We start from the raw sequence: 59,433 nt of genomic DNA on the forward strand, positions 1-59,433 counted from the left end.
AGAAAATGATTACTAAAATATAAAACTAAAAAAAATCTATGAAAAAATATTTTTAATTATCTTCAAAATTATATACAATAAACTAAAAATATTTGCATAAGTAAATACCTTTCTTATATGAAATGTAACTTTAAAAGACGTCAGTTTCAAATATTTATAATTTCAGTTTTAGTATTATTTAGTATATTATATTATTAATACTATAATTCATTGTTATATTTAGTATTACTATAAAATAATATTATATATTTTTAACTAATTTGTTATAAAAAATAATTGTGATTAGTTATTTATCTTTTTCATATTATTAAAGTTTTTATTAAATATTATATTTATAAATATACATAATTATAACACTTAAATAAAATTATACAAATAAATTAATTATTTTGAAATAATAATTATTTGTATTATTAGTGGTAGTATTGTATTAAAATTAGTAGTTATTGATTAACTTATATATTTTTTACAATATCAATTTCAAGTGGATAAATAAATTTTTGTAAGTAAAAAGAAAATTTTAGGTTTATTTTAACAAATAAAATACATTGCTTCAGCACAAATATCATAATTATTTTTATAACATTTAATTGTTAAATTATTTTTTAGAGTAAAAGTTAAACAAATGTTTATGCAATTAATATGTTTTAATTACTTAAAAAATAAATATTAACATTAATTAAGGAATATTAGTTAATACAACTAATTATTTATTAAATTTAAATTTTGGATACAACCATTTACATTACTATCTCATATATAATTATTATTAAGAAATTTAAATATTTGAGAAAAAAGTCATCACTTTTATATAATTTAAAGTATACAAATGTTTTACTACAAGTATAAATTAAAACGTATAGATTTAAAAGAAAAATCAAATTATATATTTTTATTCAATTTTGTAATATACATAATCAAAATACTAAATGTAATTTTTTCATTAAATAACATTAAAATGTTATAATAATAATAATAATAATATAATAATAACATAGTATTAATATAGTAATAATAATGAAAATATAATATAAAACAATAAATAAATAACTGAATAATGACATTGTAAACAAAATTAAGTATTAAAATAACATATCCTTTTAAATTTATTTAATGGAATTTTATTTTCAAACAAAATCAATTATTTAAGCTAACTATATTATTTATAATTTATTATTTCAAAGCAAAATTTAAAAATAAGAGTATTTTAATAATAATATTAATATTAAAATTTTGTTATATTAATTTTATTATTAAATTAAAAACAAAAAAATATTAAAATTTTTAAAATATTAACACTATATGGTTAAAAGTTCGCACTTGAAACGAGTTTCTATGATGTAAATATCACATAAAAGATATTATTATACAACATGTAATTTTTAGACATTAATGTTGAATGAAGTTTTTAGTGTCCTTTATGTTTTTATATACTAGGCCTCAACATCATTATTGTAATATTTGGTTAAATTTTTTTAAAAATTGTACTTGAGTGATGTGTTTTATAAATTACAAATTATATATTTTCATACTAAAGTCCTTTTTCTTTATAAGTGGAGATGAAATGAAAAAAAAGAATGAAACACTATATATATTAAACTAAATTTGTTTGTTTAATTTGTGATTGTTTTAGGAGTTGTTATAAATCTTGAAAAATTTTCAAGATTAACAATTTTTTATGTTACACACTTGAATTTTGAACTCAAGGAAGTTGTTCTAAAAAAATATTTGATTCTTTTATCTTTTGGTTATCAATTGATTTTCATCTATTTTTTTTTAAATCATTATAGAATCACTTTCTTACTACTAAATAAGAAAATAAAAAGTCAGTTACATTTTTATAACGATTTTAAAAAATAGGTTACAATTTGAAATTTAAACTATACAAGATGAACTAATGATTTTTTTAAGTAAGAATATTATAGCAGAATTAAATTCAAAACATATGGTAAAAAAAAAAAAAATTTAAACTCAATAGCAAAAAACCGGTAAAAATATAAAAGTTTAAATTCAAAATTCAACATTCAAAAAATTGTAAAACATTAAATCCTTTTTGATGAATTTTTTAATGTTTTTGTTCACCTTTCACGTATTTTTTATCTTTCACAATATTTTAAACAATAATTTAAAAAATAATTTTGATAACACAAAGATCAGTGTATCATTATAAAGTGAAAATTATAAATTCTTAAATCTTTTAAAGATATAAAAATAATTAATAATTCCGATTTCAATATTTCTCTAAAATTAAGATACATATTGTCAGTTTAAAATTTGAAATATACAATCATAAAATTTGAATTTAAAATTCAAAATTTTAAAGATCAATAAAAATAGAGTAACAAAGTTTAAATTTGAAATTTAAAAATCTAAATGATGGTGAAAAAATTTAAAAAAGTCTATCAAATATTTAACCTTTGTGTTTTTGCATTATATAGTCTAAAATTTATATTTTTATAAGATCTACTCAATAATTTTTATGTCATTTATCACTTTTATTGTCAGTAAATATATTATTTACATTTTCCTACATTGTCTAATAATATTTCATTTAAAATTAAATTTGATTTCTTGATTTTAATTAACTTAATCTTCATGTATTGTTTAAAATAATTATATACCACACATTTTGTTATTAATATATATATAAATAATTTAAATATATTTTCATCATAAAACTAATTAAAAGATTATTATTTAATTTTATAAAATAAAATATTTATATTAAATTTAATTATATTTTTATAATTTTAAATTAATTTAATAAATATACTAACATTTTTAAAATCTCGTGACCCATCCCACAGTAGGATACCAGTACATGTACATTACATATGAATATATAAACAGTAAAATTTCGAACTGATGGAATGTACACAGATGCTTTTCCGTTATTATTAGAAACAAACATTTAATTCTATATATAACGAACCAAATAAATTTATTATTTTATTTATGATTTCATCCCAAAAGAAGTTTTCACATTCCATGTAGGTTGTAACGAGTTAGAAAAAAAGATGAAATGACCAGTGTTGTTATTGCACTTAGGATGTTTGAGATGGTCATTTGGCATTTCGAGTTCGTGTTTTGAAATCCAATAAATAAATTTAAATTGAATTTATTGTGAAGGTGCTGTTTGTTTTGTGCTGAGCCTAATTTTAGGGGGTTTTTTTTTTCTTTAAATGGTTTTTTTGAATTTCTAAAATATGGTTAGTGGCATCTCTTTCTGTAAAATAAGATGATGTAATAGGATTCGCGACCACATTTCAGACAAAAGAAGTCATGAGTTTGATATTTTCATTTTTATTTTTTTTCTTGATAAAAAGAAAACCGTTAAGATTCCAACCGGTATTTAAAAAAAATATTGAAATTATCATGAATCCTGATGATTTTAATACTAAATAACGCTTCAATTTTTTTCATTTTTGTAAGAAAAAAGGAATTTGACTAAGTTCATAACAACTTCGTCTAAATGTCATAAAAAAATATTAACCATTTAACCCTATTTAAAAAAATTAAAAATTCAATTGATCTTAGAATTTCGAGTTGAAAAGAATCAAATTTTAGTTATTGATAAAGATAGTTTATTTCATTGTTTTTTACCTACTCCTTCAATTATCATTAAATTATTTATTTTGATTCTTTTAAATGATGTGATGATCTAACAGTGATAGATTAAAAGTGAACAAAAAAAAATAATGATACTTTAACTCACTTTTATTTCACCACTCTCATCACTCTTAGATCATCAGATCATATTACTACAAAAATTTAAAATAGATAATTTAAGAATGATGAAAGTGATAGATTAAAAGTGGATCAAAACAAATGAGTTAAAATATCATTTTGCTAAAAAAAAAAAAGAAGTTAAAAAAAAAAGTTAAAGTATTACTGTCCTTTTAGTTATATCCCTTAAAATTCTCTTATCTGATAAATATGAGAATAAAAGTGTGGTTTTTTTTCGTATCTAAAACCGTTGCGATGCCCCCACCACTACCCCACTACCTAATGCATAAAGAGGTTGAGCCCCACTTCCTCCTTCGCTATATATAGAAATAGGTTGAGTCCGAATGTGCCACCACCTCCACTTCCTTTCCCTTCAGCTTCTGTAGCCCACCATGACCAAGAGGTCTCGCCCTACCACCACCCTCTCCTCCACCAAGAGGTTCTGCCCCACCACCGTCTCCTCCTCTTCCAGGTCCTTTACCACCTCCACCTCCGTCGCTCCTCTTCCTCCTCTTCCACCACCACTTCCAACTCCTTCACTATATGAGCAAACAGATTCAGCTCTATCCCCCTACACCTCTACCTCCTCCATAAACACCTCCACCTCCTTCATCTCCACCACAAATACGTTTCTTTCCCCCTCCACCTCCACCTCCTCTGCAAATACCTTTAGCTCCACCTCCACCTCCTTCAGCTTCACTACGCAAAGGTTAAGCTCCACCTCCACCTCCTCCAGGTCCAGTACGTACAGGTTCAGCTCCACCACCACCAACACCTCCTCCAAGTCTACAAACAGGATGAGCTCCACCACCACTGCCACCAAAGCCCTCAGGAACTCCTCCTCCTCCTCCTCCCTCTGATCCAGCTGCACCTCCAATGCCATGCACTTCTCAACGTTCAGATCTTTTTTATAATTTAAAAGCACTTTTTATGTGTGATAATGAATTCCTCATATGTGTATTATTGAAAATCATTGTCATCGCTCTAAAATTATTTACTTGTTAACTAAAAAATTAGGAAAATGATTGATGAGGAGAATACTAAAAAATATATTACTGGAAATGTACATAGAAGCGTTATCTAAAAAGATAGTAAAACGGAAGAAATATTCATCAAGGTAAGGTTTCTTTGAATGTCGAATATTGGTATATCAAATTAAATGAACGGCTTTTTGTTCTCCAACCCCATAGTTTATCATTGTATCAATTTTTAAAATGAATCATTACTCTTTTGGATCATCTGTTCTTATTTAGGCACCCATTATAGACACTTCTTTCGGCATTTCGATCACTGTGCATACATACACTGTAACATCACAACATGTGACTCGTTTATAAGGTTAGGAAAAATGCAATGTTTTATTTATGTTGTGTTTGAAACTGATTAGCAGAAAAACAATCGTAAATTCTCTTCTGGTTTTAGCAAATATTGTGTCTGTTGTAGAATGTTATGCAGGAAGAGAAGAAGAATGTTGTTCCGGGGCTTCTTCTAACTTTTTGGCCTTTCCCTTCTCAAGCAAGTAAAGTCTCTCTGCTTCTGGTATTGCATGAATAATTGTCTGCAACTTCAAATTTAACTCTTCAACCTTTTCCATTAGCCTGTCATTTGTAAACATCCCCATCATCACACTTTGAATGGTCTCCCAGCTCTCCACTAATGGTAAAATAATTATCACAGCAGACCCAACACTACCCCATGCTATAGCAATCACTGCCCAGAAATAGAAATAGCCCTTACTGAATTCACCTGTGGTAAGGCACAAATGAAAGTGTGAGACTAAAAATATTGGTTAGGAAAACAAAGACTTTGCTCTTATTTTTTGGTATAAGCAAATAAAATAAAACGTTTAAATATGTTTATGTTTTTAGTCGTTGAACGTTAACAAAATTAGACATGAAATATGTTTAAATTGAAATTCTAGCTGACATTAAAACAAAATTCGGGAACTTGTCAAACAATTTAAACATCAAAGCATTTAACACATAAAAAAATTTAATATAATTGGATTAAAAGGATTATATCTATTTAATTTTAATCATTAGAAACCAAAATGTATTATTAAAGTTTTAGAAACATGAATTTCAATTTTGTCTGAAAGTTCGAAAATTAAAAACATATTTAATTAAAAAAAAAAACATGTTCAAATGTTTGTTACTGCAATGCAACTCAAAGTTACCTGCTGGGAGGGAGAGAATAGGCCACAGTATGACAATCAAAACAGTGAAACCAATACCCCATTTCACCACCCATGCTTTAGCTCTGATTAGCTTTTCTTCTTTAAACTCTTCTGCTGGCAGATCAGTTTTTTCCTTTTCCACCACTGTGATTTGTTTGGTGGTGCTCCAGTCATAGTTCTGAGGCCACAACATGCTGCAGATAGCATGCACAACTCCACCAGTTAGTATAGAGACAAGGTTTCCAGCAAGCATTGGTGCATTTCTTCCTGTTGTATCCAGGTTTACCCTGCCATATTGTACTTTTGTGACAGACAGCCATGTGATAATTCCTAGAACACAACCTGCGACTGTTCCAAGAATGGCTCCAGTTGCATTTGCTTTTCTCCATAGAAGCATAAAAGCAATAGGAAGAACTGCTGACCCAATCAGAACTCCCATTGCAAGGTACATCCATCCTAAAGAAACTCCAGCCTTGTTCAGTATGACTGCTAGCAACCCCATCAGACACCCGAAGCCTAGAACAACACCCCTTGACACCTTCAGGATTTGCTTTCCACTCGCATTAGGATTTATGTAAGTTCTGTAGATATCATATGTGCATAATGATGACACCGCAATTAGTTCTGATGAACCAGCTGAAGTCACTGCCCTGATGAGTGTATCAAAGTTCAAAATTATCAGAAATTTAAACAAAGGCTGGATAGTTTTGTGACAAGCCTTGTATCAAATTGTTAATGTGTTTGCTGCAGGAGATCTCGTATTGACTAAAGATAAGACGAGTTTATAATATATAAGTAGATGTAAACTTCATCTTACAAGCTGGTTTTATAAAATTAAGTTAGGCTTAAAGTGTACTTCTTACCGTTTGTTATTTTAAAATTATTCAGAAATAATGAAAGTATTTCCAATGGGGATATGATGATTGTAGCTTACATAAAAAGCATGGTAAGAAGAAGAATAGATCCTCCTTGCCCCATCAGAGCTACTGCTGTAGCAGGGGGAACAAGTCCACGACCTGCTTCACTTTCATTTATTGGTAAATCAAGGGCTAGAGCTCCTAAACCCAACGATGTAGCCAAAGAAAATGGCACAGCAAACCAGACCAAGCCTCCCAACAAGTAGCCTTTGTGAGTTGATGAAGGTCTTGCTGCGATGGCACTCACCCAGTATCCCTAGTCATTTTTCACCATTTAAAGAATCATTAGCAACAAAACCCAAATAACAAGAAAAGAGGACAGTTTATCTTTACAAGCTTGAAATCAAACAAACTTATGATGGAAGACACATTGATTCTTAACTGATGCTTACATTGTCAACAAACACAGTGCCAAAGTTGCCAACAATGTTTATAAGCCCAAACACCAAGCCACCTGAACTCAGCATTGTTAGGTAAGAACCTTGGTGATTCCCACCAACAGGACCACAAGATTGCCCTTTGTGTGATATAGGATCATGACATGTTCTTGATTTGCTTGCAACCTCTAGGAGGCGATTGTACACAACAGAAGGGCTACCAAGCTCACTGCTAGCCGTGTAGACAAGGTAGACAAAAATCACCAAAACAATGTGCACTGAAAAGTGTAAATCAACAAATTCCCAGTTTAACAGTAAAAGACATGAACATAGCAAAATGTGAAAAAGGATAAAATTAAGTAGAAACCTATGACAGAATGGATATAGCTTGCTAAGAATGTGGCCTTCAGTCCACCCGCTAGGGTATAAACAATTACTCCAAGTGGTATTAGAAAGCTAGCAGCATAAAGGTTCACCCCTGTTAATGCATTCACAACAGCAGAACCACCCAGGAGCAACATAGCTGTCACAATTATGTTCGTCAAGAAGCAGAAGAAGAGGAAAACAACGTGTGCAGAAGTTCCCCAACTGAGATAAAGAAATTTGTTATCACCAGAATGACCAAAACCTTGTACAAAACATGGAGCAAAACATAAATTAAAGAACTCTGAATGTCCAAACTCCAAACCAAGTAACATACCGTGCCTTGACAATTTCACAAACAGTATGAGCATGAGGAGCCTTTCTTTTAATCTCTATGGCCATGATTCCAAACAACAATACCTGACCATTTTCAATACGTTATAAACTCTCAGCTTTACTTCCATTTCCACATTCCATTACATGAAAATTCAGAAGAAAAAATTGCTTTGTTCTGAGAAAAAATCATATAAGGTTCATGCCTGAATGGTGGCCCCACTAGCATACCAGAAAGGTCCACTAACTCCATATTCCCATGCTACATTAGAGCTTTGCAGTATTGTAGCAGCCCATGTCCACTGCACACAAATCATTGCAAGAATATACATTAAAAATTGAACTTCAGGTTCATCAAAGTACATAATACGAGACTGTTTGAGTTCATTACCTGAGACACAATAACACTAGCAATAAGCCCTGTCTTAACACTTCTTCCTGCTGTGTTAAACCATTCAGAAGTGTGACGTGACCCCACATAACGCTTTTCCAGCCACACCTGATCCACAAGAATATTTGTACCAAATCAATTTATTATGATAACTTGACGAACTATGAAAGCATAAACCAGTGATTATGAGAAAAAACATAGCACTGATTTTCTAGTTCTAACAAAGGATGAAACTAACTAGAGAAAAAAAAAACACATTTGAGGATTACTAACCAAGAAAGAAGTGAAAAGAGCAAAGAAAGCACCAAAACCAAGAATGACAGAGTAACCAACTCCTTGATTAAGCACTGGTTTTCCTTCAAAGAAACTGGTCTGCCTCACGCACACACCTCCATTCTGAGACACATGATAGTACTTGCTAGAGAATTCAAATGGTCCACACCCTGATGCAGAAGCCATGAAACTGTGACAGAAATTGTTTCAGTTGGTAGCAATTAATTGAATAAAATCAGAATAGTATGCAGGTGTCTCCATTTCTTAGGAACCATAGTGGAGATTTTGAGGCTTACCTGTTGCTGGACGCAAGAAAGTTAGTAAGTCAAACTAAGAGGGTATCTAATTAATTTAATCCAAGGAATCTATGGATCTGATTCCTTCATGGAAGTGTTTTGGTCCAATCGTTGAAATTTTGCATTTTATTTTGTCAGCATCTCTCGGGAGTAAAGAGTCACCCTCATGGGATGAACATATTGACCAAACCAAATTAATGTCACACAATCAATTATTGTACTTCAATGTAATGTATTAATAAAAAATCATGTTTTAATAATAATAATATATATATATATATATATATATATATATATATATATATATATATATATATATATATATTCAATAGTATGAAATGATTTAGAAGTCAAGACAAATAATTTAAATTTTTTTTCTTTCTATCCTCTAAATGTTTTTTCATAGACAAAATCGTAAATCATGCTCCAAAACGAACTAACTTGAATTTATGTAAAAAATAAATGAACTTCTTTTGCCATCTGAATTTGAATGGAGATTATTAATTATTTTATTAGAAAGAGAATAGAAAATGTAATGATATATTAGACAGATTATGATTTTGTGTTCTAGAGTAAATGAACATATTGAACAAAATAAGATATTGTAAGAATTGAAGGTGAGAAAACAAGACTCTAGTTAAATAAAACTGTATAATGTATAAGATGAATAATTTTTATGTAGAAGAACTCACAAATATATTATTTTTAAAAAAAAATTATCGAGTGTGTCCTAATATTTTACATAAATTTGTTCATTTATATATTATATAAAGATGTTGATATTATTTGTAAAGAGAGAGAGAAAAAAAATGGGAAATTTAAGAAAATATACGAATAGAGGCTATATTCTTATATAGTATGATACAATTTTTATTGAAATGAAAAATATTTTAAAATGTTTTTGACAATATTTCTATGTATATTAATGTAATGTATACAAATTTTATGCGTATATAAATTAAATTTGAAAAGAGTCTTAGCATAAAATTTAATGTTAACAATACTATTAGTACAAATTAAAAATAGATAAACAAGATGGAATCTTTTATACAGATGACGAAAAGCCAAAATTAAATAGCGTGACCCATTTATTAAATGTATTTTGAAATAATATGAAACACATTGATAAACATTAATAAACTAAAGTTGGGATATTTGTCAGAGATATAAATAAATATATTGTTTTGCAGACAGCACTACTCATTCTAATTGGTTAATATTTAGAAAGATATAAAGTACATTTTCAAAATCTATGTATCTATCAATGCATAATTTAATAATAATAATAATAATAATAATAATAATAATAATAATATACTATGCAATCACAAATATAAATAAATATATTTTTTCTTGTATAATATGTCACATACTAATACATAAGAAAAACAGGCTTTGTACGTTAGGTATTTTTGGGATTTGTATATTAGTTTTATATTAGATATAATTGTAGAAAATGTAAATTTACATCTAATAAGTTCATCGGCTAAATAACAAAACATTTACGTTTAGAGTTTGAGTTTAGGTTTAGGGCTTATGTCTATCACATGTAAATCATAAATATTTACGACGTAAATGTTTTACTTTTTCTTCTTTATTGTATACAAAATTTAGGTCTATTAGTGTTATAATATCCGTAAGTTTTTTTGACTTTTTCTAATGGAATTGGTTTTGACATGAAACCAACCATAACAAAATATATATATATATATATATATATATATATATATATATATATATATATATTAAATATAACTCTTTCTAGAAAATATGGAAAATAATCGGGACAAAAAGTCTTTACTGCATTGATGTCTGTGCAAAATATATTAAAGTCAAAATTATCTAATGAATAAAAAGGTAATCTAACTTAAAAGAAAAAATAATCAAAATTTAATCTTTTACATGCTTTATGATATGACTAGTTTATTTTTATTTTCATCTTATTTTGATAATCTCCTCCTTTAATATGAGTGAGAAATTCATAAGACTTAAAACAACTATATAACGTTATTACATATAAATTTTTTCAAATTATATGATCCATCCACAAGTCATAAGTGTTTATGGTTGTTTAATTTTTAATGACTCATGTCCTAATGATAGTTTTATCTGATACATGATAATAATATCCACGTTAGAAAGAATTACTCTACCTATTACACTAAAATACCTATTACACTAAAATAAATGAAGAAAAAATTAATATAATAGAACTTCTATACACACTAATTAATAGTGATATCTAATATTAGAATATTATATATATATATATATATATATATATATATATATATATATATATATATATATATATATAAAATTTTGATTTTTAGGTTAAGACATAAAATCCAAAATTTATGATTTATATCTAACACGTTTAGGTCATAAATTTTGATAATTTAACTTTAAAAATGTCATCGTGCATTGTTTATATGTTAATTTTTGTTTTAGTTATAGTTTCATTATTTAATCGCATTTTTTTCGGAAACAGTTAAGTAAACATATTTTAAAACATAAAATTAGATATTATTATATCAATAAAATATATTTAAATTGATAAATAACATATATATTCAAGTCATAAAAGTAATTTAAACTTGAAAACCTGTTTAATGTCAAAATATAATATAAATATTAAATACAAATTAATTTATGTGACAATAGTATATAAAATCAAACTTAAATATATAGAAATATACAATAGTATACACTATTGTGTTATTATATATGTTAGATTGCAATGAGTAAATGGTCAAATAAAAAGTCAATAAATTGTTCTTGTGATTGATCCATTAACATCACAAAATGACATCTAATTGAATTAAATCAACGAATGTAAGCCCTTGTTTCTGTCCCAAAAAGGGGTGGACCTGGCCTTTTCGTAGGTCCAAGGCCAGCCCAACTATAGGACCCTAATACCTCTTCCAGCTGACTCATTGTTCACTTGTCACCTTTTTAGAATCAGCTCCTTCCTCTCCTTCTCAAATCTCCAGCAAAGTGCTCTGCTAGGGCACAATATTCGTTCATCTCCGAGCTAGCAAAATCTTTCTCACCTTCAAGTAAGTTAAACCTTAAGGTTTTGAGTCTGTTTTCCTCTTCTTTACACCGTTTAAGTGTGTTAGACCGGTTAGGGTTTTGTCTCATACCCTGGTTTGTCTTGTTCCATGTTTCAGCTCACTGCTCTAGCCCTTGGAGCTGACGTACTTCTTAGTTGGGAGTCTGTTGCGTTTTTTTAGCATCTAAGCAAGATAAGGGAAGCTAGTATTCTTCATCTTTCGTTGTAGGTGCTTGTTTTCCCTTCTGTTGTTGCATAAAATGAGTTGGAAAATGTTTGTGCTTGTGTGAGATAAAAAGAAAGATGTTTGGTCTGTTTGTTCTGGGTTGCATGTGCGGAACAATGGGGGAGAACTGGTATTCTCGCCCAGGCGAGGCGAGAATAGCAGAAGCTCGCCCAAGATTCTGCCTCGAGCGCTCGCCCAGGCGGCCAGTCACGTTTTGAGCGACGCCTTGTCTCGCTCAGGCGAGAAGGCCTCGCTTGAGCGAGAGCTCGTGAAATCTCCCAGGGGCCACTGTTGCATGTCTCGCCTAGGCGAGAGCCCACGATTTTGAGCGAGGCAAGCACTTCGCCTGAGCGAGGTCCCTAGCTTGGGCGAGGTCAGTGCAGTGGTGAGTGCGGGCACTGTCTTCTTGATTGTTTTGATGATTTGATGCATGTATTGTCTAGATTATTCTTCCTATATATGATGTTCGTGAATATGCTTGGCTGTTTGGATTTATGAATGAAATTGGCATGCTTGGTATGAGGTTGATCATGGATTTATGGCTTTGTGATGTCTTAACATGAGAATTGGGTGAAGGTAATGAGGGAAGTGGAATTGTATGAGAAAAATGATTCTGATTGTGTGATAGGCGTAATTCCATGAGTCTCGGGGGGAGATCTCATGGTGGTGAGTAGTGTATATGTTAGGATAAGGATTCAAGTAAGGATCGCATCCCGAAACTCTAAAGGGTCAGTGAGTCTCAAGTAGAGCAAATTGACCCAAGTGGTGAGAGTAGCGGGAGACCCTAGTCTTTAGCAGGATAATGGCCTTAGACGCTTAAAGGCTAACCTTGTGTGTGGTAGGGTGAAACCCATTGACAATGGCTCTGCAGAGCAGTAGAGGCCACCACAAGTGCAAGCGTCCAGTGAATCCGATCCTAGTATATGTATCCGGATAATTGAGTCATAGTGTCTTGCTTATTTGTTATAATGTGATTCTTATGCCTACTGTGTTGTATGTTTGGACTGTTTCTAAATATTTCGCTGCAATAACATGCACAATTTAATTCACTCTAGCTTACCCTGCTATTTCTTTTGTGTGTGTGTCCTTGTTCTGATTTCCCTTTTGCAATGATCACCATTGGTGGGAGCAGATGGAAATACTTCTGGAGGTAGGCCTGATGGTGGTAGTGGTGCAGCTTAGTGGGCTCGTTGATATGGCCCTCAAAGGACGATTCTATGGCCCTAGTGCCTTTATAATCCCTTGCTCTAGGAGCTTTTCTTTTGCATAATTGTGAACCTTGTTATTTCTGTTTTGGCTATGGCATGGTTATAGAACCCCTTTCAAGTACTCCTATGGATGACTGTAAAGGCATATTCCTTGTTTTTGGTGTTCATCTGTTAACCTTGCTCTTTATTATTATAAATATGGGATGTTTTATTTAGTAAATAAATCTATTTAAATGGGATGTCACAACGAACAAGTACAAAACTCAAGGGTTAAATGTAACTTTTATTCTTTAAAAATATGTTTTATCTTTAAACTAAATTATATATTTATTTATTTTTAAATTGTATAAAAATTATGTAAAGTACCTTTTTAATAAATAATACATGAATATCGTTTTTATTAAAATGATATATTGTACTGTATGAGTTTTACAAATTATAGAGATGAAATAAATATATAATTTAATTTAGAAACAAAATCAAATAAAATTGTGATAAAAAGTTAATTCAAAGTGGGTTAACACAATACATTTTAAATATTATTTGGAAATTTTTATTGAAAATGAAAATAAAATATTATCATTTTTTACAAAATGAAATTTAGAGAATATTATCATGCATTACTTAACTTTAAACCTAGCTATTTTGATATATTTAATTTTTAAATATTAAAAGTTTATAAAATATGTTATTTCAAGTTTTCTAATATTATTAAATTATTAAATTATATTTTTAATCTTGTATATTATTTAATGATTTATATTATTGTATTAATAGGAATCCTGGTTGAATGAATGATACTTTAATCACGAGCTTCATCAACGAATCTTTAAATCATGTCGTGATCAGTTAAATCACTTTGGTTATTCAAATTTCTCAACTTTCACTGTAAATGAATTCATTAAAAAAAAAAACTTATGTTTTAATTCAACTAATAAATGATATTTTTAATTGACTCTTTTGATAAAAAAATTTGTTTGATTAATTTTTTTTTATATTTTTAAGTTAAATTTTATTATCATATTTCTTAATAATTAAGACAATAATAAATAATATTATTAGTTTGTATGATTTATATATTTTATATAGAAAATAAAATAAATAAGTTAATTAAAATTTAAAAATTTAATTATATAAATTAATTTTTCATTAATGTTTTATTAAATGTTTAAAACTTTTATATTTTGTAATTGGATATTTATTGTTAAATGGAAAATATAACCATTTAATTTTATCATCTCAAGAACAAAATAAAAAAATTAATGCACTAATTAATTGTCTTTATAAAAATGATATTATAACATCTTAATTGAAAATAAAAATGAATTAAAAATATTAAAATTCCAAATATCTAATAAAACAAATTGTTTAACAGAAATTTAATTAAAAATAATTAAATTTACAATAAACTTAAATCTTAATTATATATTTTTTCATTCCTATGTAAGCAATGACGTCTTAATCTTAAAAAAATAAAAAACTAACCTCTTTCCTAATATTAAAACTTTAAAAGTAAATTATACCCTCTTGTTTAAAAAAACAACGTTGCCATATTAAAGTATTTCATCTTGATTTTTGAGAGATGCTGCCAGAAACTAAAACAAAATTCCTCCAAAAACAGAAATGATAGTTTGACACGATTAAATAAGAGTTAAACACGTTTTCATCCATTCATTTTGTGAAAATTAAGATTAGTTTGTTTTTCAGATGTTAGTTCTATAATAACAAATAGGTCAGGCATGTTTTTTTCCGTGAAAATTAAAATTAATTTTTTTAATAATAACGAGTCGATAATGTTTGTAAATAATTTAATCTGTAACAAAAAAGATTTATTTGTTATTTAATTTGTCAATTATTTATTTGAAAAATATTTGTAAATTTTAAAAAGATGACAGGTATTATAAATATTTGAGTATATTCAAAAAAATTATAAATTTTTAAAATAAAATTTAATTAAATTACAAAAAATAATAAATTACATTAAATTTTAATTTTAATTAAATTTAATCTAATAAAATATAAATTAAATTTTAATTTTTTACTGATAACTAAATAATATAATAACGACGTCTAATCCATTAATAAATGGATATTAAAATACTTATTATTTACAATCCATAAATAATAAATACTCGAAAATACTAATTATTAAGAACAAATTTTATTTATAGATATTTAGAAACAGAACAAACTAAATTTTAGATACGATAAATTTAATTCTTTTAACTAAATTTAATTGACATTTCAAATATAAATATGTTTTTATAATATTTAAATTATTTATACTTTTTAACATATTTATATTTTAATAATGTTAAAATAAATATTTAAAATATTTAAAAAAATTAATAAAATTTTATTAAAATTATTAAATCCATATATTTATAATAATAAAAATCTAAATTATTAAAATCTTGAAAATGGTCATCTTTAAAAAAAATTTATACCTAAATTATTTCATCTTGATTTTTTAGAAACGCTGTCAGAATCTAAAAGAAAAGAAAAAAGAACTTTTCAAAAAGAAAGTATAGTTTGAGATGCCTCATTAAAAGTACAATCATTTAACACAAATTTTTAATAATATTATATTAAACTAACACATTAAAATAGAATATAAATAAAAGTATTAAATATAGTATCATTAATAGTTTGCGTCAAATTAGAGGTATTTTTAAAAAGTTACGTCAAACTACTAATTTTCTCTTTCCAAAACGGGTCTAATGCAAAAGATTTTTTCGTTCTTTCTAAAACTGTGTGTCACAGCTTTTAAATAGTTGACTTGTCACACACGAAAGCCCTTGTTCTTTCAGGATATTTCTATATACTTGCTCTCCAAGAAATAACTAAGTTTAAATAAATCATCAATTATGACTGCTATGCTGTACAAACATGCAGTACATGAATCTGATAGTACATGCAGATCTGATATAAAATAATTTTCATTAATTAATTAATTCTTTATATGGACTCATTTTCAAAACAATTAATACTAAATTATTAATAAAAAAGTTTAAAAGTATCAAACTGAATTTTGAAAGGCATATTTTTGCAATATGCAGTAATTTAAAAGCAACTTCAGAAAAAAAAATGTTAATGAGAGGATTCTAGAAAATCCATGCCAACTAATTATCACTTGTCCAACGTGTCTCACAACTTGACCATATATTATACAATATACATTATTATATATAGACTTTCTTAAACCCTTTTCTTCCATAACCAAGAAAAACTAAAACTTTCTTTCTGATTTGATTTTCTGGACTCGGTATATTTCTCTCATTCGTGATTATTCTATCAGAGTGTAGATTTTGGTGGGTTGGTGATGACGACGATGATGATGATGAGTCGCGGTGGCGGCAACCGTGTGGCCAACACTGTGATGTTGGTGGCGAAGGGTTTAAGCGGTGAAGTTGGTGGTGCAAGAGCGTTTTATGGCGGTGGTGTGAGGAGTGAGAGCACTTTGGTTTTGCCGGAGAAGGAGAAGATGGAGAAGAAGGTTGGTGATGGTGGAAACAAAGAGCAAAAAGGGATTGTGAGTTATTGGGGCGTTGAACCCTCTAAGATCACCAAACTCGATGGCACAGAGTGGAAGTGGAATTGCTTTAGGGTATATTTTTTTCTTCAGTTCTTTTTATTTTTATTTATGAACAAATTTATGTATTAGTTTTCTAATTTTTATAGAAATTTTGAAAGAAAAGTTATTATCGCGAAGATTGTTTGATCTGTGTAAATGTGTGTTGATGATGGTTTTGTTTTTGTTGATGTGAAGCCATGGGAGACATACAAAGCAGATGTTTCAATTGATCTGAACAAGCACCATGCACCCACTACGTTTCTTGACAAGATGGCTCTTTGGACTGTCAAAACTCTTCGATACCCCACTGATCTGTTTTTCCAGGTATTTTGGATGTTTTCCCACACTACTGGGAACAGAATAAAGTAAAGAAAAACGAACATTATTTCACTTTTTTCGAAAAGTAGAATATCAATTTTTTATATCTTATTTTATAATACTAAGCATTAAAAGTTATTTCTTTTACGTTTCTCTCTCTTTCTGTCTTATACATTAGTATAATTATTTCTTAGCTGTCTCTTTTCTTTCCCTTTTTTTCATATCTTTTTTTTTCCTACTTTATACGCAAAATAAATGTAGCATATATTCTTTGGTGAGTTTTGTATTGTATAAATTTGTGTATGAAGTTAATTATTTAGTTAATTGTGGTGTGTGGAAATGTAACAGAGACGATATGGATGCCGAGCAATGATGCTAGAAACGGTGGCAGCAGTGCCTGGGATGGTAGCAGGAATGTTACTGCACTTGAAGTCACTTAGAAGATTTGAGCACAGTGGGGGTTGGATCAAAGCACTGCTAGAAGAAGCAGAAAATGAACGGATGCACCTAATGACGTTCATGGAAGTGGCAAAGCCAAAGTGGTACGAGCGTGCTCTAGTCATAACTGTGCAAGGTGTTTTCTTCAATGCATACTTCTTGGGCTATATGATCTCTCCTAAATTTGCACACCGCATGGTGGGTTACCTTGAGGAGGAGGCAATACACTCCTACACGGAGTTCCTCAAGGAATTGGACAAAGGCAACATAGAAAATGTGCCAGCTCCGGCCATTGCCATCGACTACTGGCAGCTCCCACCACACTCCACTTTAAAGGATGTTGTCACGGTTGTCAGGGCTGACGAGGCACACCACCGTGATGTCAACCACTTTGCTTCGGTAACATTATTAACCTTTTATGTTATTCGCCAAAAAAGGGGAGATAAGAAAATTTGAATACTGATGCTATTTTTTGTAATGAATTGCAGGACATACACTACCAAGGGCGTGAGTTAAGAGAGACTGCTGCTCCGGTTGGTTATCACTAGAGTCGATTTTTGGCTGGGAGTGTGAAATTTTATGGCGTATTGGTTTTGGTTACAGAATAAATAAAATTTCTGGTGACTGACTGGGCTTTTGGTTGTCTAATGATGTCTGTAAATAATGTGTAACTTTTTTTTTTTTTATTTGAAGCTTTTGTAGTTCTACCGTGCACTCTTCAAAGTACAAGTGGAGTTATATATGATACATGATATATTTTTCTTACAAATTCCTTGATTTCTTACATGTGAATATGGATTTTACTTCCTCTTGGGTTTCTCCTTCTTGGACATAAAGAATCGAGATTGAAGTATGTTTTTTACTGTGCTGGAAAATCATCATAAATATGGCACTAAAACGAAATGCCCGGTATGTAGTAGACAAACTGAGACGCAGTCTATGTCAAGGGATTTCTTTGACATGGTACAATTTTTTCCCATCTTCCCAAACCAATTCACTTTCGTGAAGGTCATTATGTAAGTTTCTAATTTAAACCTACATAGATCCAACTGTAGTGAAGAAAAATTTTAGTTCGGCTACAAGTGCTGTTTTAGTGTAAAATAAGAATTGGAGTGGCAACATGCAGAATATTAGGCCCCCATGGCCAACTCAATAAATTTGCCACATGCGACGTTCCCTCTGTTCTCTAATTAAATAAAATGGTTTTTTTATATTATTTGAATTTGAATAAGAGTATGAAAAAGTGAATTTTCACTTATATATATTATCATTATTAAAAAATATTTTTACTTTTATAAAAATAGAATATTTATATAATCTGAGTAAAAACGCTTCCTTGGACAATGGACAAAATAGTATACGATCCTAAAGAGATTCGAAGTGCAGATATGTTATACATCATTTCTCCTGTACGATTCCTTCCTCATTTTTATTGTTTAAAGTCCAACCACACAACAGGCATTCAGGTGAACAGGAAGAAGGAAAGAGCACAGAAATTCAGATAGATAGTTTTTACGTTCATGTTTTGTAGCAGCACTACTCAGCATTATGAACATTCCAGATACCTGGTTATTCCGAGATTCTTATAACCTCGTATTGATGTGAAATTCGAAGAGGGGATTGCTTTGAAACAGGTCTACTCTCAGACCAAAGCTCCAGGTTGACAGTGCCACAATCCCAGTGAACGAGACACTTGAATACCTCAGTTACACTAAATCGATTGACCAGTGCCAAGCCAAGACATTTATCAATGAGCTTCCACTCACCTGAAACAAAATTAAAATTAAAATTTTAAAGGGCACACCAACCTAATGTCCATACTCAGAAGATTGACAAAGATGAGACATGCAAGAACAGCATGTCACCAATTGCTTAAAATTTGTCCATGTTCATGGTTTGTTCATGGAACAATATGTTCAAGAGAATTTGTGATTTTTCATAAAATAAACATCTTCAGAAATAAACAAGTCTGAAGGCTGACATCACATCTTAAACTCAAACCCAGTTATAATTACATTTTAACAGATAAAAATAAAACAGGAATACTATTAATTAAAAATAATAGAAGTCCGTTTCAAAACACATTCCTGTCATTTTTTCAGTTTTTGGTTTTCGTCCCTAATCCTTTAAATGTTTGGTTGAATTCCTATAATTTCGAAACCTCAAAGAATTGGTCCCCGCTGCCAATGCCTACATTTAGTTTTTGGCCTTAGTCCTTACACCAGGACAAATTCTTTGTAGTTTTGAAAACACCATGACATATTCTTAGGAGTTTTGAAAACACCATGACTATACGCACTCAAAACCAACTGTTTCAAGTCTGGAGACCAAAACCAATATTGGGAATAGTTATAAAGACTAAAATTGTATTTAAGCCTAAAATCTCCAAACAAGAACTGAAATGCTGAAATTTCAGACCCGGTTTCATGTTTAAAGGCTAAAACAGAAGCCAGCATGCCAGTTTCTCTTCATTTTTATAATTTGATTATAAAAAAATTAAATATATTGAATTTTATTATTTTATTTATGATTTCATCCTAGTAGAAGTTCCCACATTCCATATGGGTATTAACGAGTTAGATGAAATGACCATATTACCATTAGGAATGAGGTTTCCTTCAAAGAATTGCTCCCCGCTATCAGGAAAGACTTCATGCACCGATCCATCCATTGAAGTAAATGAAACAAAAGATTCAGACGGATGTAAAAGAATGAACGTTGGGTGAACTCGTAAGCAAACCAACCTACAGAAAATACAAGGAAACACAGTAGAAGTTATAGCATCTGAGACAACTGACAGAAACAATACAGCAGAGAAAATAAAAGACAAGAAGGATATTGTCGTTAAGATCTAAACTTTCCACTTGAATCCTCGTGCACAATATAGTGAAAAACACCAGAAAAATATCACAAAAAGAAAATTAATATATGTGAAGTTCAGATTATTGATGAAAATTAATCAATTGTGAAACATATTCTGTTAGAAATATAATATAAAACCCTTTTCGTGTCTTCACCTAAGAACTCAAGCTTTTGTAAAGTAGGTTCATGACATGGTATCATAATCTGTATCCAGTGGACTAGAGGTCAATCCTTGCTAGCCTCATTTTTCAAATATAAATGTTTAATTTCAGCACAAGTATGCCTATGCATTATCCACACTTTGCCTAAGAGCTGCACAAGCTTTTAGGACAGTTGGTTCATGAAATTTTTGAGTTAATGATATGTCTTGGGAGATATATATCCAAAGCTACTTTTGAAAGAGTAAATTGTTTGGAAACGTAAAAATTGCCAAAATATATGTATCTATACAATCATAAAGGAGATACAATGGGTACTATAGTAAGGAGAAAAGAGAAGAGGCTTCAGATATAACCTTGAGAACCCTCCAGAACCAGCTCCAACACTGCGGGCTATTATACTAGAGTCTATCTGGATGATGTTGGCAACATTCTTTGGAACATAGATATGACGTTGAAGAACCAATCCTCCACCAATATCACCCTCTAACACCACCAGTCCAGGTTCTCGACTGAAAAAAAGATTTCCACGAAATACGTGTTAAATATCAAAATGAAAAGGGGAGTAGGACAAGAATAAATACCATCCTAAAAATGTATACTCAAGGATCTACTTCGCCTTTCAATTATTCCTTGACAATAAACTTTCCTTGTTGAAATCATGAAATGGAAATACTTATGAAACTTACTCAATGACAGAATACTCCTCAGAACACCCAGCAGAACGATACTCCGTACCACTGTACTCCTCATAACCATTGATCTCAATCCTACTATGGAGCCATTGTGTTCCTGAAAGCAGATTCCTTATTATCATGAACATTATAGTGCATATTATAAACAACATACATTATTTCATCAGAGTGCCATGGAGAAAATACAAGCTACTTGTACATTCCCAATCATTAAAAAAGCAAAATAAATATATTGAAAATCATGATCAAAGTACCTGAAGGAATGTGTGTCATGGAGATGATTCTACCCCCTATCCAGGGAACAACTTTAAGATCCCACTCCCCATTTTTCAGTTCAATGGGAGTTTTTAAAAGCTCTGTTCCCTTGGGTCCAGAAACTTCTTCTACATCAGGAATTGCAGTTGCATTTTCTGCCAAGTAAAAAATAGCAGAATGTAGCACAACTTGATATAGAATTGGCAGTTATGGGACCCTTGAATGCATGCTCGACAAAAGTAAAATACAACATAATTTCTAGGATAAACAATTGATCAGCCTCAACTCTATTCACGGACGGGGTGGAAGAACTAAAAGTCCATACAAAAGACTAAATTGAGACAATTATCAACAAAGGGAAAAGTAACCATAAAGCAGATATAAATACATGCAAACTACACCACAGAAATAGTAAGGAGAACATCTAAACCAAGAAATATCTTAAAACAAAATACATATTAGATCAAGAATAAAATAATGGTCAAGAATAAAATGTTATATGTGCTGCAGAGAAAATAATGGTCAAGAAAATAAGAACTTGTACAACACAAGCATACATATCATATAAACTAGGCTAAATTCTACTTGTAATGTTCAATTTAATATTATCTTATTTTAATATTCAGTTTGGTCTTTCATCTTTTGTAATGTTCAATTTTAATCTTCTATCTTTTAAAATGATTCAGTTCAGTTCTTTCTGACACGTCTACATATAAAAAAATTGAGGTTGACATTTTTTGTTGGTTTAAACACTGCCAAAAAATTGTTTTTTCCTGTGAAATAACTATCGGTAGTTTTAAAACGTCAAAAAAGTCAACCTGAGATGTTATAAGAACTGACAGAAAAGAGTCAAATAGAACTTTTAAGAGAAAAAGAACGGAATAGAACTTCTAAGAGAAAAAGAACGGAATAGAACTTTTAAGAGAAAAAGAATAAAAGATAAAGAACCAAACTGAAAATGAAAACTAACCTAACCTATATACTGAAATTGATATTCATAAATCAACCGAGGATATTTTAACAAGCACATACCCAAACGGTCCTTGTATTGCTTCTCACTAGTAGATACTAGCTTCAACACCTCGTCTTCTGAAGGCAACATTAGTTGCAGAACTTCTCCATCACTTCCCCATGTATCAAGCTGTTTATAACACAATTTCAAAAATATTCAAACCAAAGTACTAGGTAATAAAAGATACACACTCAAACACAGTTTTCACAGTTTCTTTCTGAAACAGGTTTCAAATTCTTCATAGTTTCATCTCAGAAAAATACATACCATTGCACCTCCACCCAGCAATAACTGAATATGAAGGCGGCGTTTGGGTCTTTCCCATGATCCTTCAGTTTTGTGTATACTCACAGTAACTACCGATGATTTAAGTTCAGCCACATAGTGTGTTAATAAATAATTCCCTTTTGTGAATTCGTATCCATCACCATCATCCTCAAACAGAACACCATCAGCTTTGCCTGTCAATGATTAAGGGTTCATTTGGGTAAAAACATTAAACACTTGTTAAACAAGTTCTTGTCTTGTAAGGGCTTATGTCATAAATTGCTTGTTTAGATGAGTTGCACCTCGAAAGAAGCTAAGAACTTATTGGAATCATAAACTATTTTAACAAGCTTAATCTGAAATTCCTTACAACACTCTGCAAATTATCATATTCATATGGCATTTGAGAGCAAGACACTAATCTGAAGAATGCAGATCTCAACAAGCATGCCAAGGGAAGTTTGAATGCATTGACTCACCATGTTCATCTAAAGCCACAAGAAGGGTCAAGTCATCTGAGGGATTAGCTTCTCCAACATGCTGAAGAGGGAGGCCCACAGGAATAATTGAGCCACCTTTTAAGTATAAAGCTGGCAAATCCTGACATTTCAAGACAAAACAAAAACATGAAATAAAATAAATTTTTGTACAAAAATAAATAAAAATAATATTAAAATAAAATGCAAACCAAAAGAGCAGGAAAATCATTTACCGGATGTGCATCATTGAAATCAAAACTCAACCATATTCCCTTAGGCAAATTAATCTCCATTTTATCCAACCCCTGTCTTTGTAAGGTGCTGATCAATATACAAATAACATGTTAAAGCAGCAAAAATTTGCATAGTAACTTGTTATAAAGCTTTATGGAAAACTTCAAGTTTAATTAAACATGAGGCGACCCTGAAAAGGAGCATAGGTCCTAAGACCCCAATAATTAGAAACGTGGTTTGTTAATGAAGGAACGAAACATTGCACATTTTTAATATTACATTTATAACAAAGAAAAAGTGGACTGGATCAGATAAAGGTGGGAAGAGGAATCAACTGAAATTCAAAGAGATGAACAAATAAAATCAAACAGAGCATATAGCAGTAGCGAATACAATCATTTATGTTTGTTTCTCTTGTACAAAAATAGTACCTTTCAAATATTCATATGGTTAATAAATTTTATGTTTTCTGCTTACTAAAAATTTGTTTTTAATGATATTTTCATGTGATGACAATAGATGTATTTGGGGTGTCAGCCTAACTGAAATGTCAAAGATTATAGTGATGCCTAGCATGAGTTTAAAAAAAAAAAAGATATAGGGATTTACCATGATGAAATCTAACTTAAAAATGTACTTTTTTTAATCATTCACTTTCTTGATGACTAAAGGCAATACCAATTATACGGTCAGCATGAAAAAAAAAAATCAGAAAAGCCAGCATATTTCCTGTACAGTTATATCTACAAAATATAGTAGTGTTATCTACATTACTGATAAAGTAATGAAGTACCAACCTTGCATACACTAAGACTGGACCAAGCAAAAACGAATTTTCAAGTTTCCTCAGGCTAGGATCTTTTGGATCTGCAAAAGCAAAATCAGTACACAAATATGTAAAAAATCATGATATGTACAAAGTAAGCTCGTATATCATGAACCAAAGACATGAACCCACCGGCAAAGAAAGTAGGGGTTACCACTGGAATGCCTCTTGTGTGAGCAAAATAGAAAAGAGTGTAGATAAGAGGGATCAGACGGTATCGCCTCTTCAGTGCCAATCGGCACACTTCTTCACACTAAAAGTTAGAGCTAAAGTTAGAGATGCTCAAAGCACCATTTCATTATGTGACAATTATACGGGCTGCATATTGTCCCATCCTCTTGTTTGTCACATAAAGGATTGCATAAAAAATAAATAATGTTGCTTCTAATAAAGAAATATCTAGTCACACAAAATATAGTCAAAAGCAAATATTAATAACAAATTACCATTAAAGGAATAAAATCCTGATTAAGTAGCAGAATACAATTGTAATGCTCTAGAAAAGAATACATGGTAATGAGTGTGCAAAACGGTGGCAGGTCTTAAACTGAAACCTCATGGCAACTCTGGAGAAACTTGTGGCAGCAGGAACAGCAGTCGGACATGCCATCACGTGCCAGAAACGCATGGCACATGAAACCCACTTGTGGAGAAAGAAGATGTGTGTCGAAGGGTACGAGTAGGCCAAATCATTTAATGTAAAAAAAAAAAATTCTTGCATCGACATCTAAAGGAAGAATTATACATGGAGATTTCTCTAGGGTTTAGGTCTATTGAAGACATGAATGAAGTGTCCAAGTTAAAGAAAACTTTGTATGTACTCACGCAGTGTCCCCATGCTTGGTTTGGTAGACCCACAATTAAAACACTTTCTTGAAATAGAGGTAACTTACTCAAAAAAAGAGTTTTTATCTTAAAGAAAATATGTACTTGATTTTCTCAAAATATGAAGTCAGTATAATCTATTCTCTCATATAGTTTGATCGTTTTCAAGTTACTCCATGTGATATGTAATAATAAAATATTTCAGCATACAATTTAGATAAATGTACACATAAGATGAAAACTGATAGAGGATAGTGATTTTATACAGACAAAGATGACCTAACCTCTTCCCCAAAGGACCAGGGTTCGTGGTCACCTGTGGCAGCTTCAGAATGACCTCGGCAAAAGGGAAACATGGAACCTACACCCATCCACCTTCCAAAAAGCTTAGGTGTTGCATTTCCAGCAAATCCACCAATATCAGGACCTGAAAGTGGCTGACCACTAAGTCCCTGAACAGAAGGAAGCAAACTATGAAGGGAAACATAACATATATTCAAATTAACAAACAATCACGTGAGCTTAAACTATTACGTGAAGATGAATGAATGATTTTACATTGTATCTCTAACACACATCCATGATTTTAAGCATGAAACCTCTCAAGTTGTCCTATCATTGTAAAGATCCAACTTTTTATTACAAGAATGGAGGCAGCAAGGATTGAAATCTATACCACTTGGTTATAGGCAAGTCTAATAGCATGTCATGAACAAGTAATTCCAAAAGCTTAAACTAATAGGTGAAGACACATAAATGGTCCTACATTTCATCTCGATGCATTTAATAGTATTGATTACATAGTATGATACACAAATATAATACCAGTATTGGATATGACACATCCAATATGACAATTTGTACACACACAGACATATATGTATGTATGTATATATATATATATATATATATATATATATATATATATATATATATATATAATTCACAAAATAAAATAAATATATTATAACTTTCTTAAACACCATATTAAAATTGGAAATCATTATTAAATATTTTCTAAATGCATATATAAATAGTGAGTGTGAGTTGTTTCTATCTACATTTGTTGTCACAATGCTTTTTTTAATTATGTGGTACTCGTATATTAAAAATCTTGAAAATGATTTCACAGAATAAATCAGAAATATTTGTTGAAAATAGTTCAAGTGTGAGTCAAAGTCTCACATTGGATAGAATAGACAAAGTTAAACACTATATAAAAACAAAGACCCATAACACTATATAAGAATAGGATCTCATTCAAACTGCAGACAGTTTTGAAGAAAAAAATTTAGAAAAATGGTATGCTCATAAATCTTACGAGAATAAAGCATATCACAACTTGACAAAAACTTGGAACATACTGTCTATATGACAATATCTAAAATAACCTTTTAGAAAATGACTGCCACTTGCTGTCAGATTCCTTGTCTTAAGAAGGTACTGTCTTGTAGCACCAATTAAAAGCGTCATATGGGTGACTAAAGTTTTCAAAACTTAAGCTAGCAACTATTGGATAATGGTTGTAACGACTAATATCCAGCTAGATGACATACAATGTGTCCAGAAATGTTTCTTGTTGAGATCTCATCTCATATAGACTACCAATATGACCAAGTTAGTCCTTACAGTGTTTGAGAAGTTCTAACCTCACAAACTAATTTTGTAAGGTTGAGTAAAAACATGTATTCTAAGCTTTGCAAGAAACTGCAGAAGTTAATGGCACTAAGACAACATCAAATGACAATGTTGCTCAAGTGAAGTAGCATCCATGCTGCTGAGAATCTCACCAGCTGAAGTACCATTGAGATACTCATATGAAGATGCTCCCAGGTAGAAAGATTATCTCCGGTCCATGTTGAAGCATACCTTTGGCTGCCAAGAAATCCAGCTCTGGTAAGAACAAAAGGCCGCTTATTTTCATTGGCTAGTTTCATGCCTTCATAAGTTGATCTTGCCATCAGTAGACCATACACCTACAGAGAACAACTATAATAATTAACAACACGTCATACCTATAAAGTAAGACATAAAAACACTTAACAAATCTAAGTTATAAACTAACATTAGAGTCAAGATGCAGGCAGTGCCAAATAATAGAATCAAAGTGCTTTGACAAGTTTATGATTGAAAAACATGTGGCTTCAAAATCTTAATAAAGGGAAAAGGTATATTACATTATGATAGAATGAATGATTCTGACAACCCCCCAGTTCACCATCTCCTCTATGAACATTGCTCTCGGGCATTGTTTTTGTAACAACCTAGAAAAGAAATGGGTAAGGAAGATGGAAATGGAACACATCAAGAGCCACAATAATAAGATTTGGGTCAAATATTGTGTCATATTATTCAAAGAAAAGAAACCAGCATGATCATAATTACCTTAAAGACAGCAGGTTCATTCATATCATTCCATATACCATCAACACCATTGGAAATGAAATCTTTAACTAAATTTGCCCACCATGCACGAACTTTTGACTGTGTATAGTCAGGGAAGACACATGGTCCAGGCCACACCTCCCCTGAGAATGTATATATGGGATAATGCATCACAGAAAGAATAAAAGAAGGGATGAACAGTCATAATTGATGTAAAAAAACATTGCAGGTCTGTTTTGTAAGATCATGAACAGGCACCACAGAAGTACCGGAATATTCATCTCAAAAAGAAAGACGTTACCAACATAAGGAGTTCCATCTGCCTTTTGGACCCAAACATCATTTTTAGAACCACTATCATATACAAAATAACCATCCTCCTGCTTGATTCCAGGATCAAGCATCCAAATAGCTTTAAAACCACTATAATGGAGATCTCTCACTAAAGATGTAGGATCTCGGAAACGCTCCTGAAAAATATCACATACTTTCTAAGAAACAATATTATCACATACATTAAAATGAACAACCCAAAAGTAAACTACGCAATTTTCAAATTACCAACAAATACAAGCCAATAAAACAAATTTATATAACAAATAATGCAAATACATCCCTTTGAGACATATGTTGCACTTCCTAATCACCAAATCAATTCATGTTCATAATTAGAAAGATCTAGAAACGTAACTATAACTGTAAACTGATTATTGGTCCTTTTTCTAGGAGTACAAAACTTACCTTGTCAAAGGTGAAACAACGAAAACCATCCATGTAATCAATATCCATCCATATCACATCACAAGGTATACACTTTTTCCGGAATGTTTTTGCAACCTGCAAATTTTAATTAAAATTACTACCAAGGCAAAACATGCTTCTGAGAAACTAAAGTTAGAATCTACAAAACTATGTTCATAGCAATGCATTCCTAGCTATTTTGAATGTCTACAAACCCGAATTTATTATTTATCTGTTATCCATGAAAAATTTGGAAAATCATGTTTAGCATGAGAGCTGAAAGCTATTAAAGATTGCCTGGATGATGTGATTTCTACATTTAATGACTATGGATTTTCTTATTCAATTTCAAACAAATAGTTTAAACAGTTTTTACACACCTAAGAACCCCAGGGATTCTGGATTACCATATCTATTGAATTTTATCGGTATGCCTTCAAACCCTGCCATATAAGCATGTATCATCCCATACAAAAATGCTAGATATCTTTTACATATTGAAATACAGATACACCAACTAGAACTAATGATTTCTTTTATTTTTAACCAGAAGGATAGTTCACGAAAAAAGACTACTGGAAAAACAGTCAGAACATGGAACACATGTCATATTCAGGTTCTACAGCTTTCTACATATATGAGTGCAAGAAGAAAGGAAGTACCTCCAGAACTCTCTGGTCAGATAAATAACTCCAACGGCATTGATGATAGCCTAATGACCACTTTGGGGGCATAAATACAGTTCCTGACAAAGAAATGTAAATATATATTAGTAGGATATTAAATGTACTATGAGAAGTAATTAGAAGATTCTAAGGATCCCTTTGTAATTATTACTTTAGGATTAAACTTCTCTATAATATATATATATATATATATATATATATATATATATATATATTGTGCATGTATTAGGATGTGACCAGTATAATGTACAACACTTATAAAGTGTTGAAGTTGGAAAGTGTTGAAGCTGGAAAGTGTTGTACATTATACTGATCACATCCTAATACATGCAAAAAAATTTAATTTCAAAAAAGTTCTTCATGAACTTAATACGTAAAGTATAGGTATCCCTTACGCAGACCTAAAGGAAGACTATACTAAACAAATATTACATGCTTTCTCAATTTGAAGATTACAAATTGATAATCTTCTTATATTTTAGGTATAAATTTCATCAGCCTATTCATGTGTTCTTCTATAGCTATGGAATACTCTCCAAAAATGATGAAAGACTTTAGTTTTTCAAAAAATTGCACAAAATCTTCTTATGTAGAGTCCCTCGACAAAGGATGGAGAGGCATAATTGCCGCACAGTTACCTAATTATCACTGCATTTTTTAGTAGAAATTACCAATTGCTTTTGATAGGGATATCAACACTTCAGTGGGTGAAGAAAATGGGCCGAACGTAATGACAGGAAATGAGGATGAAGCAACTAACTGTATCGTTGATTCTCTTCTCAGATCAATCTGCTTATGAGCAACCAGATGACCATTAAACAGATTATTGCAATAAGAACACAGACTTGTGTTGAAGGTTATAAATTACAGAAGGCCACATATTACAGTACCTCACAGCGCCTTGTAGTGTCAGCAAGAATTCCAAGTGCCTCACCATTGGGAAGAACAGCTAACACCCATGGATGGGATTGATACAAGGATGTAGTTCCAGGTCCATAACCCCATGCATCTGTGTTCCATGTGAAAACCTGCAAAGGAAACATAACTGATCAGTATGCAAATAATAACTAAATCTTTTTTAATAAAGAAAAATTCCATAAGATTGAGTTACTCTTTTGCCAGTCCTCTCTAGGTCTCCACTAGCTTCTCCAGTTCCATAAAGGGAGGAACCTACAGGCAGCTGGTTCAGAAACAAATTCAATCAATTTATGAAGCCCAGGGAAAAGACAGCAGCAAACAAAGCCAGCAAACTAGAACTCTCAAATTTAAAAGATAACCAATATTTTTAAGATTACAGCGAAAAGATCGGTGGTTACCAGGAGCAAATAAAGTAACTGACCTCAAGTTTGACAACCTGCTGCTCTAGAAGACACTCAAACGTAGGGATATACAAAGGAACCTTCTGAGTAGAGATAGGTGTGTCTCTGTCCCTGCTATTCGCAAAAGAAATACTGGGATACGCTGCATCTCGATCATTCACAGAACAATCAAACCGGAACACTCCATCTTCCAAAATAGGAACAAAAATCATACTCCCTGATCTAACATCGCTGCCACTAGTAACTGCCTGTCCTTCATAATTAGCCATTTTGGACACAAGCTTCTCACAAAACCGCTTTTTTCTGCTCACCAAAAAAGCACTAGTAGTCACAACACAACTACTCAAGTGTTCAACTCAATCTTTGTCCAATTTAATCAAAATTACTAAATAATCACGAAAACACTTTCACTCACACTCAACGAAATTCAGAAATATCAATAATCAGGTACAAGTAAAAGCATCAGCAAGAACAAGCGAGTTAGTTTTCTCTCTATCTCTCTCCCTCTCTCTCTCTCGATTCAAATAAGATACTAAAAATTCCACAATCCAAACTCCGATTGGCGACTGATCATACAAGAACAAGTTAGTTAGTTCTCTGTCTCTCGATTCAAAGGTTTGAGTAATAAGATACTAAAATTCCACAATCCAAACTCCGATTGGCGACTGAACATACAATAACAAGTTAGTTACTTCTCTCTCTCTCTTGATCCAAAGTATATCACGTGACATTTAGTAAAAAGCTTCTCGAAATTTCCACAACCTAGATCGACGGTAGCATCAGAAAGAGAAATTTAGAGTTCGAAAGTGCGATGCGGAAGAACGAAACAGTATCAAGGAAGGAACCTGTGAGCGACTATGTAAGATGAAAATGGCGCATTCCGAAGAAGACGGTGAAGATGATTGCGATAGCGAAATGGAGATAGTGAAACCGACGGAGATTGAAAGGAACTAACTTCGTAGCAGTTACACCATACTAATGCTTCCTCGATCATCGCGTCGTGACTTTTGATTTCTATTTATATCATTATTTTATTAAATTATATTAATATTATTATTATATTGGATTCGTGACGCACGTTTTGTTGTAGTCGACACGACAACCGTGGAAGAATGAATTCCATTCGGACATTGAACAGTGGAAAGCGCTTCTCTGTGTTTTCTGGTGCATAGATATTATTCCACCATTGTTTTATTTTTTGTGAGTTAGAAGTTGTTGCTAATGAAACAAAAAGAAACGTGAAAGGTACTGAATAGTTTATTTGGATAATATTCTTATTATATATAATATTATATATAAGATATATAAGATATCGTCTATTTTAGATATTAAAATTTCATCACCATCTTATACTGACAATATTTTCAAATGTAATAATTAAACCTAAGAAATTTATTTTATTAGAATTTAGATTTAATTACTTTTTTATCCCTATTTTTTTCAAAAATATTAAATTGGCTTTTCATTTTTATTTAGTTTTAATTTGGTTATTTTTTAAAAAATTTCAGCTTAGGCTTATGAAGTTCAGCTTTTTTATCTTTATTCTACATAAAACTTAAAAATTACATTTCATAGCATAGATTTTTCACTATGTTTAAATGTTTTTGCCTAAGGACAAATGAAATCGATCGAAGTAATTGGTTATAAATAATGACCCAAAACAGTAAATGCATTCAACGTGACTCAGTATTGCAGTGTAATTAAATAACACAGACTTTAAATTCAATTAACAAATTTTATACCTGAAATTTCACATTTTTCAATTGAATTCTTCATTTTCTTATATGCTTTATTTGATGACAAAAAAATTAAATTTAAATTCTTAAAATAGATTTAACATAAAAAAATCTACTGGATACAAAATTTCATTTTCGAAACATTTAAAAAAAAATTCAATTGAATTGCAAAATATAAACATTAATAATTTTTTAAATATTTAATAATTCTAACATTAAATAATACATGCAAAAATATTAAATCACTAATTTTGACTTTTTTTATAAATAGTTTATCGAAACTAACTTATGATTTTAAAAACATAAATATTGGCAATTTCATACAAATGTAAAATATCATTTACTGATTAATTCATTCTATAAAAATAATCACAATTTTTTAGAGGTAGGTATAACCTTCCTTATTAAGATGTTTCCTTTCAAAATATATTGGAAAGTGGTTGTATTAATAGCTACATAATTTGTCAAGTGATTACACACTTCTTGTTTCTTAAATAACATCAATTTATTGAGTATTTATTGCCTTTTGTTTCTTTTATTTTCCAAGTGTCAAGTTCACCTTGTCAAATATTTGGATATTTTGTTTTTGTTAATTATTATAATCCTAATCACAGTAATTAGATCCTAAAGCTTTTAAAGGTCCTATTTATTGATTATCCTCCTGATAAAAAAAAAAAAAACGAATGGTATCATTCTAAAAGTTGTCATGTTTATATCACCTTAAATGTCATATTTCATTAAACATAATCTTCTTTTTTCAATCTTATTTAAATATTTCAAGTGGAGGAACTCTCTTCTTTTCGTTACAACATTTATCTTTGTAGAATGGTCAAAATAGGATCGAAGAAGACAACTCACTCATTAGGAGATAAGTGTTATTTGAAAATTTATCAATTGTGTCGAGAAAGGAAAAAGGAATTTATGTTAAATATTTTATTTTCCAATATATCGACATCGATAATCTCTCGAAAATACATTGAAGTTTTATTACTACATTAATGTCATATAAATTCCTACCTTAATTCTAGAAGTCATAACAAATGAACATTGGACTCAAACTTTGATAAGAAAAGAGATGAATGCATCAAAAAGAAACTTAACGGGGAATGGGCTTTTCCTGCACAGCTTAGGTGGAGGGCAAAGAAGACCTTCTTCTGGGGGGCCAGAGCCATCAGTGAGATACCACTCTGGAAGAGCTAGAATTCTAATCTTGTGCCAAGACCTACGGGCCAAGGGACAGTCTTAGGTAGACAGTTTCTATAGAACGTAAGCCTCCCCAAAGATAATGGAGACGTGCAAATGTTTCCTCGGGCCAAGCGAAAATTGGCCCTCGAGTGCAAAGGCAGAAGGGAGCTTGAGTGGATTGTCGACAAACTAAAAGATAAAAAAAGGTAGAAAAGAATGTAAAACTTAAAAGAAATGAGACATTAGATAAGTATAAAACTAACTTGGTTGCAATCAAACTTATGAAATTGAAAAACTTTATTGTCTGTAACAAAGATGAATGTAAATCGAATTATTATTATTCAAACACCTCATCTTAATGTGCAATCAACAAAATTCCTTAATACTTGAAATCAAGTCCAATAAAAAGACCATAGATTTCATAATGAAAGTTAAATTGTTGATAAAAAAAAATCCACATTATGATACTCGTATCTCTTGGAAAAAACCTACTAATAGAAAAAAAAAAAAAAACATAATAAAGTACGTCATTCTAGTGTAGACGTTAAATTTCGAGTTCTTACACGATCTGTGTAAAAGATTTTAGATGAATAACATACTTTATAACCTTAAAATAAAGGTTGAAAACCGAATGTAATTATACTATGATAACAAATTAGTAATCAACATTGAATTCGATGAATTTCATCATAGATAATTTTAACAAAAGCCTAATGATTATAATTCATGTCCCTACAATATTTCAGGTAATAGACATCGGCACTAAGGAGTTCCGACAAATTTTAGAATCTTATACATGAGAAATAATTGACATTCAATTACCAAGGGTTGGTGAATGTTGTAAATTCTCTATAATAATTGATATATTGTTATACTCTTTCTTAAAAATATTGATTATTACAAATTGAAATTATTAGAAAGTGATTTATTTAATTATTATAAATAAAACAATTCTGTATTTTTCTTACTACTTCATCTCTCCAGTAAAAGAAAGGACAACAATGCTTCTTTAACATTGATGACATCTTTTTCTAATTTATAGGAAGAAAATTCAGGTAAGAGGAAATTTAAAACTATTCATGCATATTATTTAACAAACCGAACTAAAATCCCTTGAGGTAAAGTTCATTATTTTCCAGATCAACAAGTGTTATAACAATCCTTCAACCACTCAAAGTAACATGTCATTGAACATCTGTTTCAAAGTAAAAAATCCAGTCAACATCATCTGCTTTGTCCTACAAAAGGATAACCAAATTATCTGTTAATTATACACTAATAAAACAGTCCTGTGAAGAAACAAACGCAACAAATAAACTTGTTGTATATGGTACTACAGCATTTCATGGGACAACATATTTGTATCATAATCTGTTTGCAACGAGCAACATAACTCAGGATGGAAAAGCCATCATTGAATAATATAGCCCTGAATGAATATTTTTAGAATTGACGAAATTTCACACCAAATATCCCTTTCAATCATATAAAGAGATATAGTAATAATGTCTTTCTAATTCAACGTTTTCGTTTTTCACTAAATATGTGTTGTAAGTCTAACTTGTGATTCTCTATTTTCATATGCACTTGCATAATCAAACTAATCTAAGTGGACTCCCCCCAAAGATTTAAAAATTCTAAACTCACCAAATACTCACTTTACTCTCTAAAAATAAGACAATCTTCATGTGTGTAGAAACAACACTGCCTCCCCTTCTCTGTATCTCCCTCACCCACACTAGAACAAGAAAGGACGAATCATCCTCTTTTGCTATTGTTTGTTCCCACATACCACCCACCCTGTTCCTATCTGGGCATGATCATATCTTAAACAGTGTGCTTGTTAGTTGATATAGCTTTGCCTGAATGAATTAGTACAATGCCTTCAAATGTTTGCTTCTGGGTCCTATATATATATAATCATAAAATTTCAACCAAATACCAAACCTACATTGTCATTCTTAATAATATGTTGCTATAATGTGCTAACTAAATCTAAAAGAAAAATATTCCACACGGGAGGACATAATTGCATGATACTCCTGCTTCTTCATGCTTTGTTTAATCCAAAACATTTTCAAGTTAAACTAATGAGATGAAAGGTCTCAGTGAGTAGGGACACAACATCAAGCATTTCATACATAAATAATTATAGTGAATGAGGCGAGTTCAGCACAAAAGCAACTTGTGTTACATTGAAACACAAAATTTCAAAAAACCAAGGCTCGGTTCAATCTCTATGTTTGTTGCGTGTTTGAATACAACTCTCTGGTTTGATGAGGTTTGTGATCTCCTACTCTACACCCCACACATTGTTTGACCACTGTTTCACATCTTACCTGATAGGCCACTATGTTGAATCTTCTCCAATCGCCATTGTTTCGCGATGTATCCTCTGCACAGTGGTCGTTGCTGCCCTGCATCTTCTCCAGCCTGCATCTCGTTTCTACGATGAGGTAAGTTTTCATTTCGTTCCTTTGCTCTTTATTTCACTTCTTCTCCAGCCGCAACATCAGTTCTTATTTTTTTCTTCACTTTGCTTCTATTGTGTTTTTATAAAAAAATTTTCTTAGTTTTGTTCTGTTCAGTTCAGGCCATGGTTTCGTTCAATTTTTTTTCTTTATATTTCATGGTTAGTTGCGAAAGAGTTAAAACATCTAGAAACAACTAGTTCAAATTCTTGTGATGCCAATGTAGATGAATCATCATGTGGAAACATGGCGTAGATGTTTTAGGCACAAAAAAAAAAGTTAAATGCAATTACTGCTCAAAGACATTGAATGAAGGAGTTTTTCAGATTCAAGAAAGGAAATAAAGAAAAAGTTGATGCTCAAGTGTTGAATTTTTCTACACAATTGTCATTTCATACAATGATATTAGAGATACAGCTTTTTCAAAAATGTGAGATGATTAAGAGATATGGTGTTAACTACAAATCTCCAATTATCATGATGATAGAAAGAATCTTTTCAAACAAACAGTGCAAAAAGTTTATCTAGTCCTTCAAGAATATCCATGAGTAAAAGAGAACAGATTGCACAATAATGTTTTATGGGTGGACAAATAAAAAGACATTAAATTTGTAACATTTTGGTAAACAACAATAGAGAGGACAATGTTTCTTTGTTCATTAGATACCTCAGAAAGCTCCAAACCTACATATGAAGTGTTTAAGATGTAGATGTTGTGAAATTTGATGGAGAGGACAATTTAATGCAAATAGTTACTTATAAGGCTCCAAAATGTTGACCTACTTGGACTAAGTTCAACAAGTCCAACTCTAGATGCATTTGATCTTTGATCATATAGTTTTTTTGCCAACATTGACTACGCACATTTTTCAGTTGAGGAAGTATTGGATGGTGATGAAGATCTTGGAAACAATGTGATTAGAGGATTGAAGACAAAAATTTGACTAGTCTATTCGGTATAGTTTGAGCCTATATTAGTCATGCACTACTACGCTTAGGTATTATATAGTCATAGAATTATTGTGTACTATTTTAAATAGTTATGGTGTTCAAATGTTGAATTAGCATGGTATAATTATTTTTCATGATAGATTAGACTCTAGAGTATGACAACCTTAATATTGCATAATAAACATTTCATCAATACATAAATCATAAAACATGACATTATCAACATTTTATCATATATAAATCATAAATTACAACATCAAAATATGTAAAATTCTAATCACATATTCTTTCATAACATTCATAACTTTATCTTTTCTTTTCGTCCTATTGATAGATCAGCTCAAAATCTCACATTGTCCACTCTTGTTTATGCCACATTTTTCCCTTGTCAAAGGGCACGGTTAGAAGTCGAACATCAACTAGAAATAAGGTCAATTTACATCAACTAGAAATAAGGTCAATTTACAGCATATAAGTGGGTGCAAACCTCACTTTACAAGTCAATTTTGTAAATTGAGTTAGGCTTAAGTCCACTTCTTAACATGGTATCAAAACCAAGAGTTAAAATCTATCCTAGCAAAGTTTGTTATTTGTTGGGTATATTGTCCCACCTATTATCGGAACACCTTAATGTTTAATCCCATGCTTGAGATGCATATGCCTCGGCATGAGGAGTGGAATGTTGAAAGTCTCACATCGATTAGAAATAAGACCAATTTACATTATATAAGTTAGTGCAAACCTAAACTTACAAGTCGGTTTTATGAGGTTGAGCTTGAGTTAGGCTTAAAGTTTACTTCTTAACCAACACTAAACTAACTCTATGAGAACCAAAGGAGACATTTATTCCTTTTTGTCAAAAGAGATATTATGTTTTAATATTAAAATGTATCTAAGCCTGGTATATTTAACAAAACATACAATTATGATATCATCATAAATAATATTAAAATAATCAATGCACAAAATATAGAATATTACGTTGAATATCCAAACAAGAAAAAATTAGGCTAATTAATCATAAAAGTCTTTTATGGACATTAAAACCTTCCAATCATAAAATTATATATATATATATATATATATATATATATATATATAGTGTTATTAATATTGAATAACGAAAAACATCGGATACCCTATAAATCTTTTATAAAGTTATGGTGGAAACAATAACAGGTTATGGCGGAAATATTAGAATTAAAAGAGATATAATATATGGATATAGATAATTAAAAGAATTTATATTTTGTCTAGAAGAATGTGAAAGGCGACAACTACCGATGAGCGGTGGAGATCAACAGCGACCAGTGATGGACAGTGGCTACCGACGATGAGTGGTGGCGACCAACACCAAGCAGCAAGGCCAGTTCAAGAAAAAGAAGACAAACTTGGGAAGGGTTAGTGGGGTATTAGGTTAAAATAAATGTTTATTGGGCCTAGCCCAATTTTTAATTAAACATTAGTTGGGCTTTTAACTCCCTTAATAGACAGGAAAAAGAACGTATTCAGCCCTACAATTAGGGTTACGTTATGCTCAGTTGCATCTCACAAGCAAGTAGGGTTTCTCAGCATGTCGCTGCCCCTACTTCTTCACTCTGTCGCCTTTTTCGCCATAGCCGTTCCGCACCCGCCACCCGTTGTGAAAAAAGCGGTCGCCATGGGCCATCATAAGAAACTTGCATCGCCACCGCATTCGTATGGCGGCAGGCTGAAAAACCGTCACCAGTTTCCGCCATAACCAGTTTTAATAACATTATATCTATATATATATATATATATATATATATATATATATATATATACACATATATATATTGTTCCACAAAATCATTAACTATGTATGAATTTTACTTCAATCCCAAACTATATTTTAGGTTGAAGGTAATAATTTAATGCGGTGTATAGGATCATAGGGTTATTTATTGGTTCTCATGACTTATCATATTGGGCATCTCATATTCTAATAATTTTCTTACATTTTAATATCTTTATCTTTTTCTGTCTCATTTATCTCATACACTAATATTCTCATTAATATCATATTTTATTCTCTTTATCCTTTGATTAAGATCATATTTTAATATCTTAATTTATCTCATTCTAACCTCTTAGGATGTAATTGTTTATATCATTTAATTAAAGTTCTTCCAAATAATATGAGCATTCATAAAAGTTGTTCATTTATTTTAGTGGCATGTTTTACATCTCTCCATTTCTAGTTCCAACCTATTTCATCCACTTTCAGAGTTGTGCTAAATGTAAAACAATGCTAGGGTTGCAAAAAGCTATGAATATGATTAAAGGGTTTATTGTTCTATTGCCCTCAATTCCTATTTTTTATTCTAAAGGTGTTCAATCAGTCAAATGCTAACTAGTTGAAATTGCTATGAAAATGATTAAAGGGATTATCGTTAATTGCCCCTCAATTCCTCCTCATTTTTTTTTTCATAAGGTGTTCAATAAGTCAAATGAATAAGTATAATACTAACATGTTACCAATTAGAGAGAAATATACACATACATCCACTAAACCATAATTACTCTTTTGCATTATCTTTGTATGAATAATTCTTGAAGAGAATGAAAGCACATTGTAACCACCACTGGCTCCGCTGTCATTGTCCCAATAGGAAGTCCCTCCATCACACCATTTCTCAACCATCTCTCAGGATAGGACCCAGACAAACAGTTAAAATTGAATGCAAACAAATTAAATAGTAAACCTTGTATTACTCAATCATGACCACATCTTTCTATTTAAGTTTTTGTCTAACCAGGGTCAAAACTGCACATTTATATACCTGCTTCTAGGAGTGATCATGGATTGGATTTTTAATGATCCAATCCACATACATTTTGGATCCAAATAATTGGATTAGATTTTCGATCTAAATATTTGGATCAAGTTTAAATCCATATCCAAATATTTGTATCAAGTTCAAAATCCAAAATCCATTTTTCATAAAATAAATTTAAATTGAATTTTTCTAAAACTTTTGTCCATAAGACCAACACCATAGAATTTGGTAGATTTTTTGTCGGGACCAACAAGGCAAAATTTCAACATAAGACAAACTCGACTGACTTTCAGTCGAGGCCGGTCGAATTTTGGTCGAGCTCGACTTGGTCGAATTCGGCCAAATTTTGGCTAGGGTCGAATCGGCCGAATCTTAGCTAGGATCGACTCGGCCGAATCTTAGCTAGGATCGACTCGGCCAAATTTTAACGAATTTCGGTCGAGGACGACGTGACCAAATTTGGGCAAGGACCGACTTGGAGAAATTTCAGTCGAGATCGACTTGACTAGATTCGGCCGAATTTCGCCTAAGGCCGATTTTGTCTACTACAATCAAATTTTGGCCAGAGCCGACTTAGCCAAATATGGCCACACTTGGGCCAGGGCCTAATCAGTGAAATCTCGGTCAGGGTTGACTCCGCTAAATCCGTTGGTCGAAACCGACTCGGCTGAATATGGCCAATTTTCGATCACGGCCGACTCAGCTGAATATAATCAAATTTCGTACGGCTAAGTTTGGGCTAGAACCGACTCGACCAAATTTTGGTCATGACCAACATGACTGAATTCGACCAAATTTAGGTCGAGATTGACTCGTCTGAATACGATCAAATTTCGGTCACGATCGACTCTGCCGAATACGACAAAATTCGGGCCAGGACCAACTCTGCCAAATTTCGGTCGAGGCCAACACGACCGAATTTTGACCGGAGTCGACTCAAGTGAAGTCGAACGAATTTCGGTCGTGGATGACACAGTTGAATACGGCCAAATTTCGATCGTGACTGACTCATTTGAATACGGCCAAATTTCATCCTAGGCCGTCTCAGCCAAATACGGCCAAATTTGTGCCAAGGCAGACTCGACCAAAACTCAATCAGAGCCAACTCGATTGAATTCGACCGAATTTTAACCAGAGCCTACTAGGCTGAATATAACCAAATTTTGGTCGCAGTCGTCTCAACTGATTACGGTCAAATTTTGTCTAGGTCGAGTCAGCCAAATGCAATCAAATTTAGGATGAGGTCAACTCGACCGAATACTTCCAAATTTTGTCCAGGACCGGTTGGACCAAATTTCGATTAGGACCGACTTGACTAAATTCGGCCAAATTTCGTATAGGGTCACGTCAACTCAGTGAAATACGACTAAATTTGGACTAGTCCGTCTCGACCTTTAGTGTAACCTAACCAAAAACATAAATTGAAAATTTGGACAGGAGATTTTGGATTATCCATTTTGAAAATATAGATTTGGAGAATGGATTTCCAATCTATAAAATATATAAAATGTAGATCAGATTGAAATCCAAATCCAATAAAATGGATTTTAAATGGATTGGATTTTTAAAAAAAATTGATATTAAATGGATTAGATCAGAGAAAAAGTGGATTGGATTTTTTGCCCACCCCTACCTGCTTCACCCCAATTTGAGTAAAAATAAAACTAAGCCTCATAAGGTTCGCAACCATTACATAATCATATAAGAGAAACTATTAAAACCTAACAAACCCAACCCTTTCCTACTGAGTGAAGGATCAAACAAGTAAAGAGTCAGCTTCAAATAAATGATAACAGTTCCACTTTATTTAGTTCTATTAAGCAACATTGTACCCATATAAAAGTGCAATCAAGTATGAAGCAACTTGTAGAGGTGTAGTTCTTCAGGCAAAAGATATAGGTGTGCAATCGTGTAGGAAAAAATTGCAAGCACTCTTATATAGCTAGATAGACAGATGGATGGATAAACATATAGATACCAACCAAAAGGGAAATGAATAGAAACATATAGATATCAGGAAAAACAGACATGCAAATCAATAAAATCAAATTTGAACACAAATCAACAAATAAAAAAAGACATGAGAGCAACAGAAATGAACCTGGCATGAAGGGCGTGCACACACAGCTCTAAACCCAGATACAGAAATTGTGAAGGAGTGTAAACAAGTGATAAAGGGAGGCACACGTGTGAGCAGCAGTAAGAATTTCAATTTCTAAATTTTTTGGTGGAATTGAATTTCTAATATTAATGTTAATAAATATATAAAGACAAAACTACTGGAATTTCAAATGCATTTTAAATACCCTATCCAGACAAATTATTTTACTGCACAACATTCCAAGTGCACTAAAACATCAATTACTTGCTTAAAATTCCTCATCCAAACAGTGCATATAAATTAAAGATCTGATTTAAACTAAAATACACAGTACAATTCTACAACTTAACATTTATGCACAAACCTAATAGTTATTAATAGGTGACTTCACTGATATAACAATGGTTGACCTCTAAGAAGGAAAAAGCCATGCTTCCATGAGAGGATGAACAAACCAGGGCCACATTATATCTTGATAGAACTAACCACAGTTCTCTTCTGCTTTCACATCTACAATGCCTTCATTAAATGGATGAACTTCAACCTGAATTTGGTCCATTGATGGTAAAACTTCCATGCTATTAGACTCATGGACTGGTTTCTCAGATGAAGGGTGAGTGATGCAATAATGGTCAGAATGCGGTGAATCTATATGCTCCCAATACAAAGGATCACATTCAACTGATTTATCTCTTTTCCATCCTAAATCCTGTGGAGCATCATTTGTTCTTACCCTTTCCAGAGCTGAACACATTAAAGTTATATCAGGCAAGGCTAGTTCACGCAATTTGGCCTTTAGAGTAACTTTTCCAGCATAATCAAGTTCCTGAAATTGCTTGTGCAAAGCATCAATTTCACGTTGTAGTGATACCTCAGACCCCTCTTCGCTCATTTCTTGGACACTGAAGTTTAACCTCCTCCAATGAATATGAATTGCCTGCAATGGTACTGATTGCAATGATACTTCAGACCCCTCTTCATTCATTTCTTGGAAACTGGAATTGAACCTAGTGCCATGATCTTGAACTACCTGCAAGGGTATATTGTACCTAGCAAGTTCACATGCACAAGGTAGACCATGTGTAGTTCTAATTGTGCAACCACATATAGAACTGTCAGTGCCAATGGTCTTAATTCGGTCATATTGATCAGATATATAACTCAATGCACTCCTTGATACAAATCCCACCAACATTTTGTAGAATGGAGTATTGTATTCCACTGTATTTATGCTTTTCTCAAATGACACTTTAATCTCCTTGTGTTGCAATTTAATCATGTTATTTATAGCATCCCAACAACTACAAATGTCCCCCGCACTATCTTCAAGCAAGTTCTCCAACCTCCAATGTGCTGTTTCCGATCTGTACAGTAACACATAAGAGTTACCATTTGATATCTATAATCATATTAACAGTTAGCAACTTAGCATACTAAGTAGCATATTGGCACATAATAATAATTAGCATAATCATAATTAAATTAATATTTAACATAATAATAGTAGAAGCAGTTTAACCCACATAATTAAAGCATACCTGTTAAGTGTTGTGTTACCCAAATGCATCACTCGATCTATCCATGCCGTGACAAATTTTTCCTTATGAGGAGTAAGCCACGTATTTTTCACATAATCACCAAAATTTGGAAAATCTGAGCAAACTTTGTCAAATAATGCCAAACGATGCGTATACTCACCCTCGTTAGGAGAATTCATAACATTGTGCCATGCATCCATCACCAAGTCATATTGCTCCTTCGGATGAACCATCATCTTGCATTTGGCCTTCACATTCTTGATTATATGAAAACGACATAACAAATTAGAAGAGCTCGGAAAGACTGCCTGCACTGCATCCATCAGAGCAGTGTCTCTTACAGTTACAATTACTGGAGGCATCTCACTGTCTTTGACAATCAATTCTCTTAACTTCTCCAGTGCCCAAGTGAAGTTATCAACTTGCTCAGACTCTAGATAAGCAAATGCCACAGAGAATGTTAACTCTGTTGAAGTAACACCAACAATCTCAAGTAGTGGCAATTTATACCTATTGACTTTATAAGTATTATCAAGGAGCAAGACAGTATGGAAAGCGCTTAGAAGTTTGATGGCATCTGGATGTGCCCAAAATATATCACTGATAGCATCAGAACCATCCATCTTTCTATTCCAATATACATATTGATCATATTCCAATAACTTTTGTAGCTGTTGCATTTCTGTCCTAGGACCTTTCTGAGAAGATCGATAAGCTTGTCGAGCATTATAAATATGCCTAATAGTAGTCTCATTATTATGATCTTTCAATGTTAGTAGTATGTTTCTCGGCTCCACCATGTTTTTTGTCATATCAATGACTAAAGACTTCTCTTCAGCACTTAATCGGCCAGCATATGAATGTCCTACCACCAATGTTTCCCCTAATTCATGGTTGTGACGACCACACATTACCTTAACAACCCATTTTTCATTCTTTTTCAAAGCTTTTGCCCTTAGCTTGAAGGGGCACTCACATTTTTTGGTACTAGTCACCTTAGATAATGTATTCTTGTATGGTCTATATTTTCCACTCCTTTCACAGCCCATTATTACATATGTCTTCCCTTTGTTATTCTTTTTATTAGTTCTTGTACATGTTTCTGACCTCAAAATAGTAAGGACAAATCCATTCTCTTTTGCTACTTCTCGAGCCCAATTCAGCATAGCGTCTCGAGAAGGGAAAACCTGAAATATAAATAAAATTTTAGATTTTTATGGTCACATGCTGGTAACAAAACAAAATTAATTAACTGTTCAGTTACCTCCGTAGTATAAAATGGGTCATTAGAATCACCGGTCTCAATATTTCCTCCATCAGTCCGAATAGACACCTCCTTAGACATCTGACTAACATGGTCTTCTATGTCTAGCCACAAATTGAAAAGATAAGTAAAGTTTGCAACATATTAAAAAAAATTAAAATATATTTAAACCAGACTTTATGTTGGTCAACTATAGGTAATACGTTCTTGCACAGATATGGACTACTATGTGAAAGTGAAGAAAGAATCCTGCTTCTATGAACAAAACAATTGCATAAAATCTCAACGAGTTCCTGAACAAAAATGAAGAGTCAAAATTGCTATGGAGCTAGATTAAATATAATTGAACTTTTTTTGTTAAAAAACCACCAGTTGCTTTTGATATATGAACACCAGCTATTTATACATTTCCAATTACCTAAATAACAAATTGCTATTGACAACGTATGATGATGTGTCACCCAAAATAACCTGACCAAAAATCCATGAAACAACTTAAGATTCCACTCACCACTTCTCCGTTCAATGAGAGCCATTTCTGTTCTCTTGGGTCCAGAAACCTCTTCCACATCAGGAATTGGAATTGCACTTTCTGCCAAAGAAAAGAGCAGAAAGTAGCACACTTTGATTTAGAATTGGCATTTTTAGAATCTTGAATGAATGATGGATACAATTCAATGTAAAATGCAACATAATTTGCAGAATAAAACAAAATTGGTCAGCCTCCACTCCACTCAGATGGGAAGAAGAACTAAAACCCACGCAAAAACTCAATTCAGAAATATCTCAACTGAGGGAAAGAAACCATATTGCAAAACAAAGTCAAGGAAACTAATGCACAGAAATAGTAAGGTGAATATTCAAAATACAAAAAATAACATATTAGATCTGAAAAGTAGGATTTTCTGCAAGACAAATAAAACTACATAACACTATACAAAAGAATAAAACGCAGTAACAGCAGAGAAACTGATGGTCAAGAAAATAAGAATAGGTACAACACAATCATAAGTATAAATATACATTCATTAACCAATCAACTAAAATATTAGAATAAGCACATACCTAAGCGGTCCTTGTAATGCTTCTCACTAGTAGATACTAGCTTCAACACCTCATCCTCAGAAGGCAAGATTAGTTGCAGAACTTCTCCATCAGTTCCCCATGTATCAAGCTGTTTATAAAACATGACCATACAAATATTATGATCAAGCCGTTTATACTCTTAAGGATAGAATCAAGCACATTTTTTTTGCAGATGCTTTCTATACATGAGTTTCAAAATCATTGAAGTTTCATCTCAAAGACACACATACCATTGCACCCCCACCCAGCAATAATTGAATATGCAGGCGCCGTTTTGGCCTTTCCCATGATCCTTCCGTTTTGTGTATACTCACAGTAACAACTGATGATTTAAGATCAGCCACATAATGTGTTAATAAATAATTGCCTTTTGTGAATCCGTATCCATCACCATCATCCTCAAAAAGAACACCTTCAGCTTTTCCTGCCAGTGATTAAGAGTTCATTTGGATAAAAAACTTAATCAAACACTGCTTCCCATAAATTTCTCCATCAAATTTATTTTCATTTGATAAAAAGAGCTTATTTTGATAAATTGCACCAAGAAGCATATCCATATAAGAGTTTAGGGGATAAACTGTTTTCACAAGCTCAAATTAGCCCCCTATAATTTCTTTGAAACGCTCAGTTAATTATATCTGTACTTCCTTAAAGAGCAAGGTGTTATCTGAAGAGTACAGACCTGACCAAGATAGTTGTGTTTGAACCAAAAATTTAATGCATCAACTTACCATGTTCGTCTAAAGCCACGAGAAGAGTCAAATCATCTGAAGGGTTAGCTTCTTCAACATGCTGAAGAGAGAGACCCACAGGAATAATAGAACCACCTTTCAAGTATAAGGCTGGCAAATCCTGACATGCCCCCAACAGAAACAAAATGAAAATGAAAGAAAATCAATTAAAATACAACAAAAGTAAAATACAAATAAAAAGTGCAGGAAAAATAAGGTACCGGATGTGCATCGTCGAAATCAAAACCCAACCATATCCCCTTAGGCAAGGTAATCTCCAATTTATCCAACCCCTGTGCATGTATGGTGCTGATCAAGATAAAAACATGTTAAATCAAGCACAACATCGGACGTGATAGCCTTTTATCAAACTTCTAAATTAAACTTGAGGCTGTGACACAAAAATAAAATGAAAAACCAGAGATCCTAAGACCACCGCATACTCATAAATATGCAGCACTAATGAATAAGAGAAAATATTACACATTTTTAATATTTACATCACCTAGAATTGCTTAACTTGTTTGAATAGGTTATCACCTAGGTGTAGTCTGTTCAGTTGTTCTGCGTATATCTGATTGAAGGACTTCTATAACTCATTTTAAGAGATATGATATCAAAGGACAAATTCAGTATAATACTTCTCAATTTCTCTATTCTCAACATGTGTTGGAAGTACCACAACAAATAGAGATAAGGCTAATTTAGAATATATATATATATATATATATATATAATATATATATATATATAAGTGGGTGCAAATCTCACCTTATAAGCTGATTTTATGGAGTTGAGTTAAGCTTAAAATCCACTTCTCAACATGATATCAGAGTTATGAGTTAGAACCTATCCTAGTGAGATTTTTCATTTGTTGGGCATATTCTTTTGCCCACTATCAGACCACCCATTAATATAAAGTCTCACGCTCGAGATGTATATACCTCAGTGTAAGAGGAATGTTGGAAATCTCATATCGACTAGAGATAATGCCAGTTTAGAATATATATATATATATATATATATATATATAAGTGGGTGCAAATCTCACCTTACAAGCCGGTTTTTTGAGACTGAGTTAGGCTTAAAGTTCACTTCTTAACATGGTACAAAAGCAATACCATCCCCCATGACTTGTTTTGTCACTAATTCTTTCAACAAATACATGAATAAGCTAATAGATGCATTAATCTCTTAAGCATTCCTCTGTATTTTTCCCTTCTCTACATGAATACATCTCACTCTATCTATTATAATTTGGTGACAACACCAATACGTGCCATAGGCATACATCCCAAGCCAACATGATTTTTCCTTGACAAGCACCAAGTCATCTTCGCCTCATAACACAATAGAGATCCCACAATTCACCATCGATGGCCACAATCAGTTTTCTCTACTAGGCACCAAATTTGGTGTCTTGTTTGGTGACAAAGAACCTAGCACATCGCGGATTGCCTTCACTCACAACATCTTTAAGCACCCCAATCAACAATGTGGAAACCTTGCACCACCTTCCGTCGCTAGAGCTATGTCACCAATGTCCATAGGGTTCACTAGCTTCCCTTGTCCCTATTTAAACCATATGTTCTTGTTTTCCACCACTATTTGTGTTAGATGTAATGGGCTTAGGCCCATCCCCTTGTATATTTTTATTTATAAACACATAATCCTATGTAGTATGTACACATTAGGGATTCAGTCTATGTCTCTCTCCGTCTCTTATTTTAGCATGGTATCATAGCCATTTAAAAGTCTATCCTAACGAGATCTATTGTCTGTTAGACATATCAGACCACCCATCAATATTTAGTCTCACGCTCCAGAGGCATATGCCTCAACGTGAAGGGATGTGTTGAAGATTCTTCATAGACTAGAGATAACGTAAATTTACAATATATAGGTAAGTACAAACCTTACCTCACAAGCGATCTTTTTAGGGTTGAGTTAGGCTTAAAGTTCACTTCTTAAGAAGTCTTCAGCCCATCTTTTTGTTTTTCCTTATTTATAAATACATAACCATATATGCTCTATAAACATTAGGGATTCAATCTATGCCTCTCTTATTTTAGTAGTTTGTTTAAACCCTAGGGGGAGTGGGTTGTATGGTCAATTTGGAGGAGACCCTTTGTTGTTGCTTCTTAGGAGCTTAGCTCTAGGCATTTGGATATTTTTTATTCTTCTGTATTTCTTACTTTCAATCAAACAGAATCAGTGATCTCCTTTCTCAATTTATTGTTTCTTTATTTCTGCAATTTAGATACGTATCATGATTAATTTGAAACACTATCCCAGTCTCTATACATAGAGAACTCTAACTCTAGAGTAATAATTACAAAGCGCTCTCTAGAATCTTCTAATAACTTCTATTAGCTTCAAGTAATACATTTATTAGTCTACAAGCTTTAGTAATACATTTGATATCCTACTCACAACAAATAGTGGTCATTGTCATTGTTCACCATCTTCGTCAAGGCTAGTGGTGGGCCAAGAAGGTATGTCCCACTCATCGTGCAATAGACAGCGTCATTGAGACCTCCTGAGCCCACTACAAGGAGTGGTGAGGCCTCATTTGACTTCAACTTTAGTACATTTTAATTCTTTTGGTTCTTTGCCAAACAAGTTCTTTTTGTTATGAATCAAAACAACAAGAGATAAATCTTTTTTATTATCGGCCCACTATCAAACCACCAAAAACATCTAATCACCCACTCAAGAAGTCAATTCCTTAACATAAAGGGGCATATTAAAGACTCCACATCAACTAGAGATATGACCAAATTATAGTATATAAACGAGTGTAAACATCCCATCACAAGATGATTTTGTAAAGTTAAATTAGACTCGAAGTCAATTTTCATCAGATGGTATCAAAGTCTATCCAAATGAAGTTTGTTGATCCTATCAAGTCATCCTCCTTCAAGCCACTATTTCAAATGCACAGAAGCAGCCGGTAGATAATATCCATAAACAAAGTATATAAAGCCTCAACAAACATAGATAGGTGGGGCTTTAGATTACAATTATTTACTTTTTCTTTGCTTGTGCTAACTAATACCACTGAATATCGATACTAATAAATTTAATGTTTCCTACTTATTAAAATACGTGAAGGATGAATGTAAAAGGATATTTACCATAAGTACCTTAAATTGTTTTACAACCTAGAAAAGTAAAATGTTAAAAAATATTATCATTCACCCTTTGTCAAGTGACTAAAAACTACATCAAATTTGCAGCCAGCATGCATAGAAGCACTAGGATAACCAGCCTATTTCATGAAAAGCATCTCCAAAAAAAAAAATAGTGGTGGTATCTAAATTGGTGATGGTCAAGTATAGTAGAAGAACCTTGCATACACTAAGACTGGACCGAGCAAAAACGAATTTTCAAGCTTCCTCAGGCTAGGATCTTTTGGATCTGCAAAAGCATAATAAATAAGTATATAAAAATAAGAAAGATCAAATATCAAAATAAAACCAACGACATTAGAAGTAGTAGACAGAACATGAACGCACCAGCAAAGAAAGTAGGGGTTGCCACTGGAGTGCCCCGTGTATGAGCAAAATAAAAAAGAGTGTAGATAAGTGGGATTAGGCGGTATCGCCTCTTCAATGCCAATCGGCAAACTTCTTCACACTAAGTTAGAGCTGAGGTTAGTGAGGCACAAATTACAGAAAACCATTGCAGTATGCAAGAATCATAAGGGCTGTAAAGTGTCACATCTTCTCATTTATCACAGAAATGTGTTCTAAACCTTTATCAGATAGTGCTAGGTTTCCACAGATTAGAATTAAAAGTTTTCTATTAAAGAAATATACTAGGCATGCATAATATAGTCGGAAGGTCCTAGCAAAATCAAATAACAAATTACCACTACAAGAATAACATCCGGATTAGGCCAGTAAAAGAAAAAAAAAATCACAGGTAAAAGCTATTAAACAGAATTCACGATGATGAATGTGGTATTCTTTCACATCCTCCATCCTAGATACCTTAAATAGAATTAAATTAAGTATTTACATCCGACGGATATCTAGCACCAATAAAGGGGGGAAATAGCCCTAGAAAAATTTGAAAGTTCTTGGAATTACGGTTATGACCTAACTCAACCTCAAACAAGTTTTCAAGGCAAGGGTTAGTCGATCTTTATTAAGGCATAACTCTAGTCTGTGTGGTATTAAACATCGCCCACCCTTGAGGTTGCAACTATGGCTGGCTACAAGTAACCCCAAGGCAACTTTAACACTCTGAAGCGTGGATGCAAGTGGCTCAAAAACAGATCTAAGAAATATTGTGATACCATCTTGGAATTTGGGTTTAGCACCAAACTGAGTCGTACAAATCTAGCTTGTAAGGTTAGAATTGTTCAAACATTTTAAACTTTATGTAAGTCATATATTTATTTGACGTGAGACTCAACTGCAATTCAGGTAACCCCCAAAAAGGCAGCAACTAAGGTAAGCTTGGGTTGCCCTCAATTAAGGCAACTTTTCAATAAAAGTAGAATAAATCAATAACAGATGCACACCTATAGCTTAAAGCATGAAATGAAATATGTGAGATTATGAATTTTTTCCCACTAACTCAAAATCATTAAGTTGATACAAATGTAATGATCAAGCTCAATATTCCGACTTCATTCTTTCTTCCTCCGAGTGATACATATTAACATGAAATTTCAACTTAGAATTTAGATAAATATCCAACAAAGGCAAAGATGAACTAACCTCTTCCCCAAAAGCCCAAGGTACATGATCAGTGGTGCAAGCTTCAGAATGCCCTCGGCAAAAGGGAAACAAGGAACCAACACCCATCCACCTTCCAAAAAGTTTAGGTGTAGCATTTCCAGCAAATCCACCAATATCAGCACCTGAAAATGGCTGACCACTAAGTCCCTGAATAAAAGCAAACAATATTATTAAGGGAAATAAAACATATATACTCAAAGGGATTATTTAATGTGTGGAGCCAACAAGTACACGAGCTTAAACTACAAGGGGAAGACAAATGAACGAGTTTATTGTATATATGTCTAACACACACCATGCAAGCGCCCTTTTAGACTTAAAAGTGTGAACAACTTTTTATTAGAAAAATCGGGCAGCTAGGTTTGGACTATATACAGCTATACCAAGCCATGAACCAATGTTAGTACACTATCGTTACCTATATAGTTGGCTTGTATGAGTTATTTTTGGATTGTACATTAGTAGGTTCTCTTCTATTGTATCTTTTTCCTTTTCATGTACAGCTGTCAGTGTATGACAGTTGTCAGTAACTGACATGTATAAGTAAGTCAGTGTACATATGATTCTGTGTGTGATGTTTATAAAATAATTTCAGTTCATTCTCTCTCTTTCCTCTCTTTACTTCATCTAATAACCAATAATCCCAAAAAACCATAAACTAATACATAGACACACGAATGATTTTGTTTCACTAACACAGACACCCCCAATGTTGTGAACTGAACATCTCTAGTGTGGGACTAAATATTTGTGAGGGGTCTAATAGTGGCTGGAAAGCAGATGGCACTATAAGTACAAGAAACCTCGCTAGGATAGGATATAATATCATCTTAGGAAGTAGACTTTACACATTGCTCAAACTCACAAAATCCAACTTGTAAGATGAAATTTGTACCCACCTATATCAAATAATTTAATCATATCTCTAGTTGATATGAGATCGCTAACACAACTCCTCATGTCAAGGATTGGACATCCAGTGTGTGAGACTGGATATTTGTGAAGGTGGCCTGATAGCGGCCTAGTAGTAGGTAACATATAATAGGCCCAACAAATCTCACTAGAGTAGAAACTGATATCATCTTGAAGGTGAACTTTAAGTCTAACTCAACCTTACAATTACAAAATGACGTTTGCACCCACTTATATATTATAATTTAGCCATATCTCTAATCAACATGGACAATCCAATACTTTTCATTTCACATATGTGGCTCAAAAATAAGCAAGTTTTAGGTATGGTTGGACAATAAAAAAAACAAAAATTTGAAGCTTGGTTCACCATGTTTTGAGAGACTAACCCTTAAACCCAACCTGTTGTTGGTACATGAATGGTTTTAAATTTATATATCACACTTATTTTTCTAAAATAATGTAGTGTATAAAGTTCCAATTCAGAGTGTTTATTCTGAGACACATTATTTCCTGTCATTCAGGTTTTATGTTTAAATTTAAAGTAAATATTAGATTGTAGTAAGACAATAATAACATCTTAATTCTTCTGAAACTGAACCACATTTTCAAAAATTATGCGCAAGTTTCAAAAATTCAGTGTCAATAGAATCATAAAGAATAATACACATCACAACTCAAAAAAAAGGGAAAAGGATGATCCACATCATTACAAAATGTAGACTTCAACATCAAAACAACTACGTGTTTATCATATGAAAGCACTGTCATGTAGCCCTAATGAAAAAAGTATCATTTATCATTTGCAACAAATATTTCCAAAACTTAAGCTAACAAAATTTGTTATAATGTTGCTAAATGTATACTGTGTATCTAGAAATGTTTCTCAAGAAATTGCAGAAGTTAATTCATGGAACAATGACAACATAAAATCGCAATGCTACTCAAAGGAAGTAGCCTCCATGCTACAAATGTAACCATACCAGCTGAAGTACCATGGAGATACTCATATGAAGATGCTCCCAGGTCGAAAGATTATCACCAGTCCATGTTGCTGCATACCGTTGGCTGCCAATAAATCCAGCTCTTGTAAGAACAAAAGGACGTTTCTCTTCATTAGCTAGTTTCATGCCTTCATAGGTCGATCTTGCCATCAGAAGACCATACACCTATAGTGAAACAATCATTATAATTGACATAATTTCGTAACTAAACAGTAAGCATAAAAATAGTTAACTCAAAATTCAAACACTAACAACAGAATCAAGATGCAGACCATATCTAATTATATAATCCAACAGAATCAAGACTCAAACACTTTATAAACTTTGTCAACAAGTTTATGGTAAAATAACATGCGAGTCCAAAATCACAAAAAGGGTAAAGTATATTACATTATGATAGAAAGAATGATTCTGTCGCCCACCAAGTTCACTATCTCCTCTATGAACATTGCTATCAGGCATTGTATTTGTTTCAACCTGGAAATGGAACAAATCAGGAGTCACAAAGAGTGGGATTTGTATCAAAATATTGTTGCATATTATTCAATGAAAAGAAACTAAGGATATTAGAATTACCTTAAAAATAGTTGGTTCGTTCATATCATTCCATATACCATCAACACCATTGGAAATGAAATCCTTGACTAAATTTGCCCACCATGCACGAACTTTTGACTGAGTATAGTCGGGGAAGACACAAGGCCCAGGCCACACCTCCCCTGAGAATGCATATATGGCATCATGTATCATAAAAGAAGAAGACACGCATGAAGGACAAAAATATTTGTGTAAAAGAAAAACAAAAAGCATACCTATGAAAGGAGTTCCATCTTCATTTTGGATCCAAACATCATCTTTAGAACCACTGTCATATACAAAATAACCCTCTTCCAGCTTGATTCCAGGATCAAGCATCCAAATGACTTTACAACCACTACTACGGAGATCTTTCACCAAAGACATGGGGTCTTGGAAACGTTTCTGAAAGATATCACAATACTTACTTTTCTAAACAAAAAACTATTGCCAGACTTTAAAATGGCTAAGCCAAAATTTAACTAAGTATTTTCGAAATCAAAAGTGCAGGTTACAAGCATTCAAATGACTTTACAACCACTACAATGGAGATCTTACACCAAAGACATGGGATCTCAGAAACGCTCCTGAAATATATCACAGTACTTACTTTTCCAAACAAAAAAAAAATTGTACGACACTAAAATGGCTATGCAATACATCACTTTAACATATGAAACACAGGACATGGAATACTTGTACAAAACATTAAATCAATTCAAGTGCATGATTAGAAAGATCTAAAGTAAAAAATTATGATAATGTAAATTAATAATTCATCATTTTCACGAGTAAAATAAACCTGCCTTGTCAAATGTGAAAACACGAAGACCATCCATGTAATCAGTATCCATCCATATCACGTCACATGGTATGCACTTCTTCTGGAACGTTTTAGCAACCTGCAAAATTTAATTGTTAACATATCAAAGACTTAACATGCTTTGGAATAACTGAAAACCAATAATGTTAGAATGAAATTAATGAAACTAAGTTGATACCGATGCAGAATTCCTAAATTCCTAGGTATTTTGAATGTCTGCATATCAATAAAATTATCTGGTATACATGAAAATTTATCATTGATGTTAAGTATGAAAGTTGAAATTTATTACAGATTGTCTAGATGATGTCATGGTGTAATGACAACACTTTTCAGTTTCCGGATTATCATATTCAAATACAACTGCATTAGCTAAACTAGGTTTATATGCAAAGGATTTATAATCATCTGAGATTCCCTTGTATATTGGATGGTATACCCAAAAATGAAGAAATATGATATCCTGCCACGTTCTTATGCTTTATGTCAAGCACATGCATATTATCATCTCATCCGAAAATCCCAGATATCTTATGTATTATACAGGTATACTAAACAAAGCATATAAGGATTTTCGTTTTTTCATAACCAAAAAAATTGAAAAAGCCAAAAAAGCATATATAGCAATAAAAGGCATAACTGGGAACACGTGTCATATTCAAAATCTTGCACTCTAACTCTGAACATACATGAATGCAACTAATACCAGAATCGTCACTATAGATAAAGAACCAAGTACCTCCAGAACTCTCTGATCAGATAAATAACTCGAATGGCATTGATGATAGCCTAAAGACCATTTCGGGGGCATAAATACAGTTCCTGACAAAGAAAAACTTTTAAGTTTTGCAGAATAATGTTCACATACTAATACATGCATGAAATTTTAATTTGAAAATGATCTCTTCTTCATTCTTGTAGATAAATTATAGTTACACAGATAAAAAAAATGCAAGATAATAGTAAATTCACATTACATGCCTACTAAATTTGAAGAATATAAATAAATAAGCATAATATTATGAATAAAAATGATTGATAATGTCTTTATTTTTAGACATAAATTTTATTAGCTCCAAGTATACTAAAAGCACACTACACATATTACAAACAAATATTTATGTACACACATAAAACATTAACATATGCTATACGAAATCAATAATTGTGGGTCAACTACAGGTAACAGGTTCTTCTATAGATATGGACTACTCTCCATAAGTAAGGACGGACTTCAATTTTTACACACAAATTAATTGCACAAATCAACCAAGATGAAGAGGCATAATTTCCATGGACCTCAAATAATTATAATTTGATTTTTTTTATTAGAAAATTACCAATTGCTTTGATAGAGAACTTAACACTTCAGTGGGTGAAGCAAAAGGACCAAATGTAACGACAGGATATGAAGATGGAGAAACAAACTGTATTGTTGATTCTTTCCTGAGATCAATCTGCTTACAAACAAACAAACAAATGCTCACCAAAATAGTAATATAACAGCATAAACATCTCTTCAAGGTTATAGATGAAAAGAAGCCAAATGTTACAGCACCTCACAGCGCCTTGTAGTGTCGGCAAGGATTCCTAGTCCCTCACCACTTGGAAGAACAGCTAACACCCATGGGTGTGATTGGTACAAAGATGTATTTCCAGATCCATAACCCCATGCATCGGTGTTCCATGTGAAAACCTGCAAATGAAATTTAACTGATAAGCACCAAGATAATAAGTAAATCTATCTAAAACGCAAAATTTCCTGAGATTGACTAACTCTTTGACCCGTCCTCTCAAGCTGTCCGCTAACTTCTCCAGTTCCATAAAGGGAGGAACCTACAGGCAACTGGTACGAAAACAAATGCAATCAATTTCTGGAGACAAGGGAAATGGCATGAACAGAAAATTACGCAGGAAAGAAAAAAGATAATTAATAAACACCTCTTAACAAAAAAAGATAATCAGCACCTGTAAGATGAAAAGTTGACAACCAATAGATATGAAGAAATACGCTAATGGAGTAACTGACCTCAAGTTTGACAATCTGCTGCTCTAATCGAATCTCAAACGTAGGGTTATACACAGGAACCTTCTCAGTAGATATAGGTGTGTCTCTGTCCTTGCCATTCAAAAAAGAAATACTGGGAGATGCTGCTTCTCTATCCTTTACAGAACAATCAAAACGAAACACTCCATCCTCCAGAATAGGCTGAAAAATCATTTTCGGTCTGACATGGCTAGCAGCAATGCCCGAACGTCGTCGTTTAGATCTAGCCATTTACGATACAGCCTCTCAGAAACCCCCTTTCTTCTGCACGTAAAAAAAATTGCCCTAGTGATAACCAAGCAAGTGTTGAATACAGTAGTTTAATCATGGAAATATTCTCACTGACATGAATGAAAATCGGAAACAACAGTGAGCATGTAAAAGCAGTAGCGAGGACGAATTAGATAGTTCGCTCCCACTCAATTCCAAGGAAATCGCTTAACGCTAAAGAACGATTGGCGACTACATCGGGAAGAACTAAAAACGACGCTGACATTGCAGAGAGAAATTACAGTTCCAAAGTGTGACGCGACAGAACGATAAAGGGAACGAACCTGAGAGAAATTATGGTAGATGAAAATGGCGTTTTCGGAAGAAGAATGTGACGGTGAAATGAAAATTGAAGGGTAACGGCTTCGGCGATGCTGCTACTCCGCACCACTAGGGCTGTTCATGGTTTGCTCTCACTGATTTTGCCCGGCTCACAAACTAATTTTTTGACTGGTTGGGTTTAGAAAACAAATAACAATATAAAAAACCGTATGCTAAATATTTTTTCTTTTTTTGGAACGATAGGATATAATTTAAATTTAATAATTTAAAATTCATATATCACTGTTTAATTTATTCAGTTAGTCTATAGTTGTTTAAATGACGAATTAATTTAGATAGATTATTCGGATTGCATGTTTATATTAAGTTGATCTTTTAGAAAGAAATACTTTTTTTAATAAATAAATTATATATAATAAATTTTTAATTACATAAAATGACATGTAAAATTTTAGTAGTTATTTTTATAATAGACTACGATTCTGTATAGCCTATTACTAAATTGCAACAAACAAAACATATTATAAAAAAAAATATATATATATATATATATATAACTATTAATTAATAAATATTAAATATAAATTCAGATCAGCTCAAATATCCATAAAATTTTAATTGTTTAGCCATATTAAATTATAGTTATCTCTCAAATTTATTTCATATTTGCTTATGAATTTGTTTGGTATTTTTTTCTAAACAATATCGACTAAAAGTTATATTGTTATATTGTTATATCATACCGTTATATTGTTATGTTATCATACTCAATAGCGAATCTTGATAAAAAAAGTTTGAAGGAACCAAAATAATATACTTAAATTTTATATATTTAATTATTATTACTAATATAACAATATTGAAATCCTTGTATGTTTTTCCTTAAAAAAAATTATAGTTTTGAAATTGTATTTGTTATGAAACTCATTTTGAATAAGTTTTTATAATCTTATCTCTTTCTCTAGATATTCTTATATCATAATTAAGTTCCAAAAAATTAATATGAAACATCCTGCCTATAAATCAACAAAATTAACATGAAACATTTCGCCTATAATTCAAAAAAAATTAATATAAAACTTTTCACTTATAATTCTTTGAATATTAAAAAATAGTTATCTAATTCAACAGTTGAATTCTTATAAAATAGGTTTTGGGTATATTCCTTTTTGTCACTCTAAAAAATAATCTATTATATTATTTTTCATCCATATACTTACCTACCTAAAAAAAGAAGACTACAAAATAATTTATCAAAATTTAATAAAAAATTGAGAGAATAATTACTAAAAAAATATAATAATCAAGTCACACTTAATACATAATTATGAAAAAACATATAGTACATAATTTTTCTTTTTATATTCATGAAAAATTAAATATACAAAAAAAAATCATATGATGGAAAAAAAAAACTAAATATCAACCATTACTGCTTGCACTAGGTGGTTGGCCTAAACAAAAAAACAGGCTTAACCATATAGGCAAACAAGTCGGATAAAATGAATAAATATGTGGAGAGTTGTTTGTTACTTTTCGTAAACTTTTTAAAAATTTATTAATCAATCTTTGTTTATCATCCAATGGGATGTATATGTACCACGAATTTTATTCTAAGCTACCAAAATCAATCCTTATTGCTTGCAATAGGTGGCTGACTTGAAGAAAAAAAAAAAAAAACGTCAAACCAGATAAGCAAAAAAGTTTGACACAATGAACAAATATGTGGAAAATTGTTTGTTACTTTGCGTACAATTTTGAAAAATTTACTAATCAATATTTGTTTATCATCCAATGGGATGTACATCTTATGTAACACGGATTTTATTATAAGTTATACAAATCAACCCTTATTGTTTGCACTAAGTGGCTGGATTGAAGAAATAAATAGGCAAAATAAGATAGGAACATAAGTTGACCCAATGAAAAAATATGTGGAGAGTTGTGTGTTACTTTGCGTACAATTTTTTTAAATTTAGTAATCCATCTTTTTGTTTCATTATGTACCACAAATTTTATTATAAGTTAGAGAAATCAACCTTGTTGTTTGCAATAGGTGGCTGACTTGAAGAAAAAAAAAACCAATAAATAGGGCACAATAAGTAAATAAGTGGGGAACTACATGTTACTTCTCGTGCAATTTTTAAAATTTTCTAATATCTTTTTTTTCATCCAATGGGATGTACTTTATGTACCATGATTTTAATATATGTCACAAAAATCAACCCTTATTTCTTGTTATAGGTGACACTGGCTTGAAGAAAAATATTGACCAATAAATGGCCTCAATAAGTAAAAGTAAGGAGCTGTCTATAACTTATTGTACAAGTTTAAAAAATTTACTAATCAATATTTTTTTTATTATCCAATGGCTGGCTTGAAGAAAAAAATATGTCAAATATGATAGGCGAATAAGTTGTCCCTAATGAAAAAAGACGTGAAGAGTTGTGTGTTACTTTGCGTACAGTTTTTTAAAATTTAGTAATGAT

The 59,433-nt window shown here is 31.9% G+C and overlaps 4 protein-coding genes and 1 long non-coding RNA gene across 8 annotated transcripts; 2 read left to right on the plus strand and 3 right to left on the minus strand.

Annotated features, from left to right (window-relative positions):
• Positions 1-5,034: 5,034 nt before the first annotated feature.
• LOC114166668 (urea-proton symporter DUR3) lies at positions 5,035-8,965 on the minus strand. 2 transcript variants are annotated; one of them, XM_028051439.1, is made up of 10 exons: positions 8,853-8,965; positions 8,557-8,746; positions 8,284-8,391; positions 8,099-8,194; positions 7,897-7,979; positions 7,564-7,784; positions 7,212-7,474; positions 6,837-7,075; positions 5,903-6,552; positions 5,035-5,472 (listed from the first exon to the last, which is right to left on the minus strand). In XM_028051439.1, exons 2-10 carry the CDS (start codon positions 8,740-8,742, stop codon positions 5,174-5,176), a joined length of 2,145 nt encoding a protein of 714 aa, XP_027907240.1. In that variant the 5' UTR covers positions 8,743-8,746; positions 8,853-8,965; the 3' UTR covers positions 5,035-5,173. The 2 variants fall into 2 exon arrangements, with proteins under 2 accessions (XP_027907240.1, XP_027907232.1); XM_028051431.1 differs by lacking the exon at positions 8,853-8,965 and having other exon boundaries at positions 8,557-8,846.
• Positions 8,966-11,809: 2,844 nt separating this feature from the next.
• Positions 11,810-13,538, plus strand: LOC114170323. Its single transcript, XR_003601051.1, has 3 exons — positions 11,810-11,911; positions 12,026-12,132; positions 13,266-13,538. It is a non-coding gene; the product is annotated as an uncharacterized LOC114170323 (long non-coding RNA).
• A 3,011-nt stretch (positions 13,539-16,549) lies between these two features.
• LOC114170318 (ubiquinol oxidase 1, mitochondrial) lies at positions 16,550-18,435 on the plus strand. Its single transcript, XM_028055801.1, has 4 exons — positions 16,550-16,948; positions 17,111-17,239; positions 17,582-18,070; positions 18,160-18,435. The coding sequence occupies exons 1-4, from the start codon at positions 16,664-16,666 to the stop codon at positions 18,217-18,219; spliced, it is 963 nt and encodes a 320-aa protein (XP_027911602.1). The 5' UTR covers positions 16,550-16,663; the 3' UTR covers positions 18,220-18,435.
• A 572-nt stretch (positions 18,436-19,007) lies between these two features.
• LOC114173419 (alpha-glucosidase 2) lies at positions 19,008-31,566 on the minus strand. Of its 2 annotated transcripts, none has more exons than XM_028057801.1 (23): positions 31,261-31,566; positions 30,436-30,718; positions 30,208-30,276; positions 29,987-30,124; positions 29,768-29,885; positions 29,073-29,155; positions 28,411-28,506; positions 27,971-28,139; positions 27,670-27,812; positions 27,462-27,548; positions 27,075-27,260; positions 25,569-25,736; positions 24,592-24,712; positions 24,431-24,500; positions 23,633-23,720; positions 23,400-23,520; positions 22,921-23,114; positions 22,674-22,782; positions 21,641-21,796; positions 21,381-21,483; positions 21,048-21,203; positions 20,270-20,415; positions 19,008-19,437 (listed from the first exon to the last, which is right to left on the minus strand). In XM_028057801.1, exons 1-23 carry the CDS (start codon positions 31,407-31,409, stop codon positions 19,241-19,243), a joined length of 3,150 nt encoding a protein of 1,049 aa, XP_027913602.1. In that variant the 5' UTR covers positions 31,410-31,566; the 3' UTR covers positions 19,008-19,240. The 2 variants fall into 2 exon arrangements, with proteins under 2 accessions (XP_027913602.1, XP_027913603.1); XM_028057802.1 differs by lacking the exon at positions 31,261-31,566 and adding an exon at positions 31,091-31,167.
• Positions 31,567-41,836: 10,270 nt separating this feature from the next.
• Positions 41,837-57,119, minus strand: LOC114172722. 2 transcript variants are annotated; one of them, XM_028057053.1, is made up of 22 exons: positions 56,947-57,119; positions 56,375-56,656; positions 56,123-56,191; positions 55,904-56,041; positions 55,687-55,802; positions 55,085-55,169; positions 54,329-54,424; positions 53,759-53,927; positions 53,523-53,665; positions 53,337-53,423; positions 52,926-53,111; positions 51,010-51,177; positions 49,798-49,918; positions 49,630-49,699; positions 46,501-46,588; positions 46,280-46,400; positions 45,779-45,972; positions 45,528-45,636; positions 44,974-45,054; positions 44,463-44,566; positions 43,199-44,385; positions 41,837-43,024 (listed from the first exon to the last, which is right to left on the minus strand). In XM_028057053.1, the coding sequence occupies exons 2-22, from the start codon at positions 56,621-56,623 to the stop codon at positions 42,142-42,144; spliced, it is 4,464 nt and encodes a 1,487-aa protein (XP_027912854.1). In that variant the 5' UTR covers positions 56,624-56,656; positions 56,947-57,119; the 3' UTR covers positions 41,837-42,141. The 2 variants fall into 2 exon arrangements, with proteins under 2 accessions (XP_027912854.1, XP_027912853.1); XM_028057052.1 differs by lacking the exons at positions 56,123-56,191; positions 56,375-56,656; positions 56,947-57,119 and having other exon boundaries at positions 55,085-55,167; positions 55,686-55,802.
• Between the last annotated feature and the right edge of the window lie 2,314 nt (positions 57,120-59,433).

The sequence above is a fragment of the Vigna unguiculata genome, chromosome 2, assembly GCF_004118075.2.
Source record: "Vigna unguiculata cultivar IT97K-499-35 chromosome 2, ASM411807v1, whole genome shotgun sequence".
Taxonomy (NCBI): Eukaryota; Viridiplantae; Streptophyta; class Magnoliopsida; order Fabales; family Fabaceae; genus Vigna; species Vigna unguiculata.

What these genes read in the sequence shown, in the direction of transcription:
- LOC114166668 (XM_028051439.1), bottom strand. Translation starts at nt 8,742, where the DNA reads ATGGCTTCTGCATCAGGGTGTGGACCATTTGAATTCTCTAGCAAGTAC. An exon ending in TGTGAAATTGTCAAGGCACG is followed by an intron (nt 7,785 to 7,896) that starts GTATGTTACTTG and finishes TCTTTATCTCAG; the next exon opens with TTGGGGAACTTCTGCACACG. An exon ending in CTATATCCATTCTGTCATAG is followed by an intron (nt 7,475 to 7,563) that starts GTTTCTACTTAA and finishes TACACTTTTCAG; the next exon opens with TGCACATTGTTTTGGTGATT.
- LOC114170318 (XM_028055801.1), top strand. Translation starts at nt 16,664, where the DNA reads ATGACGACGATGATGATGATGAGTCGCGGTGGCGGCAACCGTGTGGCC. An exon ending in GGAAGTGGAATTGCTTTAGG is followed by an intron (nt 16,949 to 17,110) that starts GTATATTTTTTT and finishes GTTGATGTGAAG; the next exon opens with CCATGGGAGACATACAAAGC. An exon ending in ATGTCAACCACTTTGCTTCG is followed by an intron (nt 18,071 to 18,159) that starts GTAACATTATTA and finishes AATGAATTGCAG; the next exon opens with GACATACACTACCAAGGGCG.
- LOC114173419 (XM_028057801.1), bottom strand. Translation starts at nt 31,409, where the DNA reads ATGATCGAGGAAGCATTAGTATGGTGTAACTGCTACGAAGTTAGTTCC. An exon ending in ATGAACCTGCTGTCTTTAAG is followed by an intron (nt 27,549 to 27,669) that starts GTAATTATGATC and finishes TTTCTTTTCTAG; the next exon opens with GTTGTTACAAAAACAATGCC. An exon ending in TGCTGGGTGGAGGTGCAATG is followed by an intron (nt 22,783 to 22,920) that starts GTATGTATTTTT and finishes TGTTATAAACAG; the next exon opens with CTTGATACATGGGGAAGTGA.
- LOC114172722 (XM_028057053.1), bottom strand. Translation starts at nt 56,623, where the DNA reads ATGGCTAGATCTAAACGACGACGTTCGGGCATTGCTGCTAGCCATGTC. An exon ending in ACACTACAAGGCGCTGTGAG is followed by an intron (nt 55,803 to 55,903) that starts GTGCTGTAACAT and finishes GTTTGTAAGCAG; the next exon opens with ATTGATCTCAGGAAAGAATC. An exon ending in CGTGGCTTTAGACGAACATG is followed by an intron (nt 45,973 to 46,279) that starts GTAAGTTGATGC and finishes AATCACTGGCAG; the next exon opens with GAAAAGCTGAAGGTGTTCTT.